This window comes from Hordeum vulgare, chromosome 7H (genome assembly GCF_904849725.1).
Source record: "Hordeum vulgare subsp. vulgare chromosome 7H, MorexV3_pseudomolecules_assembly, whole genome shotgun sequence".
In the NCBI taxonomy this organism is placed as follows: domain Eukaryota; kingdom Viridiplantae; phylum Streptophyta; class Magnoliopsida; order Poales; family Poaceae; genus Hordeum; species Hordeum vulgare.
In genome coordinates, this window is record NC_058524.1 from 427,322,099 (window position 1) to 427,394,187 (window position 72,089).

Genomic DNA, 72,089 nt, shown 5'->3' on the forward strand with positions numbered 1-72,089 from the left:
AAGAAGTCAAAATTTTGGGTAGTAATGAAACTCCCACTTTGGATTTCAAGGAATTCAATTATGATAAATGCTCCTTGTTTGAATGCATTTCTTTGATGCAATCCATTGCAAGCTCTCCACATGCTTATAGCCAAAGCAAAGCCTTTACCGCGCATATCGTAGATGCTATGATGAAATCTCTTGATGAGAAGCTTGAACTAGAAGTCTCGATACCTAGAAAACTTCATGATGAGTGGGAACCTACTATGAAAATTAAGATCAAAAACTATGAGTGCAATGCTTTGTGTGATTTTGGTGCTAGTGTTTCCGCGATTCCAAAGTCTTTATGTGATATTCTTGGTTTTCATGAGATTAAAGAGTGTTCTCTTAATTTGCATCTTGCGGATTCTACTGTCAAGAAGCCCATGGGGAGGATCGATGATGTTCTTATTGTTACAAATAAGAACTATGTACCCGTGGATTTCATTGTACTTGACATAGATTTCAATCCTTCATGTCCCATTATTCTTGGTAGACCTTTCCTAAGGACTATTGGTGCTATCATCGATATGAAGGAAGGGAATATTAGATTTCAATTTCCTTTAAAGAAGGGCATGGAGCACTTTCCTATAAAGAAAATAAGATTGCCTTATGAATCTGTGATGAGGGCTACCTATGGTTTGAGCATAAAAAATGACTATACGTGATTCCATCACTTTCGCCTAGCTAAGGGCGTTAAACAAAAGCGCTTGTTGGGAGGCAATCCAACGAATATATCCGTTTTATTTCTGTTTTGTGTTTTTCACACTTTCATAATTCTGTTATGATTGTGTTTTTTGTGTTTCATTTTGCGTTTGTGCCAAGCAAAACCGTTATGATTAGTCTTGGGGATAATCGTTTGGTCACGCTGGAAAAGACAGAAACTTTCTGCTCACGAAAAGAATTTTCATTTTATTTCTATAAGAGGTTTTGAGTTGATTATTTTTGCTGCTGATTGCTACGCAAATTATTCATACTTCCGTAATTTCTCAGAATTTTTTATGTACCAGAGGTATACGAAACATACAGATTTCTACAGACTGATCTTGAGATACTCTTCTGCCGGATTGATACCTTGGTTCTCAAACTGAGGGAAATACTTATCGTCGTTGTGCTACATCACCCTTTCCGCTTCGAGGGAACACCAACGCAAGCCTCCAAGGCCACGGGGAAATCCTTTGCATACTTGCCTAGGAAGTCCCTTAATGTGTAGCCGTAGCTGAAGGATTCCTCGTGCCGTCTACACAATTATTTCTAGCACCATTGCACGGGATACACATTAAAACATCAATGCAACACAGTAGCAGTAAGTATTTCCCTCAGTTTGAGAACAAAGGTATCAATCCAGTAGGAGTATCAAGACAAGTCTCCAAAGTACCTGCGCAAAAACAAACAAACTTGCACCCAACGCTATAAAGGGGTTGTCAATCCCTTCACGATTAATTGCAAGGTGAGATCTGAAGGTGGAAAGTGCAACAAAGTAAAAGTGTAGAGCTGAAAATATGATGTGAAGTAGACCCGGGGGCTATAGTGTTCACTAGAGGCTTCTCTCATGATAGCAAGTATTACGGTGGGTGAACGAATTACTGTCGAGCAATTGATAGAACCGCGCAAAGTCATGATGATATCTAAGGCAATGATCATACGTATAGGCATCACGTCCGAGACAAGTAGACCGATATTTTCTGCATCTACTACTATTACTCCACACATCGACCGCTATCTAGCATGCATCTACTGTATTAAGTTCATAACAAACAGAGTAACACCTTAAGCAAGATGACATGATGTAGAGGGATAAATTCATGCAATACATATAAACCCCATCTTTTTACCCTTGATTGCAACAACATGATGCGTGCCTCGCTACCCCTTTTGTCACTAGGTGAGGACATCGCACGATATGAACCCAAAACCAAGCACTTGTCCCATTGCAAGAGTTATAGATCAAGTTGGCCAAACGAAACCCACAACTCGAAGAGAATTACAAGGATACGAAATTATGCATATAAGAGATCAGAGGAGACTCAAATGATATTCATAGATAATCTGATCATAAATCCACAATTCATCGGATCTCGACAAACACACCGCAAAAGAAGATTACATCGGATAGATCTCCATGAAGATCATGGAGAACTTTGTATTGAAGATCCAAGAGAGAGAAGAAGCCATCTAGCTACTAGCTATGGACCCGATGGTCTGTGGTGAACTACTATGCACCTTCGGAGAGGCAATGGTGTTGATGAAGAAGCCCTCCGTGTCTGCATCTCCCTCCGGCAGGGCACCAGAACGGTCCCCGGATGGGATATTGCAGAGACAGAAGCTTCCGGTGGCGGAAAAGTATTTTCGTGGCTCCCTTTGGCACTTTCAGATTTTTCGAGAATTTATAGGCGGAAGAGGTAGGGCAAAGGAGCCACGGGGGGCCCACAAGCCTGCTAGGCGCCCCCCGAAACCTCCCCCGGGGTCCTTTTCCTTGGTTCTCAAGTTCTCCGCGTGTCTTCTGTTACGGAAAAAATCATTCCGAAGATTTTATTCCCTTTGGACTCTGTTGAATATTCTCCTCTGAAAAGGGTCAAAAAGACGGAAAAAACAGGAACTCGCACTTGGCACTGAGTTAATAGGTTAGTCCCAAAAAAGATATAAAATAGCATATTCATGCATACAAAACATCCAAAGTTGACAAGATAATAGTATGAAACCATCAAAAAATATAGATACGTTGGAGACATATCAAGGAACTACTCCCGCTTCATGGAGGGAGGAAGCAACGTCGATGGAGATGAATCCGGGGGTACTTCCCTGTCCCGGTAGGGTGCCGGCACACGAATTCTGGTCCCTCGAAACTTGTTGGCTATGGCGGCAGAGATCGGAATTGCTTCTGGAGAAAAGGGTTTCGGAATCAGTGTTTCCTCCTCGGGGGTAAAAATAGGAGCCAAATTAGGGAACTAGAGGGCGTGGGCCCCACCCAGGCGGCCTCTTGGAGCACCTAGGGGTAGGCCGGGCCAGGAGGTCGCATAGACGGCCCCTGGCCCCCCTCTGGCCCATCTTCGGTGATCTATAAGCTTCTGTTACGCTGATTTTTTTTTATATTTTCCTGGAATTTTTTGGGCTTCGGAAAATTGGGTAAAAGCCCCTACAAAAAAGACATCAGCAGACAAAAACTGGCACTGGGTGCACTGAGTTAGTAGGTTAGTCCAAACATGTGTAAAATGATATAAAAGTGTAGCAGAACATATAACAATGTCACCCGAAAGATCACGGAACAAGTAGAAATTATAGATACGTTTGGGACGTATCCACATCCCCAAGCTTAATTTATGCTCGTCCTCGAGTAGATAAATGATAACACAATAATTTCTTTGGTGACATGATAACACACATATAAGAACTTCAAAGTAAAGCAAGTAAGATATGCAATTCAAGTCAAGACAATAAGAAGCAAGAGTTTACATCTACTATTGAATTTAGCAAAGTAAGAACATAAAGGTGCAAGAGCTCTCGCTGTCCGTGACTCGAATATCTCCAAATGGTGTTTGCATGCAAGAAGTGGGAGATGGGTTTAGATCATAAAATATATATTTTTAATTGAGAAATCAATCTACTAAAATTTCACACTTGGTCTCCTTCGGAATCTTATTTTGACTCATCCCCAGACCACTAGTCAGGCACAAGTCAAAATGATCCCCTCCCATTCGACTTTGAGCACTCATGCAATGGATGAGCGTAAGAAAGATATGTTGGCACTTAGGATGGAAAATAGAATAATGATGGGGAAGGAAGACAAAAAGAGTGTGAAAGGCTCACATCAATGAGGACAACCATAGGCGAGAGAAAGCCAAATGATAGATATGATGTGAGGAGTAGGGATTGCCATGTAACGGATGCACATATAGCTAAGGTAAGCTCTCTAATGGAACTAGTGGGGTGCATCCAACTTGTTTGCTCATGAAGACCTAGAGCTCATTTGAGGAGGCTCATCATTGGAATATGCAAACCAAGTTCTATAGTGTAAGGGTCCCCACATAGCTATGCATGAATGATAATCTCTATGTAGTACAAATATAGCAATGGAGTACGAGTATGGATCTTTCAAAAGGAATAGTAGTGTTGCCCCCGTCTTTTTTTTATTTTTTATTTCTTTTTATTTTTTGTGGCCTCTTTGGCTCTTTCTATTTATCTCTCATTTGTCCTCTTTGGGATATTTTGGTTTGTCCTCTTTGGGATCTTTTCCTCTCTTAAGGGCAACACTCTATGTTTTACATGAATAAAAACAAGATCATCACACTTTATAAGAAGTACTCAACATAAAGACAAGTGAAAACTATCATGGTGTATGAAAATGTATGCCTCTGCCAGTGTAGCAGGATATGCAATGATACTAGCGCGTCATGTAGCAATAGTTGGGGCAAGGCCTAACTATCATGCGGCTCTACGATCAAGCAAAAGCATGTATGACATGAAGATCATGTCATGAGATGGTGGATGTTGCATGGCAATGTATCTCGGAAATGCTATGGAAATGCCTTAATTGGTAGGTATGGTGGCTATTTTGAGGAAAGATATAATGAGGCTTATGTATCACAGAGCGTATCATGTCATGGGTTTGGATGCACCGACATAGTTTGCACCAACTCTCAATTTGATAAAGGGCAATGCACAGTACCTAAGAGGCTAGCAAAATATGGATGGTGGAAGTGCCAACAATCGAATACTCACATTAGTCCGAACAAATCATACACTTATTATCGGTAACTCTCTATCTAGGTAGGAGATTCACAAAGACACAAGTACCCCGAGGAGGAGTGTTTGGGGGTTTGGTTATCCTTGTGCATCCTCGACCCATGGTAACATGAGGGTACTCTATATATTCCAACCCCTCCAGAGGTTATTGATCAATCTAGTAGCTAGAGTTCTCAACTAATTTTTAGTTTTTGAAAAACACACGGATTTCCCAAAATACGACATCTATCACTAATGGGCTCAAGCTCTTGGCGCCACTAGTCCAAACATTACTCAAATCAATACCTCAAAACCATTGCAAGTTACTACTATACTTAAATAACAGCCTCAATTACCTACTCATGTAAGACACACAACTCAGTGCAACGAGCCAACTCTCTAAAAAAGATAAGCATGACAACTCAAGAGAGTTCCAAAAGCAACCTAAATAAAAGCTCTTAAAAAGATATAGCAAGAAAACTAAGAGCTAAGCATGAAAGCAACTATGTAAAGATAAAGAACACACATAAAAGATAAGCATGAAAACCTATGTTGTGTTCTAGAGTGGAAGGGAGCATGTTTCTCTCCCAAACAAGTTAGGCTAGGTTCCGACTTGTTATGAACAGCAAGAAAAACTAAAAACAAACTAAAAAGTAAAGATCGGGATGCTCCAAATATAGCACATAACATATGAAGTGATAAAAATATAGCATGGAGATGAACGAACTGATGATTGTTGATAGAGAAGAGGATGCACGGGGGCATCCCCAAGATTAGACTATTGAGTCTCCTTGAATATTTCTTGGGGTGCATGGGGGCATCCCCAAGCTTGAGCGCTTGACACTCCTGGATCTTCTTTCATCATCTTCCATTGCATACTTGAAAACTCCCTTCATACGAAACTCATCATAAGCTGATTAGAGTGGTTAGTACCCATGATAAAATAATTCATTACCTAGTGGAAATAAAGATTTTCGTGAGAAGCTACTGTTTCTCATGATTGCCAAAAGATTTTTTCAAAGGAAAAAACAAGCTTAGGCTTTGCAAAATGATGAAAACGCAAAACGTGGCAGAATCTATGAAAAACAGAACAACAGGTAGTAAATAATTTTTTAGGGGAACTTATGCAACTCAAATCAAAAAACTCAGAACAGATGCGAGAAAGACAATTATATAGATCATGATGTCAATACAATTCAGATCAAAAATATGATATGGTGGTTTTTGGCGAATTTTTTCGTCAGGCAGACAAAATCTGTTTCTGGACAGCATGTCACAACTTTTGAGCTTTCTTGCAATCGGAGGCTAAAACTTGGCACAAAGCTTGAAAATAAAGATACAATGATGTTGCTACAGTAGTAACACACATCAAGACCAACAAAAACTGAAAGTAAAAAACTCAAAGTAAAGATAACAAGGGTTGTCTCCCTAGAGCTCTTCCTTTATAGAGATAAAGATAGACTTAAGATTTTAGTGATGCTCTCGTAGGAATAAGAGTTGTAGAACAAAAGAGAGCATAAAGAAGAAAATATATAACTCATTTAAGTCTAACATGCTTCCTATTCATAGGAATATTGCAATAGAATAATTCATTGAAGCACAAAGCAATAAGCATAGGAAGGCAAAGCAAGTGCAACTTCAAAACCTTCAACACAAAGAGAGGGAACTTGATATTATTGAAATATCGATAAGCATATATTCACTTCTCATAATAATTTTCAGTGGGATCATGAATAAACTGAACAATATAAGTATCACATAAATCATTGTTACCATGATCCATATGCAAAAAGGTACTCTTACTCTCCACATAAGCATAATCTTTCTCATTGGTAATAGTGGGAGTAGGACTATCATAAACAACCTGAACACTGTAGATTAATTGTGTATTAGGGAGATGGTGTTCAGCAAGGGAGTAATTCCGTCCATGATTATGACAAGTTTCATAAGGAAATTTCTCCTTATGTCATAGGTATCTTTACAATCACTATAGATAGGAGTTATAACATCATCATGGTAGAGAAGAGCATTATTATTGCTAGCAACTATATTTGTAAACATGTTGTCTTTATTCTTACTAGCAGAAGAATTATCAATAATCACGTCACTAATGGGTAAAGGACTTGCAATCCCATCATTCCCAAGCTTAGAGCTTTCCATATCATCATTTTCAAAGTTGGTACCAAAAAGATTTTCAAGATCATAAGTAGCATTATCATCATCTTCCCAATCACAATAAGTAACATGCATATCATAATCAAAATCATCTTCAATAGTACCTACAGACTTATCATCAAGATAATGACAATCAAGCTCACCATCCTCCATCAACTTTTGTCTGTTAGGATAAAAGTTGATGCGAGAAATATGCTCAGGCCAGGTTGATACCCATTCTTCTTCCTTCTTGTTCCTCTTCCTCCTCTTCTTTTTCTTCTTCTTCACCTTAGGAGGGAGTGGTTGGAGAGGAAGCTTCTCCAAATATTTTGGTTTATCATTAGAAACAATAGGGGAAACTTGGGAGAAACTCTCCTTTTTATAAGTGGAAACATGAGAGACATTTTTATGCTTTGGTTAAGTTCCCTCCTTTCTAATCTTACTTATGTAATCGTTTTCATGGAAATTAACAACACAATAGAGATGGCATTGTTGCAAAGTGTTGTTTATTCCTAAGGCATTATCATCTAGTCAAGAAGTTTTTTTTGATAACTCTTCACACATCAAATATAACATAAGTTCATCATAAAGATCAGAAGTGATCATGTTATCACACAACTAGTTAACCGTTATGTCCTGATAGCTCATGCATTGAAAATTAAAGTGACCCTCTATACCACAAAGTTCACAAGTAAAAGGATAAAGGTCACACAATTCTCTAGCAATTTTATTTAAATATCTAAGCCAAGTGATTTTTCTTTCATGCTTATGTTGCTTACAATACTTCGCTTCTTCAATCATAGGCCTTTCACAAGGTCTATCCACTCCACAAAAATTAACATGCTTATATAAAACTTCATTTTCAGGAATTGGATGATGCATGTTGCAATCATCATTAACAATTGCATCTTCTTTGTAAATCTCTTTAAAAGGTTCATGATGCTTGATCCAATTCTCCTTAGGCATATTAAGATGTGAAGCAAAAGATTTGAGGAAATCAACAAAGAGTTGAGAATCAAGCCGAAACTTAGCACTAAACTTATTAAAACTTGCAGTTTCAACAAAGGTCTTAATGCAATCATACTCATAATTTATACCTGACTCTTTACCTTTGTCGATCTCCCAATCTTAAGTATTGCGTTGAATTCTTTCAAGGAGTTCCCATTTAGCAACAATCCTTTCGTTTGTGAAAGAACCCATAGAGGAAGCATCGAGAAACTCTTTATCCAGTCGAGAGAGCCTAGCATAGAAATTAGTAATAATCATATCTTTGGGGAGCCCATGGTTAGGACATTTTAACATTAAAGTTTTCAGTCTCCCCCAAGCTGGAGCTATGATCTCTCCGTCATGATGATAGAAATTATAAACATAATACCTATTCTCATGGACTTCATGAAGAGGATAAAACTTGGAGTAAAAGAGAGACTCGATCTCTTCCCAATCCCATAGGTGAGAATCATCTAGTAGCCTATATCATTCCAATGCTTTTCCTTTCAGTGACAAGGCAAATAATTTCCTCATGACTCCATCTCTTGTCAAACCTGAAATCTTAAACAACTCACAAAGTTCTGTAAGTTTCAACAAATGATCACTAGGATGGACTGTTCCATCATAACAATCCTTCCTAATTATTTCAATTATCCCAAGTGGTATTTTGAATGGGATACATTCAGTAGGTGGAGGAGACTTCTCTACCACGGGTGTGGTAAAGCGGCCTTCCCCAAGCAGCGAACTAAGAGTATAATTTTTCATAAGCCTAACTAGTGAAAATAAAAAGAAGAAACGAAAAGATTTAATTGCAAGATCTAAAGATATACCTTCAAGCACTCACCTCCCCAGAAACGGCGCCCGAAATAGCTTGATGTCAACGCACGCTTCTATTCTTGTAGACTATATTAGGCCTCCAAACGCAGAGGTTTGTAGGACAACAAAAATTTCACTCAAGTGGATGACCTAAGGTTTATCGAACTCAGGGAAGTAGAGATTGAAGATGGTCTCTCTCAAGCAACCCTGCAATTAAGAAACAAGAAGACTCTTGTGTCCCTAACACACCTAATACAATGGTAAGTTGTATAGGGGCACTAGTTCGGCGAAGAGATGGTGAAATATGGGTGATAGGTGTGGCAAAGCAAGGTAGTATAAATCTGTAATAAAAATTACAGCAAGGTAGCAAGTGGCAAAAGTGAGCATAAACGGTGTAACAATGGTGAGAAACGAGGCCTAGGCTTCATACTTTCACTAGTGGAAACTCCCAACAACATTAACATAGTATAATCACATGATATTTCCACTAAAACATGCAATGGAGACGTACCCGGAGGTCATCCCTTTGTGATCAAGAGAGGACGAGAATTACGTATGGCTACAAAAGCACACCTCAGAGTTCATAGTTCTCATCTATGGATTTCCCAATGTCACCGCGGCCATCCAAAGAGAGTACCACAATCACCACAACATATCTCAAGGATAGTCAAAGACAAGCACGAAGAGACTCTCAATCTTCAATCAATTCACAAAAGAGGAAATCACTCATGAAAATATTCTTCTATTCCATGTCCAATAGACCGCTGTCACCATGGTCTCGGCGATTATACTAGATAAGATCAAGTGAGTACATCAACCCAATACATAGAAGAAGGGGAAACATCATGGGATCACCCTAGATTAACATAGCCTATGATCACAATCAAGATCACATCATGGGAGAGAGAGTTAACCTAATAGCTACTGTAGAAGACCTCAGCCCGGGGGAGGAACTACTCCCGTTTCATGGAGGGAGGAAGCAACGTCGATGGAGATGAATCCGGGGGCACTTCCCCGTCCCGGAAGGGTGCGACACAAGAATTATGGTCCCCCGAAACTTGTTGGCGATGGCGGCGGAGATCGGAATTGCTTCTGGAGAAAAGGGTTCCGGAATCAGCGTTTCCTCCTCGAGGGTAAAATTGGAGCCAAAGTAGGGCACGAGAGGGCGTGGCCCCCACCCAGATGGCCTCTTGGCGTGACCTAGGGGTAGCCCGCGCCAGGAGGTCCCCTGGACGTCCTGTGCCCCTCCTTTGGCCCATCTTCGGTGATCTGGAAGCTTCCGTTATGCTGATTTTTTATATATGTTTCCTATAATTTTTTGGGCTTTGGAAAATTGGGTAAAAGCCCGTGCAAAATAGACATCAGCTGACAGAAACTGGCACTGGGTGCACTGAGTTAGTAGGTTAGTCCAAATATGTGTACAATGATATAAAAGTGTAGCAGAACTTATAACAATGTCACCCAAAAGATCATGGAACAAGCAGAAATTATAGATATGTTTGGGACTTATCAGGCCACCGCGACGCTTCAGTAATCAAGAACTGTTCAATGACTGGATCGTCGTTCCACAAATCAGAGGGGATAGAGGAATTCGTCTCACAAGCCGATCACCTAGGGCGAGAGAAGCTACCGAAGACCATATACATCGGTGTTGGATGCAAGTTCAGGGGCTACTGAGGGAGTCCTGGACTAAGGGGTTGTCGGGACCCCGATCCTAAGCCATAGGAATCCAGCCTGTAACACATCGCATCTCTTTGCGATCTCACGCACGGTTATCCCCACGGCTGCAGCCTTACCTTAGCCGGGACCGTTTGCGCCTTTTGACTCGCGTATGCAATTGTGTCGCTAGCAATCCAATGACAAAGAACCCGGATCGACATGTCTAGTCATTAACCAAAGCGGCAGTTCCCCACAGGGACAGGCATACATGACCCAGCAAAGCAGGTGTCGGTCACCAGAGAATGTAGATGAGTCGTAGCAAGCTACAAGGACTCCATTACACCGCGTGACATTTCCCCAAAGGGGACAGACACAACAGATAAGAAGGACACATGCCGGTCAACCAATGTGTCTGGAGTAGTAGCGAACTACCATGGCTCATTGGATCACAAAGGGGCATTTCCCTGTAAGGAATGCTACTAAAGCCTATGGCTAGGTAATCGAACCCCATACATATCAAGTACAACACACGTACGCATGGCATACCGATATGTATAGATACATCAATGGCATCACAACATAACCATAAACATACAAACTTTATTTAGAAGGCTCAGAAGAGCCACACACATAATATTACAAGGTAGTGGTCTCACGACCCATCATCACAAGTCATACACACAATTCTTACGAACCAGCGGAAGAGTAAAGTTGTCTGAGTATAGACAGAAGGAAAGACAAAGGCACATGGCCTGACTATCTACGGACCCATCCTAGGGCCAGATCGTAGCTGGGATACCAGCTACTCATCGTCGTTGATGTCTAGGTAGAACCCTCCATTAGGGTCATTAACAACCTCAGCAACAATTTATTAAGCAAATGTGAGTACAACAGTACTCAGCAAGTCTTTAGGATAAGCTAGCTACTCATGCAATATATCAAAAAGGAGTTGTGGGATTTCATACGGAAAGCCAGCATTTGACTCGTGGCTAGACAACTTGCATTTTAAAGTAGTTTTGACAACTTTGATTTCTCGCACACGAGTCCACTAACACCACAACAATACTCCATCCTGGAATCATTCTGTCTCCATACGGCAATGCCGTCCACGACACTCACGCTTATCTTGACAATTTTATGAGTAGCCATTAAAGTTATATATGAACAACATATGTCTCCAAGTAGTCCATATGTGCGGACACGTCTATTCGAATAGATCATAACCCTGCAGGGGTGTACTTCTTCACACACGCTCTCGCCACTTATTGCCATGTCCACATCATGCACCTCGGCAACCTTCAAGCGGAAGCCCAGTGAGGGAGTCAGCCACGACCGTTAACCATGCTAATACTTAGTCCAGGTCTATCGCCTATCTGAGGGTAACCCGCACGGAAGTCCGGCCGAGGTTTCCACCATGGCCCCAAACGATGTGCGCAGGGTTCCCAATCCCACCATCTGGGTGCCACTTGGTACACCGTGCCACTACCTACCGCATCACAGCCCATCTCTCAGGTCAGCGCTATGCACGGCCTCCAGCATGACTATAAACACCAGAAACTACTTGCAACTCCTGGACCGAGTACTAAGTGGTTAATAAGTCGAGCGGGGTCATATTTGAGGGCCCACCATGTGGTAGTATCTCGTCTTGGATTACATACACGAAACTCAGTTCCTAAGGACGGTTCCAATGAAAAGGCACGCCATGTACTCCTACATAGCCTTTCACCCATACCTTTACCAAATCAGGTTTAACACACCACCTTTACTTAATAAACGCATTCTCACAATTTTTTTCATCACCCAGATGACAGACCATACACAACTCTAAGCATAGCATGCATAGCAGGATAAGGCACATCATGGCTCAAGCATCTACCAGGTATCCTAGGTTGCAAGGTTCAGCTATTTACTGTGACAAAGACAGGTCATGCAAAGGAAGTGGGTTCAACTAACGTGGCAAAAGCATTTGAAGCGTTTGATCCTAATGCAATAAGTAAGTGCAGGAGCGAGAACATGGGATTTATCGGGATGATCAAAATGGTTGCTTGCCTTGTTGCTCAGCAGAGGGACAATATCCGTCAGTCGGATATTCGGTGGAATCCGGAGGAGCGGAGCCTACCGATAGAAATGACACCAATCAATATCAATCATATGCAACAAGATGATGCATGAGCATGGCATGAAGATGAAAGGTGGTAGGCTAATGTAGCTACCATTTATTAAGTTGAAGTTGATTTGAATCAAGATTCAAATATCACTTCAAACTGGGTATTTTCGAATACCCTTTTAATTGATTCGACCTGATGCTCAAGTCATCTTGTTTTAACATGCATGGGAATTATATGTTGAGTTGCTGGTTATGATTCAGCATTGTTTGGTCATGGCATTTGAAGTGGAATTCAAATGAATTTCAAATTCCAACTCCAAAGCATTTATCAAATTTAACCTATTCACCATTTTGCATGTTTTGTGAAGTTAACATTTTCAAACATGTTTGAAACTGACATATTCAGATTCCTTGGATTTTTCTGATCATTTTTTCATATATTATTTGTCCAATTTGGAGTTATATTCAAACTTTTATGAATTTCCAAAGTTTTGAACTTATTCTGGAATTATTTTTAAACAGAAAAAGCTTTATTGCGTCAGCACGACATCAGCAGGTCCAACTGGCCGTTGAAAGTCAAACCTGACCAGTGGGACCCACTGGTCAGTGACTCAGGCCAGTTTTTAGTTTAAATTTAAGTTAATTAGTTAATTAGCAGGGTAGGACCCACCTGTCAGTGACTGCTTAGGTTAATTTAATTAAGTTAATTTTATTTTTATTATTACTAATTAACCAGAGGCTGCCCCCAGCTGTCATAGACTCAGGGGGGTCAGATCCACCGACGGCGAGGTCGTTCTCGCCGGCGGTGAGCCTCCGGCGAACTGCAGGACAACGGAGAGGCTCGGAAACGCGGCACAGGCGGCCAAACTCTGCGCGGAGTGCACCAGAAGAACGGGACGTCTCCCGCAGGTCCATTTTTGCATTTAGCCGAGGACGAACTGGCCGGAGAGGGCACCGGCGACGAGCTTGGCGGCGGCCGAAGCTCGGGCATCGCTGGGCTCATGGAAATAGAGGGAGTTACGCACGGGACTGAGCTCCTACAGTACCTACTAGACGCCCTCAAGCCACTGGTGGCCTCAGATGGACGAGCCGATCACCGGAGGGCTACCGGCGATGAGCTCCCCCGGCGGATCTCGTCGGGCTCCGGTGAAAACAGGGCTAGAGGAAGAGATCGAAGGGGGAAACTTGGGGGAAATCTTGCTAGGCTCACGGGGAGTGCAGTGGTAGCGCTAGCTTGCTCGGGGACGACCTGTAGAGAGAGAATGCCGGCGGCGAGCTTCGGTGACCCGAGGAAGAAGACGACCGTGTCTCGTTGATTCACTGCATCCTGGCGTCGGGCTCGTAGCTTGGGAGCTTCAGGGATCTGCTGCGGATCTGTTGCACGGCTCAGAAGGAGGAGAGGTGGGCTAGAATGACGGCGAGCTCAAGCTCGGGCTCGGCTCTAATGGCGGCAGAGAAGGATGAGGCAGCGAGGGCGAATGAGGAGAGGGGCCAGCCTGGAGAGGCTGCGGGGAGGTTATCCCCTCGCGTGCCAGCGCGAAGCGGCAGCCAGGCTGGCGCACAGGTGCGTGGCCGTGCCGTAGTACGCGGCGGCCACCTCCTGCTGCCCACTGGCGAGGAGGAAGACGACACAGAGAGAGCTGGGCTGGGCCAGGTGAGCGACGGGTAAGCTTTTCCCAATTTTTTTCCTATTTTGTTTTCGGTTTTGAAGCTGAATTGTTCTGTTATTTATTTTGGCTCAAAACTTAGTTCAAAGATTATTTTGAACACACTGAAATATTAGTTGGAATATTTCCAACCATTACTGAAGTTTTCAACATTTTTGAAAACTTGAAATTTTTTGAATTCAAATTTAAACTTGAATTCAGTGGCTTTTTGAATTTAAATAACATGCCTAATGTGTTTTGAATATAGTTTTCTTCCCTGATAATTTATTTTCAAGAATTATCAGAAAAGTTGAACTTTTCTTGAGGCCATTTTGGGTTTATTGATTTTAACAAGTTTTGAATTTCCTTGAATTTTAAGAAGTGGCTAGGGTTTTTGGGGTTTTGTTTCACCACTTGCTTTGAATTTGTTTCAAGTTCTTGAATGCAATGGAAGAAAACATGAGCAAAAATACTAAACCCTAGTTAGGGATCCAGGGATGTGACAACTCACCCCCGCTCAAAAGAATCTCGTCCCGAGATTTAGAAGTCGTCGGGAATAACACGGGATACTCAAGTCGGAGACGATCCTCTCTTTCCCATGTTACCTCCTTTTCAAAATGATTTGACCATTGATCTTTAAGAAACTTGAGGTTTCGACGTTGAGTGGTACGCTCAGCTTGATCAAGAATACGCACAGGGTATTCTCGGTATGAAAGGTTATCTTGGAGATCAAGCGTTTCGTGGTCCACTTCACGGATAGGATCCGAAAAGCAACACTGAGTTGCGAGACGTGGAAGACATCATGAACCTTAGAAAGATGCGGAGGAAGTTCCAACTGGTAGGCAACTTCTCCTCGTTTGTCAAGAATGCGAAAAGGACCAATGTAACGAGGAGCCAACTTGCCCTTGATACCGAATCGATGGGTACCCTTCAAAGGTGTAACCCGAAGGTAAGCCTTCTCGTCAACTTCAAAGGTCACAGCCTTATGATGACGATCATATTGGCTCTTTTGACGAGACTGGGCTGTTTTCAACTTTTCACGAATAATGCGAACCTGCTCTTCTGCATCCTGGATCATATCCGGTCCAAAGAGTTGCCTCTCTCCGGTTTCTGACCAATTAAGAGGTGTTCGACATCTTTGTCCATAGAGAACTTCAAAAGGGGCTTTGCCCAGGCTTGATTGATAACTATTGTTATAAGCAAATTCAGCGAATGGAAGGCACTTCTCCCAATTCATACCGAACGATATAACACAAGCTCGGAGCATATCTTCTAGGACTTGATTCACTCTTTCTACTTGACCACTTGATTGAGGATGGAAAGCAGTGCTAAAAGATAAGTGAGTCCCCATAGCATTCTGAAAACTTTCCCAGAAGCGAGAAGTAAAGATACTTCCACGGTCTGAGTTAATCTCCAGGGGAACACCAAGAAGAGACACTATTCGAGAGATATATAACTCTGCTAGCTGGCTAGCTGTTATACTCTCACGAACTGGAAGAAAATGAGCTACTTTGGAGAGACGGTCAATGACCACAAAGATAGCATTATTTCCTTTCTTGGTCTTGGGAAATCCGGTAATGAAATCCATACTGACTTTATCCCATTTTCATTCAGGAATAGCTAAAGGTTGAAGGATGCCAGCAGGCCTTTGATGTTCTGCCTTAACTCGACGACAAACGTCGCAGTTAGCAACGAACTCAGCAATTTCTCTCTTCATCCTAGTCCACCAAAACCTCTGGCGTAGGTCCTGATACATCTTAGTACTACCAGTACGAATGGTGAGAGGAGAATCATGAGCTTCCTTAAGGATTAACTGCCTTAGATGTGGATTCTTAGGAATCACTAGATGATTCTGGAAGAACACAACACCTTGATCATTCATGGAGAATTCATTAGTGTTTCCGCTAATAATATTCTCCTTGATCCGTGATATACCCTTATCACGCTTCTGGCCAGCTATAATTTGATCCTTAAGAGTAGGCATCTCCACTAGGGTAGAAAGGAATCCTTGAGGAACAATATGGAGATTTAACTTTCGAAATTCCTCATAGAGATGTGGTTGACCTCGTTGTAGCATCAACTTGTTACAATAAGACTTACGACTTAGTGCATCAGCCATAACATTGGCCTTCCCCGGGGTGTAAGTTATCCCTAAGTCGTAATCCGTGATCAACTCAACCCACCGTCTTTGCCTGCGATTCAAATCCGGCTGGGTGAATATATATTTTAGACTTTGGTGATCAGTGAATATTTCGCAACGATTACCAAGAAGGTAATGTCGCCAGGTTTTAAGTGCGTGGACTACAGCTGCAAGCTCAAGATCATGTGTGGGATAATTATCCTCATGTGGACACAACTGTCGAGATGCGTATGCTATCACATGACGATCTTGCATGAGAATGCAACCTAATCCTTGTCGCGAGGCATTGCAATAGATAACAAAGTCCTTAGAAAAATCTGGTGGTAGCAACACAGGTGCGGAAGTCAGGCGTCTTTTCAGTTCCTGAAAGCTATGCTCACACTGTGGTGTCAACTCGAACTTTTTATCTTTCTTGAGGAGTTCAGTTAGAGGCTTTGCAACCTTGGAGAAATTCTCGACAAAGCGGCGACAATAGCTTGCTAGACCAAGAAAACTCCTAACTTGCTTAATCGATTCAGGTTGAGTCCAATCAAGGACAGCTTGAACACTCTCGGGATTGACATCAATACCCTTACCAGAGATTACGTGACCTAGATAGGTCACTTCTGGTAACCAAAATTCACATTTTGGAAACTTGGCATAAAGGCGATGCTCTCGAAGTTTCATCAATATCAGCCTTAGATGCTCGGCATGTTCTTGTTCGTTCTTCGAGTAGATCAGAATATCATCGAGGTATACTACGACGAATTTATCCAAATACTCCATGAAGATTGAATTCATCAAGTGAGAGAAGGTGGCTGGGGCATTGGTTAAACTGAAGGACATGACGGTGTACTCGTATTGGCCATAACGAGTGACAAAAGCCGTTTTTGGAATGTCCCCGTTCTTGATCTTGATTTGTTGGTATCCCTACCTCAAATCCATTTTGAGAAGACTGAGGATCCAGCGAGCTGATCATACAGGTCGTTGATCCTGGGGAGCGGATACTTGTTCTTTATGGTGACCAGATTAACTGGTCGGTAATCTACAACCATCTGATCTGTTCCGTCTTTCTTCTTGATGAAGAGGACGGGACAAGCCCAAGGAGAAGAGCTAGGATGAACGAAACCTTTATTCAAGGCCTCATCTAGTTGCTTCTTAGGTTCGGCTAGCTCTAAGGGTGCCATTTTGTATGGTCTTCTGGCTATTGGAACAGTTCCTGGAACAAGATCTATCACAAACTCTACATCTCTGTCAGGTGGAATTCCTGGCAGTTCCTCTCGAAAAACATCCGGGAAGTCACGGACTACCGGAATGTCTTCAAGTTCCGGAAGAGGGTTGGCATTGAGGGAATAGAGTTGGCATTTGGCAACTCGATTAGAGACATTGGCTATCTCACCCGAGGGATGGGTAAGCTGAACATTTCTACAATGAGTATCAATCTTGGCATAGTGAGCTCACATCCAGTCCATACCCATAGATGATATTGATATCCGAAGATTTCAGGGCTATCAAGGATGCTAGAAAAACTAGCCTGTCTACTAGAATTTCATTGTCATAGGTTATCCTCGAGGTTTGCCACTTTCTACCACGGGTTTGGACAACCAATGGGATTGGCATATCACAGAAAGACATGTTATGCAATTGTGCATAACTTTCTAAAATGAAGGAATGAGAAGACCCAGTGTCAAAAAGAACAGACGCTGGGTGATGATTAACAAGGAGCATACCCAGTATGACGTTGGGATCCTCTGCAGCTTCTTCTGCTGAAACATAGTTCACACGGCCACGTGCAGGAGTTGGCTTCACATAGTAAGCTTTGCCCGACTTGCCTTGCCCAATGGACTTTCTGGGTTGCTTGGAACCCACATTCTAAGGACACTCACGGGAATAGTGCCCTCGTTCTCCACACTTGTAACAGATCACTTGATTGGCACGTGGTTCTGCATTGTTAGTTGGACCATCATAGGTTTTTGCTGGAGGGTTGGTCTGATTCGTCTGAGGCGCCACATAGGATGGCCTCGGAGTGTATCTTGGCGGCAGAGAACTGTTTGGAACCCACATCCTGCGTTTTGGAAATGCGGAACCAGATGACGAGCCAAAGTCATGGGAGTGCTTCTTTGTGGCTTCATAGTTGGTATGACCAGTCTCGGCACTGATCGCCTTGTTGACCAGGGCTTGGAAGCTTGTACATTTGTGGAGGCGCAAGTCACGATGAAGATCAGGGCTCACACCCTTACGGAATCTTTCTTGCTTCTTGGCATCAGTAGACACCTTCTCTGTTGCATAGCGGGCGAGGTTACCGAACTCGCGGCTATAGGCATCCACGGTCAACTTTCCCTGGGTGAATGCACATAACTCCTCTCTCTTTCTGTCTAGCAGGCCCTCTAGAATATGGTGCAGACGGAAGGCTGCACTAAAGTCTGCCCATGTAGCTGTTGGTTCAGTAGGACGCATAGCTTCAAAGTTCTCCCACCACAGATTGGCGGGTCCTTCCAGAAAGTACGCCGCAAAGGTCACCTTGTCGGCCTCAGAAAGATTCGCAGAGTGAATCTTACGTGAGATACTGCACAGCCAATCATCAGCGTCGAGGGGATCGACGGAGTGATGGAACTTTGGAGGATTCAGCTTCACAAAGTCATTGAGAGACACTGCAGCATTCCTAGGCTGACGAGCCGTATTTTGCTCAATACGCTCTAACAGTTGGTTGGTCTCCCTTTTGTTTCTCTCTGCCTCAAGCATAACTTCCGCCAGAGAGGGCGGGTGACGCAGTTCTTCCTGCGATGCTTGACTACCCTCGCCTTGCTCATGAGCAGGGGCACGGTTCAACCTGGTGAACACCATCCTGATAAACAAACTCACAGCTTAGACAAATATCATCATCAATACTAGCTATGGATTAAGAATGCACTGAACACATGGAATGCGGAAATGAATATCCGAACAGCATGGTAACAATCAACTTCTATATATACACCATGGTTCATACACACCATTACATAGTTCAGTACAACCTTAACCGAAGAACAAACTACTAAAAATATGAAACTACTCATTAGAGGCTTCCAAGCTTCCTATACATTATTTATCTATGCCTCCGGAATTCATTTCACGACACAAGCATACTTCACAAGTCACACAGGACTGTGAAAATACAGCTACTACCATACTATCCTTCCACTCACGGTTCAGGCATCCGCATAGAACATCTCATAAAGATTGCCTCCATGGCCTGGAAGCTCAACCTGCGGATCAGGAAATACTCCAGCCTGAGATCCCTGGGATCCATAAGGACACGGATGTGGCCTTGGACCCCTGACTGGTGGTAGTAGAGGTCCTCGAAGAGGGGTGACTCCTCCTATAGCAGGCCAGTCAACATGAGCCGGAAGATGGTTTCTAACAGGGTTCAACATCTCCATATCTCCATACCCTGTCTGGACTACAGGTGCCAGCTGCGTCAAAGCCGTCCACAGACGGGCACGTGTAGCATAGAGCTCCATACGAAGGGCACGAGCATCCCTGTCTCTATTCTCTAGCATCTCAGCAGTGGACTGCAGCAGCGGATCCTTCATAGAGGAATCAAAGTAGACCCCACTGAGGTATCCTTCTTCACCTGGCTGAGAGGCAGGAACATAGCAGAACTCGGAATTCTGTAGCAATGCATGTCTAGCCCTCATGATGGTCATCATTGAATAGGCAGCATCTTGTACTGCCATGTCAACAGTGACTCCCAATCCATAAGACCAATGGATTGGCTCCTCAGCTCCAGGGTAATCTAGGAATACCCTAACAGTGCAGAGGTACTGGCTTTGATTAAAATCCCGGTACTGCTCCTCCACTATGTACTCTGGGTACCAGCGGTAACCAGACACTGACATCATCCTGACTAGCATGGCCGTGTGACCCGGCACATCAATGCACCTAGTCACACGAACCACCTGACGAGAAGGACGGCCAGGCATCTGAAAATAGAGAGTAATGCAAAAGCATTAGAGCTCTGAAGATAAAATTGGGCACCATAACGACTGTAAATGCTCAAAAACAATTTTGAGACAACACATAAAGATAGGATAGCGTAACCACTCAACTATCAAGTTCAATTCTCTGATCATCAAAACTTACTTCCTTTTCCTAGGGATAAAATAAACCCGAAATAAGTCTCGACCCGTTGTCCTATAGTCTACCGATCAGAAACACGAGCCTAGGAGAAGGTAAGTAACCTAGTCCTTAATCCCCGCAGAAAAGACGAGGATAACCAGAATAGAATAACTTGAGAAGAGAACAAGAGTATTACGTTCCCTTCCACAAACAATTCCCTTATATATAACTAAAGCAATTCTAGACTCAACTTCGACAAGTTTGGCTTAGTAATCCTACAGTTAGTCAGGCTCTGATTCCAACGCTGTCGAGACCCCGATCCTAAGCCATAGGAATCCAGCCTGTAACACATCGCATCTCTTTGCGGTCTCACACACGATTATCCCCACGGCTGCAGCCTTACCTTAGCCGGGACCGTTTGCGCCTTTTGACTCGTGAATGCAATTGTGTCGCTAGCAATCCAATGACAAAGAACCCGGATCGACATGTCTAGTCATAAACCAAAGCGGCAATTCCGCACAGGGACAGACATACATGACCCAGCAAAGTAGGTGTCGGTCACCAGCGAATGTAGACGAATCATAGCAAGCTACAAGGACTCCATTACATCGCGTGACATTTCCCCAAAGGGGATAGACACAACAGCTAAGAAGGACACATGCCGGTCAACCAATGTGTCCGGAGCAATAGCGAACTACCATGGCTCGTCGGATCACAAAGGGGCATTTCCCTGTAAGGAATGCTACTAAAGCCTACGGCTAGGTAATCGAACCCCATACATATCAAGTACAACACACGTACGCATGGCATACCGATATGTATAAATACATCAATGGCATCATAACATAACCATAAACATACAAACTTTATTTAGAAGGCTCGGAAGAGCCACACACATAATATTACAAGGTAGGGGTCTCACGACCCATCATCACAAGTCATACACACAATTATTAAAAACCAGCGAAAGAGTAAAGATGTCTGAGTATAGACAGAAGGAAAGACAAAGGCACATGGCTTGACTATCTACAGACCCATCCTAGGGCCAGATCGTAGCTGGGATACCAGCTACTCGTCGTCGTCGATGTCTAGGTAGAACCCTCCATTAGGGTCATTAACAACCTCTGCAACAATTTATTAAGCAAACGTGAGTACAAAAGTACTCAGCAAGTCTTTAGGATAAGCTAGCTACTCATGCAATATATCAAAAAGGAGTTGCGGGGTTTCATGCGGAAAGCCAGCATTTGACTCGTGGCTAGACAACTTGCATTTTAAAGTAGTTTTGACAACTTTGATTTCTCGCACACGAGTCCACTAAAACCACAACAATACTCCATCGTGGAATCATTCCGTCTCCATACGGAAATGCCGTCCACGACACTCACACTTATCTTGACAATTTTATGAGTAGCCATTAAAGTTATCTATGAACAACATATGTCTCCAAGTAGTCCATATCCGCGGACACGGCTATTCGAATAGATCATAACCCTGCAGGGGCGTACTTCTTCAAACACGCTCTCGCCACTTATCGCCATGTGCATGTCATGCACCTCGGCAACCTTCAAGTGGAAGCCAAGCGAGGGAGTCAGCCACAACCGTTAACCACGCTAATACTTAGTCCAGGTCTATCGCCTATCTAAGGGTAACCCGCACGGAAGTCCGGCCGAGGTTTCCGCCATGGCCCCAAACGATGTCCGCAGGGTTCCCAATCCCACCATCCGGGTGCCACTTGGTACACCGTGCCACTACCTACCGCATCACAGCCCACCTCTCAGGTGAGCGCTATGCACGGCCTCCAGCACGACTACAAACACGAGAAACTACTTGCAACTCCTGGACCGAGTACCAAGCGGTTAATAAGTCGAGCAGGGTCATATTTCAGGGCCCAGCATGTGGTAGTATCTCGTCTTGGATTACATACACGGAACTCAGTTCCTAAGGACGGTTCCAATGAAACAACCCGCCATGTACTCCTACATAGCCTTTCACCTGTACATTTACCAAATCAAGTTTAACACACAACCTTTACTTATTGAACGCATTCTCACAATTCTTTACATCACCCAGATGACAGACCATACACAACTCTAAGCATAGCATGCATAGCAGGATAAGGCACATCATGGCTCAAGCATCTACCAGGTATGCTTGGTTGCAAGGTTCAGCTATTTACTGTGACAAAGACAGGTCATGCAAAGGAAGTGGGTTCAACTAACGTGGCAAAAGCATTTGAAGCGTTTGATCCTAATGCAATAAGTAAGTGCAGGAGCGAGAACATGGGATTTATCGGGATGATCAAAATGGTTGCTTGCCTTGTTGCTCAGCAGAGGGACAATATCCGTCAGTCGGATATTCGGTGGAATCCGGAGGAGCGGAGCCTACCGATAGAAATGACATCAATCAATATCAATCATATGCAACAAGATGATGCATGAGCATGGCATGAAGATGAAATGTGGTAGGCTAATGTAGCTACCATTTATTAAGTTGAAGTTGATTTGAATCAAGATTCAAATTATCACTTCAAACCAGGTATTTTCGAATACCCTTTTAATTGATTCGACCTGATGCTCAAGTCATCTTGCTTTAACATGCATGGGTTTGATATGTTGAGTTGCTGGTTGTGATTGTGCATTGTTTGGTCATGGCATTTGAAGTGGAATTCAAATGAATTTCAAATTCCAACTCGAAAGCATTTATCAAATTTAACCTATTCACCATTTTGCATGTTTGGTGAAGTTAACATTTTCAAACACGTTTGAAAATGACATATTCAGATTCCTTGGATTTTTCTGATCATTTTTCATATATTATTTGTCCAATTTGGAGTTATATTCAAACTTTTATGAATTTCCAAAGTTTTGAACTTATTCTGGAATTATTTTTAAACAGAAAAAGCTTTATTGCATCAGCATGACATCGGCAGGTCCAACTGGCCGTTGAAAGTCAAACCTTACTAGTGGGACTCACTCGTCAGTGACTCAGGCCAGTTTTTAGTTTAAATTTAAGTTAATTAGTTAATTAGCAGGGTAGGACCCACCTGTCAGTGACTGCTTAGGTTAATTTTATTAAGTTAATTTTATTTTTATTATTACTAATTAACCAGAGGCTGGCCCCACCTGTCATAGACTCAGGGGGGTCAGATCCACCGGCGGCGAGGTCGTTCTCGCCGGTGGTGAGCCTCCGACGACCTCCAGGACGGCGGAGAGGCTCGGAAACGCGGCACAGGCGGCCAAACTCTGCGCGGAGTGCACCAGAAGAACGACACATCTCCCGCAGGTCCATTTTTGCATTTAGCCGAGGACGAACTGGCCGGAGAGGGCACCGGCGACGAGCTTGGCGGCGGCCGAAGCTCGGGCATCGCTGGGCTCATGGAAATAGAGGGAGTTACGCACGGGACTGAGCTCCTACAGTACCTACTCGACACCCTGAAGCCACTGGTGGCCTCAGATGGACGAGCCATTCAACGGAGGGCTACCGGCGACGAGCTCCCGCGGCGGATCTCGTCGGGCTCTGGTGAAAACAGGGCTAGAGGAAGAGATCGAAGGGGGAAACTTGGGGGAAATCTTGCTAGGATCACGGGGAGTGCAGTGGTAGTGCTAGCTTGCTCGGGGATGAGCTGTAGAGAGAGAACGCCGGCGGCGAGCTTCGGTGACCCGAGGAAGAAGACGACCGCATCTCATCGATTCACTGCATCCTGGCGTCGGGCTCGTAGCTTGGGAGCTTCAGGGATCTGCGGCGGATCTGTTGCACGGCTCAGAAGGAGGAGAGGTGGGATAGAATGACGGCGAGCTCAAGCTCGGGCTCGGCTCTAATGGCGGCAGAGAAGGATGAGGCAGAGGGGGCGAATGAGGAGAGGGGCAAGCATGGAGAGGCTGCGGGGAGGTTATCCCCTAGCGTGCGAGCGCGAAGCGGCGGCCAGGCAGGCGCACAGGTGTGTGGCCGCACCGGAGTACGCGGCGGCCACCTCCTGCTGCCCACTGGCGAGGAGGAAGATGACAGAGAGACACCTGGGGTGGGCCAGGTAAGCGACAGGTAAGCTTTTCCCATTTTTTTCCTATTTTGTTTTTTGTTTTGATGCTGAATTGTTCTGTTATTTATTTTGGCTCCAAACTTAGTTCAAAAATTATTTTGAACACACTGAAATATTAGTTGGAATATTTCCAACCATTACTGAAGTTTTCAACATTTTTGAAAACTTGAAAGTTTTTTGAATTCAAATTTAAACTTGAATTCAGTGGATTTTTGAATTTAAATAAAATGCCAAATGTGTTTTGAAAATAGTTTTCTTCCCTGATAATTTGTTTTCAAGAATTATCATAAAAGTTGAACTTTTCTTGAGGCCATTTTGGGTTTATTGATTTTAACAAGTTTTGAATTTCCTTGAATTTTGAGAAGTGGCTAGGGTTTTGGGGGTTTTGTTTCACCACTTGCTTTGAATTTGTTTCAAGTTCTTGAATGCAATGGAAGAAAACATGAGCACAAATATTAAACCCTAGTTAGGGATCCAGGGATGTGACAGGGGTCCTCGGATGGTCGGCCCATCTCTTATAGATCACCCATATGGGTTGTATTATTGAAGACCGGACTTTATGATGACTATGTATTAGAGAAGGAAAGCTCTGAAGACTGGCGCCTCGTCCAAGTTTAGTAGTTTAGGTCGGTGCCCCTACCCCCGATTCAAGGTCGGTTGTACGTTACCCTAGGTACCCCTCGTGTCTATATAAGCCAGAGGGCTTCATCGGCATAGGCAAGTTGACTCATCTGGGGTTTAGCTCATACGACCTTGAGGTATATCAACTCTATAATCCTCATATGTCATCAATACAATCAAGTAGGACGTAGGGTTTTACCACCTCAAGAGGGCCCGAACTTGGGTAAATATTGTCTCCTTCATCTCCTACAATCCACCGATCCAAGGTCCACAGTTCGGGACCCCCTACCCGAGATCCACCAGTTTTGATACCGACACTGTTGGGGAACGTCGCAAGGGAAACAAAAAATTTCCTACGCGCACGAAGACCTATCATGGTGATGTCCATCTACGAGAGGGGATGAGTGATCTACGTACCCTTGTAGATCGTACAGCAGAAGCGTTAGAGAACGCGGTTGATGTAGTGGAACGTCCTCACGTCCCTCGATCCGCCCCGCGAACAATCCCGCGATCAGTCCCACGATCTAGTACCGAACGGACGGCACCTCCGCGTTCAGCACACGTACAGCTCGACGATGATCTCGGCCTTCTTGATCCAGCAAGAGAGACGGAGAGGTAGAAGAGTTCTCCGGCAGCGTGACGGCGCTCCGGAGGTTGGTGATGATCTTGTCTCAGCAGGGCTCCGCCCGAACTCCGCAGAAACGCGATCTAGAGGAAAAACTATGGAGGTATGTGGTCGGGCAGCCGTGAGAAAGTCGTCTCAAATCAGCCCTAAAACCTCCGTATATATAGGTGGGAGGGAGGGGAGGAGGCAGCCTCAAAACCTAAAGGTTTGGCCGAAATTGGAGGTGGAGGAGTCCTACTCCAATCCTACTTGGAGTAGGATTCCACCTTCCCACTTGGAAACTCTTTCCACCTTGTGTTTTTTCCTTCTCAAACCTTATGGGCCTTAGTGGGAACTTATTCCAGCCCACTAGGGGCTGGTTTATCTCTTCCCATAGCCCATGAGACCCCTTGGGGCGTGACACCCCTCCCGATGGTCCCCGGCACCCCTCCCGGCACTCCCGGTACACTACCGATGAGCCCGAAACTTTTCCGGTAATGCACGAAAACCTTCCGGTAACCAAATGAGGTCATCCTATATATCAATCTTCGTTTCCGGACCATTCCGGAAACCCTCATGACGTCCGTGATCTCATCCGGGACTCCGAACAACATTCGGTAACCAACCATATAACTCAAATACGCATAAAACAACGTCGAACCTTAAGTGTGCAGACCCTGCGGGTTCGAGAACTATGTAGACATGACCCGAGAGACTCCTCGGTCAATATCCAATAGCGGGACCTGGATGCCCATATTGGATCCTACATATTCTACGAAGATCTTATCGTTTGAACCTCAGTGCCAAGGATTCATATAATCCCGTATGTCATTCCCTTTGTCCTTCGGTATGTTACTTGCCCGAGATTCGATCGTCAGTATCCGTATACCTATTTCAATCTCGTTTACTGGCAAGTCTCTTTACTCGTTCCGTAATACAAGATCCCGCAACTTACACTAAGTTACATTGCTTGCAAGGCTTGTGTGTGATGTTGTATTACCGAGTGGGCCCCGAGATACCTCTCCGTTCACACGGAGTGACAAATCCCAGTCTTGATCCATACTAACTCAACTAACACCTTCGGAGATACCTGTAGAGCATCTTTATAGTCACCCAGTTACGTTGCGACGTTTGATACACACAAAGCATTCCTCCGGTGTCAGTGAGTTATATGATCTCATGGTCATAGGAATAAATACTTGACACACAGAAAACAGTAGCAACAAAATGACACGATCAACATGCTACGTCTATTAGTTTGGGTCTAGTCCATCACATGATTCTCCTAATGATGTGATCCCATTATCAAGTGACAACACTTGCCTATGGCCAGGAAACCTTGACCATCTTTGATTAACGAGCTAGTCAACTAGAGGCTTACTAGGGACAGTGTTTTGTCTATGTATCCACACAAGTATTGTGTTTCCAATCAATACAATTATAGCATGGATAATAAACGATTATCATGAACTAAGAAATATAATAATAACTAATTTATTATTGCCTCTAGGGCATATTTCCAACAGTCTCCCACTTGCACTAGAGTCAATAATCTAGTTCACATCACCATGTGATTCCAACGAATCCAACACCCATATAGTTATGGGGTCTGATCACGTCTTGCTCGTGATAGAGGTTTTAGTCAACGGTTCTGAAACTTTCAGATTCGTGCGTTCTTTACAAATCTTTATGTCATCTTATAGATGCTGCTACTACGTGCTATTCGGAAATGCTCCAAATATCTACTCTACTATACGAATCCGTTTCACTACTCATAGTTATCCGGATTAGTGTCAAAGCTTGCATTGACGTAACCCTTTACGACAAACTCTTTAACCACCTCCATAATCGAGAAAAATTCCTTAGTCCATTAGTTACTAAGGATAAATTTCGACCGCTGCTGGTGATTCAATCATGGATCACTCTCTGTACCTCTCAACATACTTTGAGTCAAGGCACACTTCAGGTGCGGTACACAGCATGGCATACTTTAGATTCTACGGCTAAGGCATAGAAGACGACCTTCGTCTATTCTCTTTATTCTGCCGGGGTCGGGTTTCGAGTCTTACTCAAATTCACACCTCACAACGCAACCAAGAACTCCTTCTTTGCTGATCTATTTTGAACTCCTTTCAAAAACTTGTCAAGGCATGCATCTTGTTGAAACTTCCATTAAGCGCTTTTCGATCTATCTCCATAGATCTTTGATGCTCAACGTTCAAGTAGCGTAATCATGGTACTCCTTTGAAAACTTCTTTCAAACAACCTTGTATGCTTTACAGAAATTCTACATTACTTCTGATCCACAATATGTCAACCACATATACCTATCAGAAATTCTATAGTGCTCCCACTCACTTCTTTGGAAATACAAGTTTCTCATAAACCTTGTACAAACCCAAAATCTTTGATCATCTCATCAAAGTGTATATTCCAACTCCGAGATGCTTGCACCAGTCCATTGAAGGATCACTGGAGCTTGCATACTTGCTAGTATCTTTAGGATCGACAAAACCTTCTGGTTGTATCACATACAATGTTTGCTCAAGGAAACCGTCGAGAAAACAATGTTTTGACATCCTACGTGCAATATTTCATAAATAATGCATCAACAACTAACATAATTCTAACAGACTTTTAGCATCGCTACGAGTGAGAAAGTCTCATCATAGTCAACTGTTTGATCTTTATCGAAAACATCTTTGCGACAAGTCGAGCTTTTCTTAATAGTGACTTATCACCATCATCGTCTGTCTTCTTTTAAAGATCCATCTTTACTCAGTAGTCTTTATGACCATCAAGTAGTTCTTTTAAAGTCTACACTTTGTTTTCATACATGGATCCTCTCTCGGATTTCATGGCTTCCAGCCATTTGTCGGAATCTGGGCCCACCATCGCTTTCTCCATAACTCGTAGGTTCACTGTTGCTCGACAACATGACCTCCAAGACAGGGTTACCGTACTACTCTGCAGCAGTACGCGACCTTGTCGACCTACGAGGTTTGTAGTGACTTGATTCGAAGCTCAATGATCACCATCATCAGCTTCCACTTCAATTGGTGTAGGCGCCACAGGAACAACTTCCTGCGCCCTGCTACACACTGGTTGAAGTGATGGTTCAATAACCTCATCAAGTTCTACTACCCTCCCACTCAATTCTTTCGAGAGAAACCTTTCCTCGAGAAAGGATCCGTTTCTAGAAACAAACACTTTGCTTTTGGATCTGAGATAGGAGATGTATCCAACTGTTTTGGATATCCTATGAAGATGCATTTGTCCGCTTTGGGTTCGAGCTTATCATACTGAAACTTTTTCACATAAGTGTCGAAGCCCCAAACTTTCAAGAAACGACAGCTTAGATTTATCTAAACCTCAGTCTATACTGTGTCATCTCAACGGAAATACGCGGTGCCCTATTTAAAGTGAGTGTGGTTGTCTCTAATGCATAACCCATAAACGATAGTGGTAATTCGACAAAAGATATCATAGTATGCACCATATCAAATAGTGCGTGGCTATGATGTTCAGACACATCATCACACTATGATGTTCCAGGTGGCATGAACCGCGAAACAATTTCCACATTGTCTTAATTGTGTACCAAAACTCGTAACTCAGATATTCATTTCTTATGATCATATCGTAGACAGTTTGTCCTCTTGTTACGACGATCTTCACTCTGAAACGGATTTGAACTTTTCAACATTTCAGACTTGTGATTCATTAAGTAAATATTCCTGTATCTACTCAAATCATCAGTGAAGTAAGAACATAATGATATCTACTGCGTGCCTCAGTACCTATTGGACTGCATACATCAAAATGTATCACTTCCAACAAGTTACTATCTTATTTCATCTCAATGAAAACAAGGCCTTGCTCACGTGGTATGATTTGCATGTCACTAGTGATTCGAAATCAGGTGAGTACAAAGATCCATCAGCATGGAGCCTCTTCATGCAATTTATACTAACATGACTCAAGCGGCAGTTCCACAAGTAAGTGGTTCTATCATTATTAACTCGTATCTTTTGGCACCAATGTGTAACACTACAATCGAGATTCAATAAACCATTGAAGGTGATCATTCAAGCAAATAGAGTAACCATTATTCTCTTTGAATGAATAATCGTATTGCAATGAACACGATCCAATCATGTTCACGCTTAACGCAAACACCAAATAACAATTATTTAGGTTCAACACCAATCCCGATGGTAGAGGGAGCGTGCGACGTTTGATTATATCAACCTTGGAAACACTTCCAACACGTATCGTCACCTCGCCTTTAGCTAGTCTCCGTTTATGCCGTAGCTTTCATTTCGCGTTACTAATCACTTAGCAACCGAACCGGTATCCAATACCCTCGTGCTACTAGGAGTACTAGTAAAGTACACATCAACATCATGTATATCAAATACACTCCTTTTTACTTTTGCCAGCCTTCTTATCTACCAAGTATCTTGAGTTTCTCCGCCTCAGTGATTGTTCCCCTCATTACAGAAGCACTTAGTCTCGGGTTTGGGTTTAATCTTGGGTCTCTTCATTAGTGCAGCAACTGTTTTGCCGTTTCACGAAGTATCCCTTCTAGCCCTTGCCTTTCTTGAAACTTAGTGGTTTTACAAACCATCAACTATTGATGCTCCTTCTTGATTTCTACTTTCGCAGTGTCAAACATCGCGAATCGCTCAAGGATCATTGTATGTATCCTTGATATGTTATAGTTCATCACGAAGCTCTCACAGCTTGGTGGCAGTGACTTTGGAGAACTATCACTATCTCATCTGGAAGATTAACTCCCACTTGATTCAAGCGATTGTCGTACTCAGACAATCTGAGCACACGCTCAACGATTGAGCCTTTCTCCTTTACTTTGTGGACAAAGAATCTTGTCGGAGGTCTCGTACCTCTTAACAAGGGCACAAGCATGAAATCACAATTTCATCTCTTTAGAACATCACTTATGTTCCGTGACGTTTTACAACGTTTTCGGCGCCTTGCTTCTAGGCCATTAAGTATTTTGCACTGAACTATCATGTAGTCATCAGAAACGTGTATGTCGGATGTTCATAGCATCCACAGACGACGCTCGAGGTGCAGCACACTGAGTGGTGCATTAAGGACATAATCCTTCTGTGCAGCAATGAGGACAATCCTCGGTTTTACAGACCCAGTCTGCAAAGTTTGCTACTATCAATTTTCAACTAAATTTTCTCTAGGAACATATAAAAAACAGTAGAGCCATAGCGCAAGCTACATCGTAATTCGCAAAGACCATTAGACTATGTTCATGACAATTAGTTCAATTAATCATATTACTTAAGAACTCCCACTCAAAAAGTACATCTCTCTAGTCATTTGAGTGGTACATGATCCAAATCCACTATCTCAAGTCCGATCATCACGTGAGTCGAGAATAGTTTCAGTGGTAAGCATCTCTATGCTAATCATATCAACTATACGATTCATGTTCGACCTTTCGGTCTCATGTGTTCCGAGGCCATGTCTGCACATGCTAGGCTCGTCAAGCTTAACCCGAGTGTTCCGCGTGTGCAACTGTTTTGCACCCGTTGTATGTGAACGTTGAGTCTATCACACCCGATCATCACGTGGTGTCTCGAAACGAAGAACTGTCGCAACGGTGCACAGTCGGGGAGAACACAATTTCGTCTTGAAATTTTAGTGAGAGATCACCTCATAATGCTACCGTCGTTCTAAGCAAAATAAGGTGCATAAAAGGATTAACATCACATGCAATTCATAAGTGACATGATATGGCCATCATCACGTGCTTCTTGATCTCCATCACCAAAGCACCGGCACGATCTTCTTGTCACCGGCGCCACACCATGATCATCCATCAACGTGTTGCCATCGGGGTTGTCGTGCTACTTATGCTATTACTACTAAAGCTACATCCTAGCAAAATAGTAAACGCATCTGCAAGCACAAACGTTAGTATAAAGACAACCCTATGGCTCCTGCCGGTTGCCGTACCATCGACGTGCAAGTCGATATTTCTATTACAACATGATCATCTCATACATCCAATATATCACATCACATCGTTGGCCATATCACATCACAATCATACCCTGCAAAAACAAGTTAGACGTCCTCTAATTTTGTTGTTGCATGCTTTACGTGGTGACCGAGGGTATCTAGTAGGATCGCATCTTACTTACGCAAACACCACAACGGAGATATATGAGTTGCTATTTAACCTCATCCAAGGACCTCCTCGGTCAAATCCGATTCAACTAAAGTTGGAGAAACCGACACTTGCCAGTCATCTTTGAGCAACGGGGTTACTCGTAGCGATGAAACCAGTCTCTCGTAAGCGTACGGGTAATGTCGGTCCAAGCCGCTTCAATCCAACAATACCGCGGAATCAAGAAAAGACTAAGGAGGGCAGCAAAACGCACATCACCGCCCACAAAACCTTTTGTGTTCTACTCGAGAAGACATCTACGCATGAACCTAGCTCATGATGCCACTGTTGGGGAACGTCGCAAGGGAAACAAAAAATTTCCTACGCGCACGAAGACCTATCATGGTGATGTCCATCTACGAGAGGGGATGAGTGATCTACGTACCCTTGTAGATCGTACAGCAGAAGCGTTAGAGAACGCGGTTGATGTAGTGGAACGTCCTCACGTCCCTCGATCCGCCCCGCGAACAATCCCGCGATCAGTCCCACGATCTAGTACCGAACGGACGGCACCTCCGCGTTCAGCACACGTACAGCTCGACGATGATCTCGGCCTTCTTGATCCAGCAAGAGAGACGGAGAGGTAGAAGAGTTCTCCGGCAGCGTGACGGCGCTCCGGAGGTTGGTGATGATCTTGTCTCAGCAGGGCTCCGCCCGAGCTCCGCAGAAACGCGATCTAGAGGAAAAACTATGGAGGTATGTGGTCGGGCAGCCGTGAGAAAGTCGTCTCAAATCAGCCCTAAAACCTCCGTATATATAGGTGGGAGGGAGGGGAGGAGGCAGCCTCAAAACCTAAAGGTTTGGCCGAAATTGGAGGTGGAGGAGTCCTACTCCAATCCTACTTGGAGTAGGATTCCACCTTCCCACTTGGAAACTCTTTCCACCTTGTGTTTTTTCCTTCTCAAACCTTATGGGCCTTAGTGGGAACTTATTCCAGCCCACTAGGGGCTGGTTTATCTCTTCCCATAGCCCATGAGACCCCTTGGGGCGTGACACCCCTCCCGATGGTCCCCGGCACCCCTCCCGGCACTCCCGGTACACTACCGATGAGCCCGAAACTTTTCCGGTAATGCACGAAAACCTTCCGGTAACCAAATGAGGTCATCCTATATATCAATCTTCGTTTCCGGACCATTCCGGAAACCCTCGTGACGTCTGTGATCTCATCCGGGACTCCGAACAACATTCGGTAACCAACCATATAACTCAAATACGCATAAAACAACGTCGAACCTTAAGTGTGCAGACCCTGCGGGTTCGAGAACTATGTAGACATGACCCGAGAGACTCCTCGGTCAATATCCAATAGCGGGACCTGGATGCCCATATTGGATCCTACATATTCTACGAAGATCTTATCGTTTGAACCTCAGTGCCAAGGATTCATATAATCCCGTATGTCATTCCCTTTGTCCTTCGGTATGTTACTTGCCCGAGATTCGATCGTCAGTATCCGTATACCTATTTCAATCTCGTTTACTGGCAAGTCTCTTTACTCGTTCCGTAATACAAGATCCCGCAACTTACACTAAGTTACATTGCTTGCAAGGCTTGTGTGTGATGTTGTATTACCGAGTGGGCCCCGAGATACCTCTCCGTTCACACGGAGTGACAAATCCCAGTCTTGATCCATACTAACTCAACTAACACCTTCGGAGATACCTGTAGAGCATCTTTATAGTCACCCAGTTACGTTGCGACGTTTGATACACACAAAGCATTCCTCCGGTGTCAGTGAGTTATATGATCTCATGGTCATAGGAATAAATACTTGACACGCAGAAAACAGTAGCAACAAAATGACACGATCAACATGCTACGTCTATTAGTTTGGGTCTAGTCCATCACATGATTCTCCTAATGATGTGATCCCATTATCAAGTAACAACACTTGCCTATGGCCAGGAAACCTTGACCATCTTTGATTAACGAGCTAGTCAACTAGAGGCTTACTAGGGACAGTGTTTTGTCTATGTATCCACACAAGTATTGTGTTTCCAATCAATACAATTATAGCATGGATAATAAACGATTATCATGAACTAAGAAATATAATAATAACTAATTTATTATTGCCTCTAGGGCATATTTCCAACAGACACGTGGGTCAGAAGCAGTCCTCTTAGGACTAGTGTGGACTAGTGTGTGAATCCATTTCAACACTGTGCTCTCTGGAGACATTCTTTCTATCCTATGAACCTCACTTACTGACAAGCAACCAAGCAATCAAGCTAACCTTGTGAATGGAAGTAGAAGTGCAGGAGTGGATAACAAAACACAGATGTTATCAAAAAACTGAACTCAAAAAATTCTTAAGTTTAACTTTCTGCAAAAAGGGATTTCTGTTCCACCGAGTCAATTATGTTGGACCCACTGAGACAGAAATATCCTTTACACAAAGTTAGCACACTTTTCGGTTTCACGGAAAAGAGTAAATCGGTTTCACCAAGATTGTTCTTAGTAACCGAAAACTAAAACAGGTCAGACCAATTTTTCTGACCCGGTGACACCGAGATTTGGTTTTGCGTAAGGTTAACCCTAAAATTTTCTTCGTTGTCTAATCTAATTGAGACTTCTTCTTGATAGGAACATTTCAATTGTGGACTGAAGATTGAGTATACCTAACTACGCAAGATTTGATTTTAAGGAGCGCAAAGAGGGCCGAAACCTTACCCTAACTTGGTGAAGGTCTCGCTACAACGACGACCACGAATGAGATTCCCGTCGGCAGCAAGGGCACACTGGAGACAATGGCGATGTCTTGGTGACGTGGGAACGACCGCGAGGAGGTGCGGGGAGGCGAGGTTTGATGAATAATTTCAAATGTCGGGTCCATGGAGTTTATATACCCCCTGGTAGTAGGTGGAACCGAGTTGGAATTTTTGGTGCCACTGAGTTCCATATTTGTCAGGTGACACTGAAACTTGGTAAAGGCGAAAACTTCCTATCGGTGGTACCGAGATGGAAAAACTAGATCAACCCTAAGCATCGGTGGGACCAAGATTTTGAAGTTGGTCACACCAAAATGCACTTGGGAGGTTTTGGAATTTAGCCCTTGTCGATACGTATCTCCGAGTGCTCCTCACACGGATTTTCCCTAAAGTGCTTGCTCAGATTTTTGTGATGTAGAATGAATAGAATTTGAGACGAGAAAGCATAGATAGCTAGAGAGAGGTACTTATACATTCTTCTATATCCAATTGGCCAAAGAAAAAGTGAAAAACCAAATAACAACAATTTTATATCCTTGAATGAGCAAAGATATGCATACCAACATGGTGAATCATGCATAATCACTCTAGTATCTACCAAGAACTTTGGTCACGAGAATGTCATCTATATAAGAGTATATTGACATAGGAGCCAAGCAAGAATACTCAATCATAGGTCATACTCATCGTTTAAGCACAAGTGAGGTTACCAATTTTACACAAAGCTTTCAACGTGTTCACATCTTAAGAGATGCTTATACTCTAGTCTTAGAGTAATGCTCCCCGTTGATGTGACATACGCCCTAAGAGGGATAAACTAACCATGAGTTTTGTCATAGACGACTTCATGAAGGTGTAGTAGTGGTGGATGCTCATTTTTTATGAAGATCATCTTGAGTTGGGAGCAATCCTTGTTGTTTCTTACTCTTCTCACCTACATGGTTTAGTCCCAAGTACAAGGAACAAATACAAGGATATATATGGATATGGAGTGAAGTACAAGTGAAATGATCTACATTGATACATTAATTACCTTGTCCCTTGCTTACCTTTGAGGGAATGTGTGACTCCTTGAACTAATGCATATGGTTGGAGTTGATTGCATATAGTTTTTGCCAAAATGAATAAGAGTAAATCCATTGGCGGATTCACCCCTCAAGAACTTCTCTAATTTTTCTTCTTGGGGCCCCACATCAACTTGACGGGGATCCTTGGAGTTCTGGTTGTACCAGATGAAGTAGAGCTAGTAGTGTCCTTGGGAATCCACTTGACCTTGGCTTGGGTTTTTCCTCAAACGAGTCAATCTTTTCTTAGAGCTTGTCCTTACCCTTGTGGTCTTGTGGTGGAAGGTCATCTTGAGAGCTTGTTCCCTCAAGGAGAGTAGGATCATACTTCTCCTTTTGGGTAACAAAGTTTGGGATGGGGTATTGACCTTCTTCCCATTCAACTCCATTGGCATTGAAGTAGCCAACACCTTGCTTCTTCCGGTGTTCTCCTTACTTGCGTATAATTTCCTCTAATTGCTTACTTCCCACGAGACTCTTGAAGACACATCTCTCTATAATTCCTTCCAATAAATCATTTTCTTTCTCAAGTGTAACTTGGCTAAGAGAATCATTAGTGGAACCAAGAGAGCTACTAGCAACAACATCATTTGATTTAACTTTAGAATTGTTGTTACTAGATGAATAAACTTTCTTGCCTTTGTTACTAGTGTTCTTAGGTTTAAATTGTGGAACAAAAGTAGACAAGAGTAATCATTTGGCTAGATAATAAGAACTCTTCTTTCGAAGATCCTCATTGATTGCTTTTAGAAACTCATACTCTTGCTCTAAATTTAGCTTCTCATGAGTTCTTGCAAGCTCTCTATGATCTTCTAGAGTAGATTCATGAGCAAACTTAAGGGAGTTTAATTCTTTAGTTAGTCGTTCAATCTCTTTCTTATAATCATCATTCGACTTATCTTGACTAGCATGATTATTATCAAGTTTATTTTCAATGTTACCACTAGTCTTATCAAAGAGAAAGCCATCTTCTCCTAACAAGTCATTCTCATCACTATCAAAGTCAAAGTACTCGGGTTGTGATACCTTGGGGCCTTTTTCCATGAAGAAGCTTCCAATCCCTTCATTTGGTGAATCAAATATGTCATAGGAGTTGGAGGATACGAGTGCAAGACCGGCAACACCTTCATCTTGACTATAGTCGGAGTTGGAGTGGTAGCTTCTCTCGGATTGGTTGTTGGACTCGGGGCCGGATACCCAGTCACCAACATGAGCTTGATTTCTTCTTTCTTGAGTGGGACTTGGTGTACTTATCCTTCTTGTTCGATTCCTTGCTTCTCTGAGAGGGTCTTCATTCATAACGATCTTCTCTACTCCCTCGCTCTCTCTAACTGGTGACTCTTCTCTTGAGCTTCATCTTCTAGGCGCCTCTTCTCTTCATTTCTGGGGAGCTGAGCACTCATTGGAATAGTGTCCGTGCTTTCCACAATTGTAGTAGTTTCTCTCACGACTAGATGAGCGCTTCTCTTCATATGTTGAGCTAGAGCTTCTCTCTTTGCCTCTACTCTTGTAGAACTTGTTGAATTTTCTCACCATGAGGCTTATCTCTTCATTTCTGACAAGGTTGTCATTTGAAATAGTAGGAGTATCACTTGAAGCTTTTAAGCACCGCTTGACTTGTTGTGCAGCTCATCTTTGTACTTGAGTGACATTTCATGAGCAACAATCCTTCTAATAACTTTCGTTGGCTTGAGATCCTTGTAGTTTAGCATCATTTAGATCAATGTGCACATGGTGTCATACTTTCCATCCTAGTCTCTAAGTATCTTCTTGATGATGAATTTGTCGGTCATCTCTTCGCTTCCCAAGCCATTAATCTCATTTGTGATGAGAGATAGCCTAGAGTACATCCGAGCGACTCCTTCACCATCCTTCATCTTGAACTTGTCAAGTTGACTTTGTAGCTCATCCAACTTAGATTCCCTGATGGATTTGGTACCTTCGTGCATATCAACCAAAGTATCCCAAATTTCCTTTGCATTTCAAGACGACAGATTTTGTTGAATTCTTCGGGGCATAGGCAGTTGAATAGAATGTCACATGCTTGACCGTTGTATTGCAACATCTTCAATTATTCCGCTGTCGCATCGCGATCCGGGTCCCTTCCATCACCGAAGAAATCACCTTGCACACCAACACAAACAATAGCCCAAACGGCAAGGTTATGACCTAGAATATGCATTTTCATCTTATGCTTCCAACTAGCAAAGTTTGTACCATCAAAATATGGACCTCTATGGTAGTAATTTCCATGTTTAGATGCCATACTCTCCTAGGTTGTGAAACCAATGCAATGGACACCAAGGCTATGATAACACTTGTAGGATCTGAAGTATGTCTAGATGGAGGGCGGGGTAATTAGACTACTTGACCAAATAAAAACTTAGCCTTTTTCCCAATTTTAGTTGTGGGTCAGTTTTAGCAATTACAATTTGTCAAGTACACCCTAGACATGCATCTAAGAGTATTGCAACGGAAAGTAATGACACGGCAATTCTTGGTTTGGTTCCGATAGGTGGTGCTATCGTATGTCCACGTTAGTGGATACTTTGACCCACGAAGGGTAACGGTCGAGCGAGTCCACGAAGGGCTCAACCCACAGAGGGTCCACGGAGAAGCAACCTTGTTTATTCCACCATGGATTACGTCCACAAAGGAATAGCCTCACTTGGGGTAGATCTTCATGAAGTAGGCGATCTCCTTGCCCTTACAAACTTCTTGGTTCAACTCCACAACACAAAGTAGGAGACTCCCAAGAGACACCTAACCAATCTAGGAGGTACCACCCTCCAAAAGGTCATAGATGCAGTAGAACGATGAAGTCATTGCTCTTGTGCTCCAAAAGATAGTCTCCTTTACACTCTCTCTCACAGATTTGGCACGGGTAGGAGAGATTGATTGGGTGGAAAGCAACTTGGGGAAGCTAGAAATCAACTTTCAAATGGATGGATTGGAATATCCTCATATCAACACATGAGTAGGTGGATCTCTCTCAGTAAAATGGATATGTCAAGTGTGTGTGTGTATTCTGAGCATTGTTATGGAAATCGTTAACTGGTAGCTGCTCGGTTGGCTCGTGAGTAGGGGATTAATGGGCTAATCAGCAAGTTAATAGGCCATTTAATCAATTAATAAGATTATTTTACGGTTTATCGGCTACTCGGTCATCCCATGATTAGAGATTAATCGGCAAGTTAACTGGTTAATCGGATGAATTCTTGAACATGGGTTCTGAGTGCTTCCTCTGTGAATGAGAGGTGGTGGAGAGGTATATATAGGCATCTCCAAAAATCCAACCGCTACAACATTATTGCCCAACTCGGTGACACCGACATGAATCTCGGTGGTACCGAGTTGCACTAAATGTGGCAACTTCCAAATTCTTGGTGAGACCGATATGAGAGTCTCGATGGTACCGATATGGTGACCTAGGGCAGTTTCCAAATCTCGGCGAGACCGATTTGAAAATTCAGAAATTTTGATTCTTCAAATCAATAGACCAGAAAGTTGATTACTGATTTCCGGTGGCACCATAGTGAAAGTTGGTGGTACCGATATTTTTGGGTTTGGCAAAGAATTTGTCTGTGGAAAAATCGGTAGGGCCGAAATGGATTCTTGGTGGCACCATTTTTTTATGTATAGGCTTTGGACATAGATTTTGTGAGAGAACTGCTTAGTATTTTTGGTGTCTATCTGTAAGCACTTGAGCAACCAATTGATCATTGATACGTCCATTTTGCATCATGTTTTCATGTTGATATTTATCGCTTTTTGGGCTGTTATTTCACTTCACGGTACAATACTTATGCCTTTTCTCTCTTATTATGCAAGGTTTACATGAAGAGGGAGAATGCCGGCAGCTGGAATTTTGGCCTGAAAAAGGAGCAAGTTTAAGATGCCTATTCTGCGCAACTCCGAAAGCCGTGAAAATCAACGATGATTTTTTTTGGGATTTATAAAATATACTAGGCCGAAGAAGTGCCAGAGGGGCGCCAGCAGGTGGCCACAAGCCTGCTAGGCGCGGCCACCCCCTGGCCGCGCCTAGGGGGCTTGTGGGCTCCCTGCAGGCCCACTGGACCCCGTCTTTTGCTACAAGAAGGGTTTCGGTCTGGAAAAAATCAAGAGGAGGCTTTTCGGAGGATTCGCCGCCGCCACGAGGCAGAACTTGAGCAGAACCAATCTAGAGCTTCGGCAGGACGATCCTGTCGGGGAAACTTCCCTCCCGGAGGGGGAAATCGTTCCCATCGTCATCACCAACACTCCTCTCATCGGAGGGGACTCATCACCATCAACATCTTCATCAGCACCATCTCATCTCCAAACCCTAGTTCATCACTTGTAACCAATCTCCGTCTCGCGACTCCGATTGGTACTTGTAAGGTTGCTAGTAGTGTTAATTACTCTTTGTAGTTGATGCTAGTTGGATTACTTGGTGGAAGAGTTTTTGTTCAGATCTTTGATGCTACTCATTACCTCTCTGGTCATGAATATGATTATGCTTTGTGAGTAGTTACTTTTGTTCCTGAGGACATGGGATAAGTCATGCTAATAGTAGTCATGTGAATTTGGTATTCATTCGATATTTTGATGTGTTGTATGTTGTTTTTCCTCTAGTGGTGTTATGTGAACGTCGACTACATAACACTTCACCATTATTTGGGCCTAGAGGAAGGCATTGGGAAGTAGTAAGTAGATGATGGGTTGCTAGAGTGACAGAAGCTTAAACCCTAGTTTATGCGTTGCTTCGTAAGGGGCTGATTTGGATCCACTAGTTTAATGTTATGGTTAGACTTTGTCTTATTTCTTCTTTCGTACTTGCGGGTGCTTGTGAGAGGGGTTAATCATAAGTGGGATGCTTGTCCAAGTAAGGGCACTACCCAAGCGTCGGTCCACCCACATATCAAACTATCAAAGTAACGAACGTGAATCATATGAACATGATAAAAACTAGCTTGACAGAAATTCCCATGTGTCCTCGGGAGCGCTTTACCTCCTATAAGAATTTGTCCAGGCTTGTCCCTTGCTACAAAAGGGATTGGGTGTTCACATGGTATAGGCTATGTGATGATACTGGATCATGGGACTACAATCGGTTGAAATTGGAATTTCATCAAAAGTTTTATCCTATGCATCTAGTACTTCATGATCAGAATTATATTTATAATTTTTGGCCTCGTGACAGAGAAAGCATCGCTCAATCTTGGGGGAGGCTTAAATCAATGTTATATTCATGCCCCAACCATGAGCTCTCGAGAGAAATTATCATTCAGAACTTCTATGCTCGGCTTTCCCATGATGATCGCACCATGCTTGACACTTCCTGTACCGGTTCTTTTATGAAGAGAGATATTGACTTCAGATGGAATTTATTGGAGGGAATTAAATGCAACTCTGAAGATTGGGAGCTTGATGAAGGTAAGGAGTCAGGTATGAATTTCAAGTTTGATTGCGTTAAATCCTTTGTTGAAACAAATACCTTTTGTGATTTTAGCGCTAAGTACGAACTTGACTCTGAGATAGTAGCTTCATTGTGTGAATCATTTGCTGCTCATATTAATCTCCCCGAAGAGAAGTGGTTTAAATATCATCCTCCATTAGACGTCAATGTAGTTAAACCCAATCCAGTTGAAGAGAGAGTCATTGCCTATAATGATCCTGTTGTTCCAAGTGCTTACAATGAGAAACCACCTTCCCTGTTAGGATAAAGGATCATTATAAAGCTTGAACTGTGATACGTAGAGCCTACATTAGAACACCTACACCCCCTGAGAAAATTAGAGTTGAACCTAGCATTGCTATTATCAAAGATCTTCTGCCCGACGATGTTGAGGGACATAGTATTCACTTCTGCGAAGATGCTTCTAGAATTGCTGAACCTCACACTAGAGACAAACATAGGCATGTTGTTGGCACGCCTGTTATTTATGTTAAGATAGGAGATCATTGTTATCATGGTTTATGTGACGTGGGTGCTAGTGTTAGTGCAATACCTCAATCCTTATATGATGAAATCAAAGACGAGATTGCACCTATTGAGATAGAACCTATTGATGTCACTATTCAGCTTGCCAATAGAGATATTATCTGCCTTGTGGGAATTGTTAGGGATGTTGAAGTCTTGTGTGGTAAAACGAAGTATCCTGCTGATTTCCTCGTTCTTGCTACCACCCAAGATAGCTTTTGTCCCATAATATTTGGCAGACCTTTTCTCAATACCGTCAATGCACATATTGACTGTGAGAAGAAAACTGTCACTGTTGGTTTTGAAGGTGTGTCACATGAGTTCAATTTCTCCAAGTTTGGTAGACAACCTCATGAAAAAGAGTTGCCTAGTAAGGATGAAACTATTGCCTTAGCTTCTATTGTCGTGCCTCCTACTGATCCCTTAGAGCAATACTTTCTCGAGCATGAAAATGATATGCATATGGATGAAAGGGATGAGATAGATAGAGTTGTCTTAGAACAATATCCTATCCTTAAGAATAATCTGCGTGTTGAACTGCTTGGGGATCCACCCCCACCAAAGGGTGATCCTGTGTTCGAGCTTAAACAGTTGCCAGATACTCTTAAGTATGCTTATCTTGATGAAAAAGAGATATATCCTGTCATAATTAGTGCTAGCCTCTCAGAGCATGAAGAAAAGAAGTTACTAAAAACTCTGAGGAAGTATCGTGCTGCTATTGGATATACTCTTGATGATCTTAAGGGCATTAGTACCACTCTATGCCAGCACAAGATTAAAACTGATCCTGATTTCAAACCAGTTGCTGATCATCAAAGGAGATTAAATCCTAAGATGAAACAAGTAGTATGAAAAGAAATACTAAAGGTCCTCGAGGCAGGTATTATTTATCCTGTTGCTTGTAGTGATTGGGTAAGTCCGGTGCATTGTGTCCCTAAGAAGGGAGGCATTACTGTTGTCCCTAATGATAAGGATGAATTGATCCCACACAGGATTATCACTGGCTATAGGATGGTGATCGATTTTAGGAAATTGAATAAAGCCACTAGGAAAGATCATTACCCTTTGCCTTTTATCGACCAAATGCTAGAAAGACTATCTAAACACACACACTTCTGCTTTCTAGACGGTTATTCTCGTTTCTCCCAAATACCAGTCGCACAAGCTGATCAGGAGAAAACCACTTTCACCTGCCCCTTCGGTACGTGTGCTTATAGACGTATGCCTTTTGGCTTATGTAATGCACCTGCCACCTTTCAAAGATGTATGATGGCTATACTCTCTGACTTTTGTGAAAAGATTGTTGAGGTTTTCATGGATGACTTCTCCGTTTACGGGTCTTCTTTTGATGATTGCATCAGCAACCTTGATCGGGTCTTGCAGAGATGTTAAGACACCAATCTTGTCTTGAATTGGGAGAAGTGCCACTTTATGGTTAATGAAGGCATCGTCTTAGGACATAAAATTTCTGAAAGAGGTATTGAAGTCGATAAGGCTAAGGTTGATGCAATCGAGAAAATGCCATACCCCACAGATATCAAAGGTATAAGAAGTTTCCTCGGTCATGCTGGTTTCTATAGAAGGTTCATTAAAGACTTCTCTAAGATTTATAGGCCTCTTACCAATCACTTGCAAAAGGATATTCCTTTTGTTTTTGACGATGATTGTGAGGGAGCCTTCGAAATACTTAAGAAGGCCTTGATAACTGCACCTATTGTTCAACCACCTGATTGGAACTTACCTTTTGAAATCATGTGTGACACTAGTGATTATGCTGTTGGTGTTGTCCTAGGGCAAAGAGTTGATAAGAAGTTGAATGTTATTCACTATGCTAGTAAAACTCTAAATAGTGCCCAAAGAAACTATGCTACTACGGAAAAGGAATTTTTAGCAGTCGTGTTTGCATGTGAAAAGTTCAGGTCTTACATTGTTGATTCCAAAGTCACTATTCACACTGATCATGCTGCTATTAAGTACCCCATGGAGAAGAAAGACGCTAAACCTAGACTTATCAGATGGGTTCTCTTGCTACAAGAATTTGATTTGCACGTTGTCGACGGCAAGAGTGCTGATAACCCAGTAGCAGATAACTTGTCTAGGTTGGAGAATGTTCTTGATGACCCACAACCTATTGATGATAGCTTTCCCGATGAGCAATTGAATGTCATCAATGCTTCACGTAGTGCACCGTGGTATGCTGATTATGCAACCTATATCGTTGCCAAATATATACCACCTAGTTTCACATACCGGCAAAAGAAGAAATTCTTCTTTGACTTGAGACATTACTTTTGGGATGATCCTCACCTTTATAAGGAAGGAGTAGATGGTGTTATTAGATGTTGTGTACCTGAACATGAACAGGGACATATCCTACAGAAGTGTCACTCCGAGGCCTACGGAGGACACCATGCCGGAGATAGAACTGCACACAAGGTATTGCAATCAGGTTTCTATTGGCCCACTCTCTTCAAGGATGCCCGTAAGTTTGTCTTGTCTTGTGACGAATGTCAAAGAATAGGAAATATTAGTAAACGTCAGAAAATGCCTATGAATTATTCACTTGTCATTGAACCATTTGATGTTTGGGGCTTTGATTATATTGGACCTTTTCCAAAATCTAACGGGTATACTCATATCCTAGTTGATGTTGATTACGTCACTAAGTGGGAAGAAGGTATCCCCACCAGTAGTGTTGATCACAACACCTCTATCAGGATGCTTAAAGAAGTTATTTTCCCTAGATTTGGAGTCCCTAGATATGTAATGACCAACGGTGGTTCACATTTCATTCATCGTGCGTTCCGTAAAATGCTTGCTAAGTACGATGTCAACCATAGAATTACGTCTCCCTACCACCCTCAGTCCAGTGGTCAAGTACAGCTAAGCAACAGAGAGATTAAACTGATTCTACAAAAGACTGCCAATAGGTCTAGAAAGAATTGGTCTAAGAAGCTCGATGATGCACTGTGGGCTAATAGAACTGCCTATAAGAATCCCATGGGAATGTCTCCATACAAAATGGAGTATGGTAAAGCATGTCATTTACCTCTCGAGCTAGAACATAAGGCTTATTGGGCAATCAAAGAGCTCAACTTTGATTTCAAACTTGCTGGTGAGAAGAGGTTATTTGTTATTAGCTCGCTTGATGAATGGAGAACTCAGGCATATGAGAATGCCAAGTTGTTCAAAGAAAAGGTTAAGAGGTGGCATGATAAAAGGATACAAAAGCGTGAGTTCAATGTAGGTGATTATGTCTTGCTATATAATTCTCGTTTAAGATTTTTTGCAGGCAAGCTTCTCTCCAAATGGGAAGGTCCCTATATTGTTGAGGAAGTATATCGTTCCGGTGTTATCAAGATCAACAACACGGAAGGTAATTTTCCGAGTGTGGTAAATGGGCAGAGAATCAAGCATTATATCTCAGGTACTCCCATAAATGTTGAAAGCAATATTATCAGTACCATAACTCCGGAAGAATACCTAAGGGATATTTATCAGCCTGTTTCAGACTTCAAAAACGAAGAGGTATGTGATTCGTAAGAAAACAGACTCCAAAACTTTTCCAATAGGATTTTTTCTCTGTTTTGGAATATTTGAAAAAATAGAAAAATTGGAAGTAGTCCGGAAAGCGCCCGAGGAGGCGACAAGCCTGCCAGGCGCGGGCCCACCCCCTGGCCGCGCCTGGGGGGCTTGCGGCCACCTCGTGTGCCTCCCGGACTCCGTTTTCGTGTGGAGTACTCCTTCTGGTCTGAAAAAAAATCATTATATATTCTCCCGAAAGGTCTTACCCTTGTATCACGCAAATTTCCTTTGTTTTCGTTTCGAGCCTGTTTTCTGTCGCAGATTTAGAGCAAGATGTCGTCTAAGGAATGTGTGGGGGAGAACAATCTCCCTCAAGTTTATGGAGAAGTAAGTGCTGATCTGAAAAGGATGGAGGTCATGGAGGCCAGGGAAAGGCTACCTAAAGAAACCAAGGGCAAAACTAAGGAGAAGAATCATGCATGGGACGAAGTGCAATCTGTGCTCAACAAGGAAGAAGTTGAACAAGTGGATTTCCTCCAACCCTACCTCCACCTACTGTCTCCATCCTTGATTGAACTCTTGATGTTTTGTGAAACAACTCGTGCTCGCAATACTTATCTCACTCGTGAAGTTGCTTTGCTGGAGAAACATATCACAGATCTCTAAGGTATAAATCAAAGATTGATGGCCCTCTTGGAATCAATGGACAAAACAACTCCGCCACCATCACCTCCAAAGGAAGACAACTAAGCATGGGTATGGGCAATCCCCTTGGCTTATGCCAAGCTTGGGGAAGTTGCCCCGGTATCGTATCACCATCACATCTTTTGCCTTTACCTTTGTTTTAGTTTGTTCCTTTTCAGTTTTCTCTTTCTCTAGTAGAATAAAGGTCTTAGCATTTTAGGCTTGAGTTTTGCTTTGTTTCAACCCCGATTTATTCGAGCTCGTGAGACATATAATAAAGAGTGTCTTAGTTGAATGGCTTTGCCTCATGCCATGATCAATAGATTGAGAAAAGAACAAAAGCATGAAAGATCATGTAATGATCTTATGGGAAGTGATGGCTTCACATATAAAAAGAATGATGATTGAAACTTGTTGAGGGTAGACAAACGTAGACCTTGGTCATTGTTGCAATTAATAGGAAGTGATAAATAAGGAGAGGTTCACATATAAATATATCATCTTTGACACCATCTATGATTGTGAACACTCACTAAACTATTGCATGCTTAGAAGTAGATGTTGGACAAGGAAGACAACATAATGAATTGTGTTTGCGTAGTTCCGAACAATGTTATATGACTAGAGATCCCTTAGCATGTGACGATTGCTTCCACCTCATATTAGCCAAAACTCCCGCACTAACTAGAGATACTACTTGTGCATCCATAAACCTTCAACCCTAGTTTTGCCATGAGAGTCCACCATACCTACCTTTGGACTGAATAAGATCCCTCAAGTAAGTTGTCATCGGTGCAAGCAATAAAAATTGCTCCCTAATATGTATGATCTATTAGTGTGTGGAAAATAAGCTTTGTACGAACCTGTGATGAGGAAGACATAAAAGCGACAGACTGCATAATAAAGTTCTTTATCATAGGAGGCAATATAAAGTGACGTTCCTCCGCACTAAGAGGACACGCACCCAAACCTCAAAAGCACATGACAACCTCTGCTTGCCTCTGCGAAGTGCCTATCTTGTACCTTTACTTTTTGCCCTTGAAAGAGTCATGGTGATCTTCACCAATTCCTTGTTTCGCCTTTATCTTGGCTAACGTCATATGCTTTGGAAAGATCTATATTCATATGTCAACTTGGAGGTAAGTATTCATGAATTATTATTGTTGACATTACCCTTGAGGTAAGCAGTTGGGAGGCGAAACTATAAGCCCCTATCTTTCTCTGTGTGCAGCTGAAACTTTGATCTCATGAGTACCACGTGAGTTGTAGCAATTGTAGAGAACAAAAAGATGATTGAGTATGTGGATTTGCTTACAAGCTCTTATTTGACTCTTTCTGATGTTGTGATAAATTGCAATAGCACCAATGACTAAGGGCTATCGGTTGTTAATTTTCGTTAAGGTTCTTGATCCATGCTTTACTTTGTGAAGGAATTGTCACTTTAGCATGAGAGATTATATGTTGGTATTGTTGTTCTAATCATGATCATGATGCCTGCATATTCGTATCTTGTTTTGTCGACACCTCTCTCCCTAAACATCTGGGCATGTTTATTGATCTAGGCTTTCGCTTGAGGACAAGCGAGGTCTAAGCTTGGGGGAGTTGATACGTCCATTTTGCATCATGCTTTCATGTTGATATTTATCGCTTTTGGGGCTGTTATTTCACTTCACGGTACAATACGTATGCATTTTTCTCTTATTTTGCAAGGTTTACATGAAGAGAGAGAATGCCGGCAACTGGAATTCTGGCCTGAAAAAGAAGCAAGTTTGAGATGCCTATTCTGCGCAACTCCAAAAGCCGTGAAAATCAACGATGATTTTTTTGGTATTTATAGAAAATACTGGGCCGAAGAAGTGCCAGAGGGGCGCCAGCAGGTGGCCACGAGTCTGCTAGGCGTGGCCACCCCCCTCGTCCCGCCTAGGGGGCTTGTGGGCTCCCTGCTGGCCCACTGGCCCCCCTCTTTTGCTACAAGAAGGGTTTAGGTCTGGAAAAAATCAAGAGGAGGCTTTTCGGAGGATTCGCCGCCGCCACGAGGCGGAACTTGAGCACAACCAATCTAGAGCTCCGACAGGACGATCCTGCCGGGGAAACTTCCCTCTCGGAGGGGGAAATCGTCGCCATCGTCATCACCAACACTCCTCTCATCGGAGGGGACTCATCACCATCAACATCTTCATCAGCACCATCTCATCTCCAAACCCTAGTTCATCACTTGTAACCAATCTTCGTCTCGCGACTCCGATTGGTACTTGTAAGGTTGCTAGTAGTGTTAATTACTCTTTGTAGTTGATGCTAGTTGGATTACTTGTTGGAAGATTTTATATTCATATCTTTGATGCTACTCATTACCTCTCTGGTCATGAATATGATTATGCTTTGTGAGTAGTTACTTTTGTTCCTGAGGACATGGGATAAGTCATGCTAATAGTAGTCATGTGAATTTGGTATTCGTTCGATATTTTGATGTGTTGTATGTTGTTTTTCCTCTAGTGGTTTTATGTGAACGTCGACTACATAACACTTCACCATTATTTGGGCATAGAGGAAGGCATTGGGAAGTAGTAAGTAGATGATGGGTTGCTAGAGTGACAGAAGCTTAAACCCTAGTTTATGCATTGCTTCGTAAGGGGCTTATTTGGATCCACTAGTTTAATGCTATTGTTAGACTTTGTCTTAATTCATCTTTCGTAGTTCCGGATGCTTGCGAGAGTGGTTTATCATAAGTGGGATGCTTGTCCAAGTAAGGGCAGCACCCAAGCGTCGGTCCAGCCACATGTCAAACTATGAAAGTAACGAACGTGAATCATATGAACATGATGAAAACTAGCTTGACATAAATTCCCATGTGTCCTCGGGAGCGCTTTACCTCCTATAAGACTTTGTCCAGGCTTGTCCCTTGCTACAAAAGGGATTGGTCCACTTTGCTGCACCTTTGTTACTTTTGTTACTTGCTACTTGCTACGAATCATCTTGTCACACAACTACTTGTTACCGATAATTTCAGTGCTTCCAGAGATTACCTTGCTGAAAACCACTTGTCAGATCCTTCTGCTCCTCGTTGGGTTCGACACTCTTACTTATCGAAAGGACTATGGAAGATCCCCTATACTTGTGGGTCATCAATCATCAACACCTCATCCCCTTTTAATAGTATTGGCTTTCCTATGGACTCAAATGTGAGTTCTCACAAATATAAAATGTAGAGTCCTCTTGCTTGAAGCTTTGTCAATCCTATTCCTTTCCTTGCATCAAGGGGTTTGTCCTCACAATTCTTTAGCCAATGCATATTTCAACTTTTCTGAAATATACTTGGATAGAATCATTATTTCGATGATACATATGTTGTTATTAATTAATAAAACCACCTTAGAGAGCAATTGTGCTTTCACTAGGCAGGGGAGGTATACCCCTCTTCCATTTCCGCTCATCTGCGTCGTCTTTAGCATCACGTGTGCGTCATTTTGTCCGTACCATTGTCGTGCTTTTAGAGCTCCAGTAAAGCATGATATTTTTGGATGTTATTGTTGTTGCCTCCTCGAGCACTACGCCCCGCAAGCATGCATGGCCTGCCTCGCCTCGCCGGTGCCCTGAGCCGAGACAGCCTCGTACTTGAGCTCCGCTACATCCTCGCTTGGTAATTTTGTAATGTGGACTAGCCCTTGGTAATTTTTCTCGCCATGAAAATCCATGTGTAGGTGTTATTTAATTTTCTTCCTTCCAACATGCCAAAAAAATATTGTTGTTTTGAGATGCCAAAATAATTCAAAATCTGAAACTATTATATTTTGTTGTTGTGTTGCCATGTGCATTGCCATTGATCTAGAGCTTCTTTGTGGTTGCCCCCATGGAGTGTTTTGTAAAGCATGTTATGGACGTTCATGTTGTTCCAATAGTTTCCTTATATCATATTTGGATCATAGATATTTATTCCGTCAAACATGCCAATCTGTTAAAAACTGCTCCTCTTGCACCCTGTTATTTTCATGATGTATGATAATCTTTTTATTTCAGACTGCCTTGTCGTGTTGACGCTAGCCATGTTCCTGTGCATATTTAGACCAAGCTAGTGTTGAATTAAATGAAGTGCATCATGTCTACTACCATGTTGTAAATCTTCATGCCATAATAAGTTGTGTAGCATATATATATTTCTTGTAGTAAATATGCCTTCATGTTAAAAACTGTTTGTGAAAAATTGTTATTTGCACGAAGTCCCTACAAGATATGTTTTATAGTCATGTTGTGAGCTTCCTACCAATTAATCTATGGCTCTTTCGAGTATGATTCATTTTAATGAAATGGAGTGTATGTCACATGCTACCGCCCCATGCTTTGTTTGTGCATTTGAGATCCATGTAGCTCGTGGTTTTGATGTGTGCAAAATGGTATGTTGCTGTATTTGATAAATTGCATTGCATAGTTGTTTTGGTCTTTTTGTGAGTTCAGTCCACTTGTTTTTCTTGATATTTAGGTCCATTTCATCTAGTATTTCATTACCAATCTAGTGGCATACTTGTAATGCCAAGGAATTGCACATAGCCTCTCTCAACTTCTGTTTTGTCATCGTTTCCTTCTGTATCTTGTCGTGAGTGCCCCGAGAGTTCCGTAACTCCGATTACAATGTTCTTCATATGAATTTGCATCGTTTCATGTGTACTATCTATTTTTTCCATGTTCATGCATGTACAAATAATTAATCTTGAGGTTATGTCCAGAATGTTAAAGAACTAAATAATTGCATGCGTAAGATGACTAGTATAGGATTGCCATGTTTTATTCACCACATAATCATGCATCATAATTGTTTGTGCATTATGCCTTGGCTGTGTGTTAATTGGATTTTTTATTTCTTTTGGGTAGTACCAGGTGACAAGAACGAGTACGAAGAACCTATTGAGAACGCTTACGGGGAACAAGAGTTATATCCCACTGAAGAAGTACAAGGCAAGATGATCATCACCCTTGATATCGTTTCTAATTTTGTTACGCCTAGATCTCTCGTGTCTATCATTATGTCTAGCTGCCTATCACTTGAATATCTAGCCCCCCAAAATTCCATGAAAAGCCTCTAACCCCTCCACATCCTAGCAAACGATTGTTTGGCAAAGTTACCGCTTGCTCAACCCTTCTTATATCGTTGCTAGTTCCACGTGCAGGTTGATCCATGTGATAACATGGATATATTGGGATATCACCATATTATTGCTATTTAATGTAATGCATATATATACTTGGTAAAATGCGGAAGGCTTGGCCTTTTGCTCGGTGTTTTGTTTCACATTTGATGCCCTAGTTTTCCGTTATTGGTGTTATGTTCATATTGAGCGCTCCTAACATGCTTGGGGTTGTTATGGGGAACCCCTTGAACTTTTATTTTGGGATAAAACTCTTCTGGCAAGGACCAACATTGGTACTATATTGCTTAACAACCGAATAAAATGCATAGGGATTAGCTACCCCGTGGATAATTAATCAAACCTAGGGCCAGTGCTCGGTCCAAATAAGAGTTGTATGTGCATAGAACCCGAGGAAACTAGGGATTTTCTATCAGGCCACTATATGTTGTGCTCATCCGATCGTGTTGTGAGAACGAGATACGCGGCTCCTATCGGGTTCGTCGACACATCAGGCAGTCTTGCTAGATTGGTTTTACCTTTCTCGAATGTCTTGTGCACCGGGACACCGAGGATATATTGGGCTATCTTGAGGTTGTGGTTTTCCACCGCAGCTTGTGGCTAGTTTGTGATGGATGAGTTGGAGGACCTCTACAGGGTTAAATCTTTCTGAGAGCTGTGCATGTGGTTATATGGCAACTTGGAAATTGTTTAACACTCGATTATAGCAAACTTGAAGTAAACTCAACTAAAATACAATAACCGTGTGTGTTACCGTGATCGTCTCCTTTCGAGGGAGTTCAGGAAGAGAACATAGTGGGTTATGTTTGAATCATAAGTAGGTGGTCCGGATTTCTTGAACATATTAAATTCACGTCCATTATGCATAGACTGTCATCTTATACTTGTACTCGTAAGTTAGCCACCCAAATATATGCTTAGTGCTACTGCTACCTCAATACTTAACCATGCCTCATCCAATACCTTGATTAGACTCAATATCCTGGGCTATGAGATTGCTGAGTCCCCATGGATCACAGATTACTACTACACAATAGGTCCAAGTACAACAGAGGTCGATACAGGTGATGCTTCCCAGCTCCAGTGGGAGTATGACAAGTAGCGCACACACGTGAGGTGTCGTGTGAACATCGACTACACGAAACTTCACCATGTTATGGGCCTAAGGGAAGGCATTGTGGAGTAATAAGTAGATTATGGGTTGCGAGAGTGCTGGCACCTTAAACCCAATTTATATGTTGCTTCATAAGGGGCTGATTTGGACCCACATGTTTCATGCTATGGTTAGATTTATCTTAATTCTTCTTTCGTAGTTGTGGATGCTTGCGAGAGGGGGTAATAATAAGTTGGTTGCTTGTTCAAGTAAGAATAGAACCTTAGCACTGGTCCACCCATATATAAAATTATCAAAGTAACGAACGCGAATCAATTTAATATGATGAACATGTGTCCTCTGGAGCGTTTTCATTATATAAGAGTACTTTCAGGCATGTCCTTTTCTATAAAAAGTATTGGGATACCTTGATGCACACTTGCTATTGTTGTTACTTGTCACTTGTTATGAATTATCTTTCTACAAAATTATATATCATTCTTAGTTACACCACTTGGAGAGAATACCTTGCTGAAAACTTCTTGTTATTTCCTTCTACTCTTCGTTGGTTTCGACACTCTAACTTATCAAAAAGACTATGCTTGATCCCCTATACTCGTGGGTCATCAAGACTCTTTTATCACGTCGTTGTCGAGGAGTAAAGAGCATTTGGTAAGTGGAAATTGGTAAGGAAGCATTTTCGGTACGTGCTGAAATTTATTGTTGCTTGTTACTATGGACGATCATCCTTTGATTAGCTTGTTCAGGGCATCTTCGCCTCCAACGGAAGTTGAAAAGGTTGCACCTCAACCTACTGAACCTACTGAAAATATTTATTATGAGATTCCTTTGGGTATGATAGAGAAACTAATAGCTAATCGTTATGATGGTACAACTCATCGTGATTACCACTTGATATATGTCGATGAGGTTTGTGGATTATTTAAGCTTGCAGGTTTGCCGGAGACAAAGTTAAGAAAAAGTTTTGCCTTTATCTTTGGAGGTAAAAGCATTTATGTGGTACATGCTATTGGATGATATTGGATCATGGGACTAGAATCGCTCGAAGCTAGAAATTCATCCAAAGTTTTATCTAATGCATCTAGCTCGTCGTGATCATAGTTTTATTTAAATTGTTGGCGCCGTGAAGGATAAAGCATCTGTCAAGCCTGGGGAGGCTTAAATCTATGATACACACCTGACCCAACCACGAGCTCTCAAGAGAAATGACTATGCAAAAAAAAAATATGCTCGACTTTCTCATAATGATCACGTACTACTCGATTCTTCTTCTACTGGTTCTGATATGAAGAAGAAAATTGAATTCATATGGGATCTTCTAGAATGAATTAAACGCAACTCTGAAGATAGGTATACAACTTAAGGTTGTTTGTGTTCAATCTTTTATGGAAACCGATACTTTTCATAAGTTTAGCAATAAATACGGGCTTGACTCCGAGATAATAGCTACTTTTTGTGAATCATTTGCTACTCATGTTGATCTCCCAAAGGAGAAGGCTTAAATATCATCCACCTATTGAAACATTATTAGAGGAACCCATTAAAGTTAAATAGGAAGCAATTGTCTATCATGTTGACCCAGTTGTACCTACTGCTTATATCGAGAAACCGTCGTTTGCTGTTAGGATTAGGGAACATCTTAAAGCTACAAATGTGGTTAATAAAAGTTATGTTAGAACACCCAAACCTTGTGAACAAAAAAATATAGAGCCTAATATTGTTGTACTTAAAGACCTCTTGGTTGATAATATTGATGGGCATGTTATTTACTTCTTTACTAAAGCTGCTAGAATTGCAAAGCCTATTAGAAATGAGCAGGACAAGCTAGATAAAAACAAACGAGTTGTTGCGAGGCCTATTGTTTCTATTAAGCTTGGAGATCATTTCTATCATGGTTTATGTGACATGAGTGCTAGTATTACTTCTATACCTTTTACCTTATGTCAAGAAATTATGAATGACATAGCATCCTCTCAGATTGAAGATATTAGTGTCACTATTAAACTTGCAAATCGAGATACTATCTCGCCGCTTGGGATTGTCAAATATGTTGAAGTCTTGTGTGGAAAAGTCAAGTACCGCAATGACTTCTTAGTACTTCGTTCTGAACAAAATAACTTTTGTCCCATTATATTTGGTAGACCTTTCTTGAATACTATTAACTAGCAAGGTGACCCGCGCATTTGCGCGGCTAGCTTTACCACATGTTTTCAAACCATTGTTTTAGATTTAAGTAATATTATATAATTATGCACGTCTATGGTACTAAATGATATTAGCATTGTGAAAAAAGTCAGTGGTCAAATAAACTATGTTATTTATATATTGGTATAGAAAAACCTACAACATGGTTGCACGAATTATAGGACACATCCATCTATTTATGTACAAAAATAGTTCTCTGTTTATCTTTAACCGTTGCTCGGACCATGTGCTATTTATTATATGTATTGTCTTATATTTTTTTGAATTTCTAATATGAAATTTTGAACATTATTTTGTATAGAGATATGTTTGCAAAAAATGTATATGATGATAGTACCAAATAAGTATATGACAAACAAAACTATATTATTTTACTTAACTAAATAAATATTTCTTATATATTAATTAAAAAATAGAAATGTTTGAGTGCACATATACTTTTCAAGCAGTACTTTTGTATGAATCATTGTTGATATTTAATTTGACACCAAAGGATTAATACCTCATTGAATTATTTTCTCGATAAACTGTATTCATTGTTGCATGGTCATCATATTTTGTTGAGCCATTTTATCCATATCACTTTTGCATTTTTGCATGGCCCACTCATCCAAGTTAACATGGCAATGCTCAATTTTTTTATTATTTGTATATAGATACATAAAACCTTTCTCGTAAAAAGGATATATAGATACCCATACTTTGGTTGCACGTATTATAGGACTACTAAGTCATCTATTTATTTAGAACAATAGTGTTTTGACCACTGCTTAGCTCGTGTACTATTATACATGTCTCAAATTTTTTAGACTTCCAATTATGTAACTTTGAACATTATTTCATATACAAATATGTTTGTACAAATTTTAAACAATGATATCCTTACATAAATCTATGAAAAATAAAATTATTATTTTATGTTCTAATATAAATTACTTATATATTACTCACCAATATTAGAAAAGTTTGAGTGCACATATTCTTCTCAAGCAAAACATTTTATGAACATTTTTCCTTTTTACTTGGACACCAATGGAATAACACCTCCTTACAATACTTCCTAAATATAGGGTATCCATCGGTTCAAGCTCATCAAGTTTTGCTAAATGGTTCTATAAAATAATTGTAGTTTTAAGCCATATAATGAGAAAGGTACAAAATCATTATTGTGTATCATAGTTCATGGCCACTTCTGTGATGCCACATGGCAGCGCTACAAAATCGGCATGAGATACCTGAGTGGATTGACCATCCTTCCAGCATCGAGGATTGTCCAGGCTCGCCGCAAATCATTGCACTACCTTGAATTCTTAAATAGCAATTTTGAACAAAAAAATAGGATTGCCTTACGAAATAACATGTGGTAGTAGTTTGACTCGTGTAGATGGGCTTACACGTGCATGATTTTATGCACACCTGTATTTATTTCTATCCTTCCTTTTCTTTCTCTAGTTTTTTTTCCGTCTTTCCTTTTTTAGGGGACGTGTTCAGTTTACAACCATCATAATAATTAGTACACAATAAAAATACTGGGGCGGGACAGTATTTTTGTTCATGCTAGGGCAAAACAAATACTACTTATATGTATGAATAAAGGTATCATGTAGTACGGAGCTTAATGTTTTCCAACCGAACATGATATGCAGTTAGAAGGGAGTTGTTACTCACGCATTGAAACAATCTCGGATTCATCTATTTATTATTTTTTGGAAACTGATTCATTTGTTTTTAGTATGGTTTTCTAGACCCAAGTTGTTGTCCAAAGCCTGTACGGCATCTACTTTCTATACCTACTAATTAAAAAATAGGTATTCTTAGTCCGTCATTTAATTATGCAAAAAAAAAACCTCACTTTTCTGAGAATCAAACCGCAGTAAAAAACGCTTCGCACTTATCGTTCACTTCAGCCTCTCGTCGCGCTACAATAAAGCCATGATGACCAAGCGAGACATGACATGCATGTTTGCAACTATGAGACAAGTTTCCTTTGTATTATTACTAGCAAAATGGCCCGTGCGTTGCCACGGAAGAAAAAAACATAATCTTCAATGATGGTGACCACATTATGTTCACATATCATCGCTTGATTTAGAATTTTTGTGCACAAATGCAAGAAAATATTTCTTATTTTAAATTTATTCACAAGTTGAAGCAATCTTTACATTTCCAAAAAATGTATATCATGGTTGTCAAAAATCTTGGTAACTCAAAGATTTATTCTGAATTTCAAGATTTTTTTTAGAAAACATACAACAATAATCCGATCCATCCAAAAGTTAATTCTTCAAAATTCACACAGGTATATTGTCACACAGACTTAGAAGCATTAATGTTTAGCTACATACATTAGATCTTTCGTGAACAATTTTACAAATATGGGAACAATTTTAAAATCAAGAATTTTTTTTACAATTTACAAACATTTACTAAAAATCGTAAATATTTTTTATATTTCGAGCGGGTTTAAATATTTTCTTTTGAATTGGCGACCAGTTCAAGAAAAGACGAACATGATTTTTGATGATGGAGGATTTTATTTTAAATTCACAAAAAAAATTGAAACGCGTGAAGTTTTATTGAATAAACAAACACTTTTATAAATCAGTAATATATTTATTAAATTCATGGACATTGTTTTAGAATTTGCAAAAAATATATAAAAATACGGCGCTTTTTTGAATCCTTTTTTTAATTCAAAATGAAATTCCTATTTTTTAGTATGCAAAAGTTTTTGTAATTCTAAATTATTTAAATTATAAATAAACAAAAATGGAACGAAAAATTTTAAATTAAAAAGAAACTATCAAAACAAGCATTAGCTATTTTGAAAAGTTTTAGGACATTTTTTAAATGCATTAACATATTTTAAATTAGAAAGCATTTTGTTAAATGACTTTAATAATTTTTAATACATGAAATTGTATTTCAGATCATGGACTTTTCTTATTGTACAAACATTTTTCTAAAATTGCAAACATTTTATTGTATATGCGAGCATTTTTTAGAAAACTCCGAGCAGTTTTTGAAGTCACAAACATTTTAATTTTTAAATTATGTCAATTTATAATTTTCTGTTTATTAAAAATTTAAAGATTATTTGAAGTTCTAAATTATTTAAAATAAAAAAATAAAACAGAAATGAAAATAAATAAATAAATGGAACTAAAAGCAGGCGCCTGTGCATGGGCCGACACTTACGGTGTGTTGGATATTCTCCCAGCCTGCAGAGCGTAATATAGGATGTTTTTACTTGGGGCCGGCTCAGTCCAAGATTTTTCGCTTTGTGAAACGTTTTCGATTACTTACCGGTGGCATGGTGGGTAATTTATGCAAACTTTAGGGGTAATTTTCAAGACGGACGATCAGAAACCGTATTTGATTTATTATTAGGGAGAGATAATTCCACCTTGGTCGCATATGCTTCGCAAGTTGTTTAGGACATCAAGAGGTCGCCATGGCAATCAATGAACACAGAATGAGAAGGGGATGTGCCTTGCAGGCCACACCATTTAATTTAATTAACATCTAATTTTGATGACAAAGAAATAACAAAGATAGTTTTACAAAAAAATAGTATTTCTTCCGTTGTAACACACGGACATGTTTGCTATATTTAATAAATAAATATAACAAGTTCACGTTTATTACAAATAGTCTGACTCCTACTTGGTTAGATACAAGAGTCTGAATCCTACTTAGAGGTTGCTATAATTTGTCACACAAATACACCTTAATCTCCCCTGATTCAAACACAACCTCAGGTCTCTGTTTTAATTATTTAGCACATTCAGTTTGCTTGCAGATCAACTTATGCTAACTAATTTTCGTTCAATTAAGCTGCTTGGAAGTCAGCTTCGTATCAGGTATTTTTATTATCCGTTTCGATACCTAGCTATTGTTCATTTAATTAAGCTGCTTGACAAGTCATCTTCGCATCCAGACTTCTATTATCTGCCCCATACCGTATCCTTCAACATGTTTATGAACATCGAAACCTGTCATGAGTAAATTAAATTTATCATCATCCATTTGAAATTTACGAACAATTAGTATAGAAAAGTATAGTTTGAGCAACATGTTTACATGATTTGTTACATGACACATTGGATCAGATTTAAGCAACATTTGTTCACAAGGGGGAAATAGATGCAAAACTAACTCTTCATTGTACGAAGCCGTCCGTTGCAATTAGTTTTGTAAGAAATATAGTTCACAATATCCTTCTTATCTATATATATACATTGTTAGTATATTACAACAACATGAGCTTTCGTGTTAGATCAGTAGTGTATGTTTCATCAGCCAATGTAGCACTACTGTAAGCCAGCAAAGTTTCATGTAGATCTGACCTACTAAAGGCAAAAAACTTTATAAGTAGCCGGAGGTGTGAATGTAACAAAAAAATTGGAGGATGGCTGCTATAACATAATTGGTGGTATAATTCTCATGTACAATGTCCTGAACCACTAAATCATTCATGGATATAGTTTTTTTATGTGTCCACTAACTCATTCATGGTTTTCCTATACAAATAATTCTTTGTATATATAAAAATTAGCACCAAAATATGTACCTATGGGCAGAAAAAAACTTAGAAGTCAAAGTAAGAACACATGTTTCATCTTGGAAATACTACCGCTACCCTGATTTTTCTAACCATAACATTCTCTACCTCCACTCAAACCTGAAATATATTTGATCAATTATGTCTATAGTAGCTGTACTAATTTTTTTTACTTTGCAATCCTCAAAGAATTTTGGCTGTAATAATTGTTTACGTGTGAGATTAACTGCTCGCAACGACAATGTCTTCTTTTTTCACAGAGCGTGCGTTTTTGTGTAGGACAAGTCTCTTATGCTTGGCCAAGTCAAAATAGTGCAAAAATACAATTTTTTCTTCGAAAAATAAAATATTACCGTAATGAACATCTGTTCAACTTTTTTCCATTTTCAAGAAATGTTTTGATTTCATAGAAACGTTAACTATTCTTAAAAAGTATTCCAATTTTTATGTAAACATTAACTTTTATTAAGAATAAGAAAATTTCCATGTTTAACTTTATCATCAACGTTTATTAAAATATGATATAAAAATGATGCATAATAGCACTTCAAGCAGGTTGTGCCCCTTTTTCCGCCCGATGCAACGCACGGACATTTGTACTAGTCTTACATAAAAACTGGTCAATACGATGGACTTGTACTTGCACATAATGCCTATTCATAGGTCGCCCTGTTGAGTTTCTTTTTATGTGTGTTTTATAGGATCTTTTTATCTGCAATTCATAAGCTGCATGACCAAGTTGTTGTTCAAAGCCTATACGGCATCTAATTTTTTACATAAAAACTGGTCAATATGATGGACTTATACTTGCGCATAATTCCTATTCATAGGCCGCGCTAGTGAGTTTTTTCTATTTGCGTTTTTATGGGATCTTTTTATCTGCAATTCATATGTTGCGTAACTAAGGTTTCCTTTTTTGTGGGAGCCGTGTTAATCTAGTTCGTTCATATTTCTTCTTTTGTGGGGTGAATATCTGTTGTTACTTTTCTATCGTTATAAGTATATAATAGAAGATAGATGCTGAAATTAATTGTGTCATAGAGAAAATTAAAGTAAGCTTTGGTAATGAGTCTCATGAATTTAATTTCTCTAAATTTGGTACACAACCACATGAGAAGGAGTTATCTAGTAAAGATGAAATTATTGGTCTTGCTTCTATTGTTGTGCCTCCTACAGATCCTTTAGAACAATATTTGCTATACCATGAGAATGATATGCACATGAATGAAAGAAATGAGATCGATGATATATTCCTTAGACAAGAACCTATCCTCAAACACAACTTGCCTGTTCATATCTTAGGGGATCCTCCACCAAAAGGGGATCCCATGTTTGAGTTAAAGACATTACCTGATACTTTGAAATATGCTTATCTTGTTGAAAAAAAGATATATCATGTTATTATTAGTGCTAACCTTTCATAGCATGAAGAAAAGAGGTTACTCAAAACTCTGAAGAAGCACATGGCAACACAAGATTTACATGGAACCGGATGCTAAACCTATTGTTAATCATCAACCCCACTTAAATCCTAAGATGAAGGAAGTGGTAAGAACTGAAATACTAAAGCTTCTGGAAGCGGTATAATTTATCCTATTGTTGATAGTAGATGGGTAAGTTATGTTCATTGTATTCCTAAGAAAGGAGGTATAATTGTTGTTTCTAATGATAAAAATTAACTTATTCCACAAAGAATAGTAACTGGTTATGGTTATAGGATGGTAATTGATTTCAGGAAATCTAATAAAGCTACTAGGAAAGATCATTACCCCTTCCTTTTAATTGATCAAATGTTAGAAAGATTATCTAAGCACACATACTTTTGTTTTCTTGAAGGATATTCTGGTTTCTCTCACTTACCTATGTCAAAATAAGACCAAGTGGAAACTACTTTCACATGCCCTTTTGGAACTGATGGGGTCATAGTCCTAGGGTAGGGTCATAGGCCTGCCATACAGGTCCTACCCAAGGACTACCCCACACAAAGGACAGGGCCCCAAGTCTGCCCCGACTGAATTAAGGAGTCCCCATCATCCAGTCGGTAACAGGTCCTGAATCATCCAGTCAGAGACTAGCATTCGGAGGATACCAGGATAACCGACTGGCTACACTCGGTACATCGTAACCTCTCTGGGGGAAACTGCCGTACGTTTCTGGGTGTATTTATTAGCATTTAGGGCATACGTTACCTGTAACGTACGCATTCAACCCCCGTTACTCCACCCCTGTACCGGAACCGTTGCGGAGGGCAGCGCACTCTATATAAGCTGCCCTCCTCCACTGGTAGAGGGGTTAGCAAATCATTGTATTCCATATTACACTCGAGAACAAGCTCCGAGAGCACTGAGACGTAGGGCTGTTACCTCCACCGCAGAGGGGCCTGAACTCATACAACCTTGCCGTAGCTAGGACTCTGCCCATCTCATTCGTACCCTACACATCTACTGTCAGGCTTATACCCACGACAGTTCGCGCCCACCGTGGGGCAGGCGTCTAAGCGACTTCTGGCGAGTTTGCGACTACTTCTTTTCGTCATGTCGTCCGGTGGAGATTCGAGCATGGGTCACCAGATCTTCTTCGGCGCTCTCTCTTTCATCGTCGACGACTCGGCGTGGCTTCAGGATGCGCCCCTCGACATCGAGGAGCTTCCCCGTCGCGGGGCTACGCACTTCCGTGCTGGCGCCCGCGGCATTCTTCTTCTCCAGCGGTCGGCTCCCGTGTCGACCTACACCGCCGTCACGCGCCGCGTCAAGCGGTCCCGCCGTCCGCGGCTCCAGCGTTGGGTGCAACATGCCCGGGCGCGCCAGAACGCATCTTCGCAAGTGGCGGTTCTTGAGTCTGTTGTGGTTGCCCCGCCGTCCCAGCACTCGGACTCGGTTCCGACTGAGTTTCCTTCCGAGTATGAGGGTCGCGGGCCCGCAGCAGAAGTACACATGGCCAACTCCCATGAAGATCCCCGTCAGGCTGGCCGGGACGAGCACGAGATCGGTGAAGCGTCTGGCGGACGTCGTCCCCCTCGGCGTTCCGCTAGTCGGCACACTCGGCGGAGCAACGTGGAGCTGTTCCGCACACCCCTCCTCAACTTGGCTGCAGCTGCCAAGATTGCCGATTCCCTCCAGCCGACTGATTCAGAGGCTGGTAGAGGGATCGAGCAGATCCGAGCCCTGTTGCACATGGCGCAGCAGCAGAATTCGGCAGTCTCCCAGTCGCACAACCGAATCTATAACAGTTCCGTCCACGCGAATACGCATCGATCAGTTCACAGCCCTGGTTCCCATCAGCGCTACAGGGGAGGCAGCCGTTCCGTGATTCACGAAGATCATCGCCGCTCACGCACCCCTCCGCGAGGTGGGCCCTATGGGTCCCGACATCATGATGATCGACGTTCAGTCGGCGACACTTACGACCCAAGACCCGACGCAAGAGGACGTATCACCCAGCGAAGAGTCGACAGAGGTCGAGCCCACCGCGATGGTCGCGATATCGACCGTCCGAGTGGAAGCAGGGCCACCGTGTCTGGTCCCGAGTGTTTCAGTCGAGCCATCCGTTTGGCTGACATCCCTCCCAACTTCCGATTGGCGACGGGAATTAGCAAGTTCACATGAGAGTCCAAGCCAGAAACGTGGTTGGATGACTACCGAGTGGCAGTCCAGATCGGAGGAGGGGACGACCATGTCGCCATGAAGCACCTCCCTCTGATGCTCGACGGCTCGGCACGAGCGTGGCTGAACCAATTGGCCCCCTCAAGCATCTACAGTTGGGCAGATCTGGCCCGAGTGTTCATCAGGACCTTCGAAGGGATGTGCAAGCGCCCTGCTGGCCTTGTGGAGCTCCAGCACTGCGTCCAGAAGCAGAATGAGCCCCTGTGTGACTTCATCTAACGCTGGACAACTCTCTATCACACGGTGGAGAACGTCACCGAGCATCAAGCAGTCTGCGCTTTCAAGGCAGGCGTGCGGTACAGGGATCTGTACCTGAAGTTCGGCCGAACAGGCGACATCTCCATGAGCAAGATGATGGAGATAGCTACACGCTACACAAATGGCGAAGAAGAGGACCGCATCCGAAGCGGCAAACACAAAACAGTCTCTGATGGCGATGGGGGCAACACTCGGAAGCAGAAGCAAAAAGCTCCGACCGCTCCGCAAGCCGAAGCTGCAGCCGTAACTAATGCCAAGTTCAAGGGCAAAGGGAAGGCGCAGTTTACCCCCAAGAAGAAGCAGTTCAATAACCCCATCCTGGACCAGCCCTGTCTGGTTCACACGAAGATGGACGAAGAAGGCAACCCCATATATGAAAAGCATACCACTCGACAGTGTCGCCTCCTGATCCAGGGGTTCAGCAAAGGGCAACCGAGTGAGAAGGACCATGAACAGGACGAGGAGGATAAGGAGGATCCGTTCCCCCAAGTCCATGCAACCCTGATGATCTTTGCTGACGTTGAGAGCAAGAGCCGACTGAAGCTGGTGAACAGAGAGGTGAACATGGCCACCCCTTCCAACCCCAAGTTCCTCAAATGGTCCCAGACTGCGATCACCTTCGACCAGTCGGATCATCCCGCACATGTACCCACCCCGGGAAGAGAGGCCCTGGTCGTCGACCCGGTGGTAGAAGGAGTACGACTGCGCAAAGTCCTCATGGACGGCGACAGCGGCTTGAACATCATGTACGCCGACACACTCAAGGGGATGGGCATCCCGATGTCCAAACTCAGCGAGAGCAGCATGCAATTCCACGGAGTCGTCCCAGGATGGAAGGCCAAGTCACTCGGCCAGATCGCGTTGGACGTAGTTTTCGGCTCCGACAAGAACTTCCGCAAGGAAAAGCTGACGTTCGAAGTGGTTGACTTCCAGAGCGCTTATCACGCAATTCTGGGTCGCCCAGCGTATGCGCACTTCATGGCCCGTCCATGTTACGTGTACCTGAAGCTGAAGATGCCAGGCCCGAAAGGTGTGATCACCATCACAGGCAATCGGCAGCGGGCTGAAGAATGTCTGCAGCAGGGATCAAGAATCGCCGACCAGCAGATGGCCGTCCTCGAGCTGGACGAGTACAAGAAAATAGTCAACCCTGCCGACCTGATGTGCTCGAAAAAGCCGGCTTCAGAGTCTGCATTTCAGTCGGCGGGAGAGACGAAGAAGGTCAGCATCCACCCGACGGACGCCACTGCTGCCCCGACGAACATCTCCACCACCCTCGATCCTAAATAGGAAGCCAAGCTCACCCAATTCCTCCGTGAGAACTGGGACATCTTCGCATGGAAACCCTCTGACATGCCAGGTGTACCCAGGGAGTTGGCTGAGCACCGACTGCACGTGAATTCCACGGCTCGGCCTGTCCGAGAGCGCCTGCGCCGGTCCGCCGTGCACAAGAGGAAGGCAATCGGGGAAGAGGTGGCCAAGCTGCTGGCAGCCAACTTCATTCGCGAGGTTCACCACTCTGAGTGGCTCGCCAATGTTGTCATGGTGCCCAAGAAGGACAAGTTGCTCCGAATGTGCATTGATTTCAAGCATCTCAATAAGGTTTGCCCGAAAGACCATTTTCCACTCCCCCGCATAGATCAAATTGTCGATTCGACTGCGGGTTGCGAGCGTCTGTCATTTCTCGATGCCTACTCGGGCTATCATCAGATCCGTCTATATGGTCCCGATGAGTTAAAGACAACCTTCATCACCCCATTCGGGTGCTTCTGCTACATCACTATGCCTTTCGGTCTGAAGAATGCAGGAGCTACCTTTATGCGCATGATCCAAAAATGTCTCCTCGACCAGATCGGTCACAATGTGGAGGGCATATATGGATGATATCGTAGTCAAGTCACGCAAAGGTTCCGACCTACTGACTGACTTGGCAGAAACATTAGCCAACCTTCGTAGGTACGATATCAAGCTCAACCCAGCCAAATGTTCATCCGGTGTTCCCAGCGGAAAGTTACTCGGTTTCTTCGTTTCCGAACGAGGGATCGACGTCAACCCCGAAAAGATCGGGATCATCGTCCGAATGGAGAGGCCAGTCAGAATACACGATGTTCAACGGCTCACAGGTTGCCTGGCGGCTTTGAGTAGGTTCATCAGTCGACTCGGCGAAAAAGCACTTCCTCTGTATCGACTCATGAAGAAATCAGATACCTTCGAGTGGACAGACGAAGCCCAAGTCGCATTCGACGACCTCAAAGTCCTACTTTCCACCCAGCCGGTTCTTACTGCTCCGCTCAGTAAAGAGCCCCTTCTTCTATATATCGCGGCTACAAATCAAGTTGTATGTACTGTTCTTACAGTCGAGCGAGAAGAAAAAGGCAAAGCATACAAAGTTCAGCGGCCAGTGTACTACGTCTCTGAAGTCCTGACTCCTTCCAAGCAGAGATATCCCCACTATCAAAAACTTATCTACGGGATTTACATGACTGCGAAGAAGGTGGCTCACTATTTCCAAGACCACTCGGTGTGTGTCGTTTCTGATGCTCCATTGTCCGAAATTCTCCACAATCGAGATGCGTCAGGCCGAGTGGCGAAGTGGGCGATGGAGATGCTGTACTGTGACATCAAGTTCGAGGCCAAGAAAGCTATTAAGTCTCAAGCTCTGGCTGACTTCATAGCAGAATGGGTAGAACAACAGCAACCGACCCACATCTACTCGGCCCATTGGACAATGTTCTTCGATGGGTCCAAGATGTTGAATGGCTCCGGCGCTGGCGTTGTGATCATATCGCCAAAGGGCGACAAGCTCAAATACGTGCTGCAGATACACTTCGATTCCTCCAACAACGAGGCAGAGTATGAAGCTCTCCTCTACGGATTGCGCATGGCCATCTCACTCGGTGTCCGTCGCTTGATGGTCTACGGCGATTCGGATTTGGTGGTCAATCAGGTGATGAAAGAGTGGGACGTCAGGAACCCCACCATGACCACATACTGCAATGCAGTGAGGAAGCTAGAGAAGAAGTTTGAAGGTCTAGAGCTCCACCATGTTCCGAGACTGAAGAACCAAGCAGATGATGAGTTGGCAAAACTCGGATCCACTCGGAGACCAGTCCCGAGTGATGTTTGCCTCGAGCACCTCCACCTTCCCTCAGTCAAAGAAGATACCTTCACAGAGGAACCGGTACAACCCAAGAGCACAACAGATCCTACTGAAGTCGATGTACCTGCTGTGGTTGATCTGGTCATGGAGATTCTGGCTGTCATTCCCGATTGGACTGTGCCGATCATTGCATATATCCTGAGGCAAGAACTTCCAGAAGACGAAGTCCAAGCCAGGCAAATAGTCCGCAGGTCGAAGGCATTCACTGTCATTGATGGCCAATTGTACAAAGAGAGTGTTTCAGGCGTTCTTCAACGTTGCATTTCCCCAGAGGAAGGGCAGTTGATCCTAGAGGATATTCACTCGGGAACCTGCGGTCATCACGCTTCTTCGAGAGCAATCGTCGCCAAGGCTTCAGAGCCGGTTTCTTTTGGCTGCAGGCAAACGAGATGGCTAAAGATATGGTCGACAGATGTGAAGGTTGTCAGTTCTACTCCAACAAGTCCCACAAGCCAACATCTGCATTGAAGACAATCCCTCTTGTGTGGCCATTTGCAGTTTGGGGATTAGATACAGTCGGACCATTCAAGGCAGGCCAAGGAGGCTACACACATCTGTTGGTGGCAGTCGACAAGTTCACAAAATGGATAGAAGCCAAGCCCATCAAGAAACTCGACGCCTCAACAGCTGTCAAGTGTGTCAGAGACATCATTTCCAAATTCGGGGTACCTCACAGCATAATCACGGACAACGGGACAAACTTCGACTCGGACAGATTCAAAGGTTTCTGTGCGAGTCAGGGTATCCGAGTGGATTTTGCTTCTGTAGCACATCCTCAATCCAATGGACAAGCTGAGCGGGTGAATGGGCTTATTCTTCAAGGTTTGAAGCCCCGACTCCTGCGAGAGGTGGGACACGCTGCTGGCGCATGGGTCACCGAGTTACCTTCAGTGCTTTGGGGCCTCCGCACCGCTCCGAACAGATCAACGGGGCGATCACCGTTCTTCCTCATTTATGGAGCAGAAGCGATCCTTCCGAGTGACCTGCTTCATAATGCCCCACGAGTCGAACTCTTCTCCGAAGCTGAAGCAGAACAAGCAAGGCAAGACGGAGTGGATCTTCTGGAAGAGGAGCGCGAGATGGCATTAACTCGCTCGACCATTTATCAACAAAATCTGCGGCGTTTTCATGCACGCCGCGTCAGAAGTCGGACGTTCCAAGCAGGCGACCTGGTGCTCCGAGTGGATCAACAAAGACCTCACAAGTTGGCTCCGGCCTGGGAAGGACCCTTCATCATCTCCAAGGTGCTGAACAACGGAGCATACAGACTCTACAACATCGAGAGAGAGACAGACGAGCCGCGCGCATGGAACGGATATCTCCTGAAGCGCTTCTACACGTGACCGTCGACTGAAGCGATGTAAAGAACAAGTATTGGCGAAATAATATAAAGCAGACTGAGTCTTTTGCAGGTTCAAAGTTCTTCCGCGGTCGCAGACTCCGGTCTCAAAAAAACAAACTTAGCTGCGATCCAGAATCGCCTAAGTATTAACTTTCTCCGAGTGTGCACTTAACGTCACACTCGGGAGCTCAACTGCGATCCAGCATCGCCTAAGTATTAACTTTCTCCGAGTGTGTACTTAACGTCACACTGGGGGGCTTAGCTGCGATCCAGCATCGCCTAAGTATTAACTTTCTCCGAGTGTGCACTTCACGTCACACTCGGGAGCTTAGCTGCGATCCAGCATCGCCTAAGTATTCACTTTCTCCGAGTGTGCACTTAACGTCACACTCGGGGGCTTAGCTGCGATCCAGCATCGCCTAAGTATTAACTTTCTCCGAGTGTGCACTTAACGTCACACTCGGGGGCTTAGCTGCGATCCAGCATCGCCTAAGTATTAACTTTCTCCGAGTGTGCACTTAACGTCACAATCGGGAGCTTAGCTGCGATCCAGCATCGCCTAAGTATTAACTTTCTCCGAGTGTGCACTTAACGTCACACTCGGGGGCATAGCTGCGATCCAGCATCGCCTAAGTATTAACTTTCTCCGAGTGTGCACTTAACGTCACACTCGGGGACTTAGTTGCGATCCAGCATCGCCTAAGTATTAACTTTCTTCGAGTGTGCACTTAACGTCACACTCGGGAGCTTAGCTGCGATCCAGCATCGCCTAAGTATTAACTTTCTCTGAGTGTGCACTTAACGTCACACTCGGGGGCTTAGCTGCGATCCAGCATCGCCTAAGTATTAACTTTCTCCGAGTGTGCACTTAACGTTACACTCGGGGACTTAGCTGCGATCCAGCATCGCCTAAGTATTAACTTTCTCCGAGTGTGCACTTAACGTCACACTCGGGGACTTAGCTGCGACCCAGCATCGCCTAAGTATTAACTTTCTCCGAGTGTGCACTTAACGTCACACTCGGGAGCTTTGCTGCGATCCAGCATCGCCTAAGTATTAACTTTGTCCGAATGTGCACTTAACGTCACACTCGGGTGCTTAGCTGCGATCCAACATCGCCTAAGTATTAACTTTGTCCGAGTGTGCACTTAACGTCACACTCGGGGGCTTAGCTGCGATCCAGCATCGCCTAAGTATTAACTTTCTTCGAGTGTGCACTTAACGTCACACTCGGGGGCTTAGCTGCGATCCAGCATCGCCTAAGTGTTAACTTTCTTCGAGTGTGCAATTCACGTCACACTCAGGGGCTTAGCTGCGATCCAGCATCGCCTAAGTATTAAACTTCTCCGAGTGTGCACTTAACGTCACACTCGGAGGCTTAGCAGCGATCCAGCATCGACTGTTTGCCTTTGGCTTCACCAAGAAACGCCAAACAAAAACTCGAATCAACATTGCAACAGAAGAGCAAAAATCGGATTCCAAAATTCTCGCAAAGATAGCTAACTCGGTGCGGATCAAGCTTACCCGCACCGATTTAAAAGTGTGACGGCCAACAGAAGTGGCCAAAGTACCTTACAGATAAACACTCGGCATATCGAGGATAAAGTTTCTTACGCGTCAGCTGGGCCGGCGCCAGGACTGGAGGGCTCCACGAAAGTGTCCAAGTCGATTCCATCGGCGATGCGGGTAGCACTCTCAAGGAACGTCTGCATGAAGTCTTCGAATCGAATCTTCTTTGTGTTGGCGACCTTCAGCGTCTTCAGTTTTTCCTCACGCACCTCCTTGCAATGGACTCGGACCAAGGACAGAGCAACATCTGCACCGCAACGAGCTGCAGATTTCTTCCACGACTGCACTCTGTTGGGAATCTCCTCCAGTCGGGTCATCAGGTTCTCCATCTCCTGCCGCGACTCATCTTCTGGCCAAAGCTCCTTGTCGATTCGGCCGACGACTTCTCTCAGTCGACCGATGAAAGGACCAACTTTGCCCACGCGGATGTGCGCACAGAGCAGATCCCGATTGGCGTCGTCCCCGAGTGGAACGTGTTGGGGAACGTCGCATGGGAAACAAAAATTTTCCTACGCGCACGAAGACCTATCATGGTGATGTCCATCTACGAGAGGGGATGAGTGATCTACGTACCCTTGTAGATCGTACAGCAGAAGCGATTAGAGATCGCGGTTGATGTAGTGGAACGTCCTCACGTCCCTCGATCCGCCCCGCGAACAATCCCGCGATCAGTCCCACGATCTAGTACCGAACGGACGGCACCTCCGCGTTCAGCACACGTACAGCTCGACGATGATCTCGGCCTTCTTGATCCAGCAAGAGAGACGGAGAGGTAGAAGAGTTCTCCGGCAGCGTGACGGCGCTCCGGAGGTTGGTGATGATCTCGTCTCAGCAGGGCTCCGCCCGAGCTCCGCAGAAACGCGATCTAGAGGAAAAACTATGGAGGTATGTGGTCGGGCAGCCGTGAGAAAGTCGTCTCAAATCAGCCCTAAAACCTCCATATATATAGGTGGGAGGGAGGGGAGGAGGCAGCCTCAAAACCTAAAGGTTTGGCCGAAATTGGAGGTGGAGGAGTCCTACTCCAATCCTACTTGGAGTAGGATTCCACCTTCCCACTTGGAAACTCTTTCCACCTTGTGTTTTTTCCTTCTCAAACCTTATGGGCCTTAGTGGGAACTTATTCCAGCCCACTAGGGGCTGGTTTATCTCTTCCCATAGCCCATGAGACCCCTTGGGGCGTGACACCCCTCCCGATGGTCCCCGGCACCCCTCCCGGCACTCCCGGTACACTACCGATGAGCCCGAAACTTTTCCGGTAATGCACGAAAACCTTCCGGTAACCAAATGAGGTCATCCTATATATCAATCTTCGTTTCCGGACCATTCCGGAAACCCTCGTGACGTCCGTGATCTCATCCGGGACTCCGAACAACATTCGGTAACCAACCATATAACTCAAATACGCATAAAACAACGTCGAACCTTAAGTGTGCAGACCCTGCGGGTTCGAGAACTATGTAGACATGACCCGAGAGACTCCTCGGTCAATATCCAATAGCAGGACCTGGATGCCCATATTGGATCCTGCATATTCTACGAAGATCTTATCGTTTGAACCTCAGTGCCAAGGATTCATATAATCCCGTATGTCATTCCCTTTGTCCTTCGGTATGTTACTTGCCCGAGATTCGATCGTCAGTATCCGTATACCTATTTCAATCTCGTTTACTGGCAAGTCTCTTTACTCGTTCCGTAATACAAGATCCCGCAACTTACACTAAGTTACATTGCTTGCAAGGCTTGTGTGTGATGTTGTATTACCGAGTGGGCCCCGAGATACCTCTCCGTTCACACGGAGTGACAAATCCCAGTCTTGATCCATACTAACTCAACTAACACCTTCGGAGATACCTGTAGAGCATCTTTATAGTCACCCAGTTACGTTGCGACGTTTGATACACACAAAGCATTCCTCCGGTGTCAGTGAGTTATATGATCTCATGGTCATAGGAATAAATACTTGACACGCAGAAAACAGTAGCAACAAAATGACACGATCAACATGCTACGTCTATTAGTTTGGGTCTAGTCCATCACATGATTCTCCTAATGATGTGATCCCGTTATCAAGTGACAACACTTGCCTATGGCCAGGAAACCTTGACCATCTTTGATCAACGAGCTAGTCAACTAGAGGCTTACTAGGGACAGTGTTTTGTCTATGTATCCACACAAGTATTGTGTTTCCAATCAATAAAATTATAGCATGGATAATAAACGATTATCATGAACTAAGAAATATAATAATAACTAATTTATTATTGCCTCTAGGGCATATTTCCAACAGTCTCCCACTTGCACTAGAGTCAATAATCTAGTTCACATCACCATGTGATTCCAACAAATCCAACACCCATATAGTTATGGGGTCTGATCACGTCTTGCTCGTGAGAGAGGTTTTAGTCAACGGTTCTGAAACTTTCAGATTCGTGCGTTCTGTACAAATCTTTATGTCATCTTATAGATGCTGCTACTACGTGCTATTCGGAAATGCTCCAAATATCTACTCTACTATACGAATCCGTTTCACTACTCATAGTTATCCGGATTAGTGTCAAAGCTTGCATTGACGTAACCCTTTACGACAAACTCTTTAACCACCTCCATAATCGAGAAAAATTCCTTAGTCCATTAGTTACTAAGGACAAATTTCGACCGCTGCTAGTGATTCAATCATGGATCACTCTCTGTACCTCTCAACATACTTTGAGTCAAGGCACACTTCAGGTGCGGTACACAGCATGGCATACTTTAGATTTCTACGGCTAAGGCATAGAAGACGACCTTCGTCTATTCTCTTTATTCTGCCGTGGTCGGTTTTTGAGTCTTACTCAAATTCACACCTCACAACGCAACCAAGAACTCCTTCTTTGCTGGTCTATTTTGAACTCTTTCAAAAACTTGTCAAGGCATGCATCTTGTTGAAACTTCTATTAAGCGCTTTCGATCTATCTCCATAGATCTTTGATGCTCAACGTTCAAGTAGCGTAATCCAGGTACTCCTTTGAAAACTTCTTTCAAATAACCTTGTATGCTTTACAGAAATTCTACATTACTTCTGATCCACAATATGTCAACCACATATACCTATCAGAAATTCTACAGTGCTCCCCCTCACTTCTTTGGAAATACAAGTTTCTCATAAACCTTGTACATACCCAAAATCTTTGATCATCTCATCAAAGTGCTTATTCCAACTCCGAGATGCTTGCACCAGTCCATTGAAGGATCACTGGAGCTTGCATACTTGCTAGCATCTTTAGGATCGACAAAAACTTCTGGTTGTATCACATACAATGTTTGCTCAAGGAAACCGTCGAGGAAACAATGTTT